The 72,089-nt window shown below is 41.0% G+C and overlaps 5 protein-coding genes and 1 pseudogene across 5 annotated transcripts; 4 read left to right on the forward strand and 2 right to left on the reverse strand.

Moving 5' to 3' along the window:
- The first annotated feature begins 2,279 nt into the window (after nt 1–2,279).
- LOC115077259 (olfactory receptor 11G2-like) lies at nt 2,280–3,239 on the forward strand. Its single transcript, XM_029579544.1, has one exon. The coding sequence runs from the start codon at nt 2,280–2,282 to the stop codon at nt 3,237–3,239; it is 960 nt and encodes a 319-aa protein (XP_029435404.1).
- A 10,454-nt stretch (nt 3,240–13,693) lies between these two features.
- On the forward strand, nt 13,694–14,653 carry LOC115077260 (olfactory receptor 11G2-like). Its single transcript, XM_029579545.1, has one exon. It carries the CDS (start codon nt 13,694–13,696, stop codon nt 14,651–14,653), a length of 960 nt encoding a protein of 319 aa, XP_029435405.1.
- A 2,316-nt stretch (nt 14,654–16,969) lies between these two features.
- On the forward strand, nt 16,970–26,875 carry LOC115077261 (olfactory receptor 6F1-like). The gene is made up of 2 exons (XM_029579546.1): nt 16,970–17,261; nt 25,899–26,875. The coding sequence occupies exons 1-2, from the start codon at nt 16,970–16,972 to the stop codon at nt 26,873–26,875; spliced, it is 1,269 nt and encodes a 422-aa protein (XP_029435406.1).
- A 5,184-nt stretch (nt 26,876–32,059) lies between these two features.
- On the forward strand, nt 32,060–33,001 carry LOC115077262 (olfactory receptor 11G2-like). Its single transcript, XM_029579547.1, has one exon. The coding sequence runs from the start codon at nt 32,060–32,062 to the stop codon at nt 32,999–33,001; it is 942 nt and encodes a 313-aa protein (XP_029435407.1).
- A 2,273-nt stretch (nt 33,002–35,274) lies between these two features.
- On the reverse strand, nt 35,275–41,562 carry LOC115077263 (olfactory receptor 1019-like). Its single transcript, XM_029579548.1, has 3 exons — nt 40,644–41,562; nt 37,638–37,699; nt 35,275–35,319 (listed from the first exon to the last, which is right to left on the reverse strand). The coding sequence occupies exons 1-3, from the start codon at nt 41,560–41,562 to the stop codon at nt 35,275–35,277; spliced, it is 1,026 nt and encodes a 341-aa protein (XP_029435408.1).
- Nucleotides 41,563–55,411: 13,849 nt separating this feature from the next.
- Nucleotides 55,412–56,476, reverse strand: LOC115077264 (annotated as a pseudogene).
- Between the last annotated feature and the right edge of the window lie 15,613 nt (nt 56,477–72,089).

Genomic DNA, 72,089 nt, shown 5'->3' on the forward strand with positions numbered 1-72,089 from the left:
GGAGTGCTCTTGGCACTCCCTCTTTTTGACTCTTTTTACTGGTGTGGCTTCAAATTACATCTTTTAGAAAGATATTTTAACACATATGATTTTTGAGTTTATTTTTAAAAGTACAGATGTAATTCCCCTAGTTTACAAAATGCAGGCTAAAAGAATGATTGAATTTGCACTTTCATGCAAAGCTGGGTTTCTAACGTGATCGCTAAGTCTCAGACTTCTGAAATTATTTTAATCTCTATGCCGTTAATCCTTACTGGCTGGATGTCATTTGGACATACTCCCCAACTAATCCACAGGATCTCGTGTGCATGTGTGTGTGTGTGTGGGGGAGGTTAGCCCTGAGAATGAGTCATTCCTGCTATAGCCAACTATTTAGTGCCTGTAAACCAGTTACAAGGCCCTCAATGATATCAGTCAGACTATAGCTCACTGAAAAGACAAGTTGGATGTCATCTGCATAGATTTGGTATCTAATGCCACGGCGTTTAGAAAATCAGTTGAAAAAAATACTGAAAAAATGTGGCATACCCCAAATCTATATCTCTAAAAGAACCCCAGGGGTTGAAGATAAAAACTGAATATTAGTGAGGAGAGAGCATATCCCTGTGAAATGCCCACTGCACTGGTTTCCCAGCCCAATCTATTCTTTCCCAGGCAATCTTAAAGTGATCACTTCTGTAAGAAAGACTTGAAACAGGGCGCCACAGTTTGCCCAATCCCCACAACATGCATTCGACAAAGTAAAATTGAATTATTGGATCTATCAACCGCAGAGAAAACATCAAGAAGGACTAGTAGAACCGCTTTGCCAGAATCGATCTCATGCAACAGCGAGTCAATTAAAGAAACTAGCAGTGTTTCTGTGCTATGGCCTTTTTGAAACCGCATTGATATGGATCTAACACATTATCCAAGCAAAACTGAATCTCAAAAAGTGCAACAACCAATATGTGAATCAAAATATGAGATTATACATGGACATTAATGACCTTCATAATACACACTACCAGCCTTTTAGCTTTAAATTGTCTTATATTTAATTATAGGTCAAATGCTCTGTTTCAAACTTAAACATTTTATTTTTTTAATTTTGCAAATAAAAATTGATCTTATGTTATTTTTCTGAGTCTTTGTTTCTCAACATCCAGACACGGATCTGAGTTTCAAAAGTTGATTCTGCATAAGGTAGAAGCTCCTCAATTTTAACTCTGATCAAATGTGAGGAAAGCTTACATATCCCAACAATAATCCGATACTTACCTGGATTCCACATCTTCATATTTTGGCGTCAAATTTGCATTGTCATCTGTGATCTTTGCTGTCTGGCTTAACACACACTTCTCCAGGAGCTTAGCCAGGGATGGTAAGTTTGAAATAGTGCAGTAATTCACTGGCATAGCAGCATCCAGAGAAGGCTTTCTTTTATCACAGGGAGAACCAAAGACTTTTCTGAGCACTTTCAAAACAACTTCCTCTTCCAAAAAGAGACATTAACCCTTTTATCTAGAAGCTCAGCAAAGTAGTCCTTTAGGCTTCACACAACCCATAAAGGGTGAGGCTCTAAGCAACAGTGTATAGAGTACAACTATGAATAATGGTGACAATCTCTCTTGCAGTTACTGATTGAAACCTTGACTACAAAATGGCTGGGTCAGCTCATGCATGGACAGAGCTAAATGAGACATAGTGATTGTCTAAGTTTATCTAGTTTCTCAACAAAATAATTGTTCACAATCAGAAGAAACAAATTTCATATGATGTTTTACAAGTGTGATTATTTGTGTTAGAGAAATTTCTATATATCATTCTATCTAGTGCTATGGGAAGTCATTGGGTCATGGGTTTTAACATATAATAAAGAATGCCCTGTGTTTTGTTACAGGAAAAGGATTTGTTTATAAACTAAACTAAAAACTATATGTTTGTGGCTGGAAAGGTTTGGATTTTGGAGGTTGTACAGGGTCTCTGGGTTGGTGTGTTTTGAAGGCAGTGTGAGTCTGCCTATCAGTAGCTGAGGACTATGCTACAGCATGTTAGTATTTGTGATGGCTCTCGCTTCCTCTAGTTAACAGTCCAGAGGCAAAATGGGAAGACATTTCATTTCAAACATGGAAGCTACTATTCTTAATGTAATACTATGTTCATTTAAAATGTGTGGTTTTCTCAAATTGTAGAAACAGTAAAAATATTTGCAAATCAACTTAAATATTCAGAGGTTCACAGAACTATGATTTCTGAATCTATTTCTCATTTTTCTTCCAGGTCAATACACAACAATCATGAATGAAATAAATAAAACCACCACATCGTATTTCATATTTATTGCCTACCCAGAGAGATGGGAGTTGCAGACCATCTTCTTCATTCTATTCTTAGCGATTTATATTCTAACCATATTATCCAACATCAATATCATTTTCTTGGTGAAGGTGGAGCCCCGTCTTCATAACCCCATGTACTTCCTCCTGAGTAACTTCTCACTGGTGGAGGTCTTTTACACATCCACCACCATTCCTAAAATGCTTGCACTTGTTCTTTCAGTGGATAAAACAATTTCCTCTTCTGCATGCATCATTCAGTTATATTTTTTCTTTTCCTTAGGTGTAACAGCAGATTGCATCCTTACAGTCATGGCTTTTGATCGATATTTAGCCATCTGTAACCCTCTCCGATATAAATGCATCATGACCAGTAGGCTATGTGGCCAGTTAATCGCTCTCTCTTACTTGGGAGGGTTCTTATTCCCTGTTTTGTCAGTGGCTTGGATCTCCAGATTGTCCTTCTGTTTCCCAAATACTATTGACCACTTCTTCTGTGACATTGTGCCCCTCTTAAAGCTGTCCTGCACTAATGTCTCCCTGATCGAGGTTGTTTTCTTCATCTTTTCTCTCATTGCCATATTCTGTTGCATCTTGTTTGTAGTGGTCTCCTATGGGTTCATCCTCTCTGCAATCATGAGAATCCCCTCTGCCAAGGGACGGCAGAAGACTTTTTCCACATGTGGTTCTCACTTGACTGTCGTCACCCTGTACTATGGCACGCTTCTTTTCATGTATGGGACACCAACTGATTCCAAAACTTCTTTCTCATTTGATAAAGGCATTTCAGTCTTTTATTGTATCATAATTCCATTGTTGAACCCGCTGATCTATAGCCTTCGCAACAAGGAAATGAAGGAAGCCCTGAGAAGGGCATGGGGTAGAAAGTCTATGATGACCTGGAGAATCCAGAAGTGGTGAATAATAATCATATTTTTATGGATCCCTCTTATTAGATCAGCACTGGAATTATGAGAAGATGAGATTGTGCATGTATTTTGAAGACTGCTTAAGTCCCTAATTATCTTAATTTAAAAAAAAGACAACATTGCTAAATAACTGAGAGTTTTCAGAAAGGAATAAGCAAGCTGGACCAGATCACCTGTTAATGGCTTTCCCTGTTGTATATAAAATGTAAACATTTGAATGTTTGCACCTTATACTTGAAGGATATGCATTCATTTGAAATTGTGTAGAATAAGAATGGAACACTATAAGTAAAGATGAGATAATGAACTTCCCATGAAGGCAAGTCTTGGAAAGAAAGCATGCAATTTTAGGAAGTCAGAATTAGCAATACAATATGTTAATGTTAGCAAAACATACAAAAGCAAAAATTAAACATTGATATATACTAGGAAGTAAATATTGAAGTGGTTTGTCAGGGGAACTTTTGGGATTACACTGACAAAATCTGAGATTTGAATATTGCCACTGAGCAACTAGTTACCTGAACAAAATGTACCTGGGTACAAAAAGGTGGCTAAGGGTTTGTTTTTTTTTCTGGGGTGTGGTTTCAGTTTGTCTGGTAAGTCTGGTAAAATAAATACCTGTCCTAAAGTTATCCAGATGACTTTATCAGGATATATTCAGCAGATCACTTATTCAGGTTTGCCCTACTGAATATCCGGACAAATTTACCAGATAGCTTTCTTGCTCACAGTGTGCATCTCTTGGATTATGGTGTAATATCTCTGATTATAAAATGAATATATCTCATCTAATAATATCACAACAGCTTCTATATAACATCTTCTATGGCTCAATGAACCACTTCAACCAGCTCAATCTGCCCACCCCTACTAGAACGAACCTCAAATGCACCCTACAAGTCCCCACACTTAAGAAAGCCCATCTCTCAGCAACAAGGACCCATGGCCTATCCATCGCCGGCCCCACTCTTTGGAATTCTCTTCCTCCCCACCTCCGTCTGGAGCAATGCCCGTTTAAATTCCGCAAACTGATTAAAAACCTGGCTTTTCCGCCAAGCTCTTCCGGATTAACATTTTTGTCACCTCCTGTTCCTTCCTGCCCTCCTCTAGCCCACATACATCAATAATTTCTGCAACCCTGCTAAACCCTCTGTAATGCAGTATAAACCACCCTGTAGAGACCATGCAATCTCTTTCAGCCCCTTGTAAATTTAATTAGAATTTGTTAATTTTGTTACCTCTATCCCCTTCTCTCCTCTCATTTATTTTGTTCAGGTTTCCGCTGTTTGGACCTCTATCAGTTGTCCTCCCTCCCATCCCTTGTTAATTGTACTTTCCACCTTTTTGTTATTATGTGATCCGATATGATGTGTACTTTAATGTCGGTATAGAAAAGCTGTCAAATAAATAAATAAATAAATACATATACTGTACAATAGACTTGGCTGGATGTGTTATCTGTCTGTTTTCAAGAAGTGAAGCACATCTATGCTCCCCTTCACTTGCCAGGTGCTGCAGAAGGTATTTTCTCCTCTTCCCTAACCAGTTACCCCAGCTCCTGACTAGCCTCCTGTAAAGAGGTGTTGCAGTACATTATGCCCCCCACCACACTCTGGCTGTGGCTCACACAGTGCTCTAATCATCCGCCATGCAGCCTTTTGCAGGTCATGCACAACTGAAAATTGCAACGGGTTTAGTGGGACACACATGCGAGGTTCTGCAATCAGTGGTCTACAAAAACATGAAGTGGGAGAGGTGGAGGCTCTGCTGTCACTGTGTGCACAAGCCTCACCTTTTCAAAGCCTGAACATTTGGAGCAATCTGGGACAGTGCAAATAGCTACTGCACTGAAACCTGCAACAATCCTACACCCTGACAGTCAGTTATGTGCTGGTCCTGCATGCCCACCTCCAAACACATTCCCTCCATTTGAGCCCATTGCAATCCAACCCTAATATTCTACGAATGTTTGCCAATTACTTTCCCTGCTTCTGATGCTCACTCCCTCTCACAAACACACATATAGACACACACAATCCTTCCCCCTCCATATACACAATCACCCTCCAAACTCTCCCTCCCCCTCCATGTACACACACACACACACACACACACACCCTCCAGACTCCTCCTCCCCCCCCATACATTTATATAGACCCTCCAGGCTTCTCTTTCTCCTGCCCCCTCCACACCCACGCTCTCCAGGCTCTGCCTTTTCCCCCTCCACACTATACCCCTCCAGACTCTGCTTCCTTCCTCTCCCCCTTCACACCCACATCCACACTCCCTCCAGACTTCTTCTCCCCCTTCCACACCCACTCCCCCCAACAGACTTCTCCTTTCCCCTCCTTTCCCCTCCATACCCACAAGCACCAAGACTCTTCCTCCTCCACACATACACTCCAGACTCTTCCTTACTCCTTCTCACAAGCACACCCATTCCAAACCTCCTATCAACTCTCCACACATGGACTCACACATATTCTCCAGATTCAACCTTGTCCTACAACTACTACTACTACTGCTACTTAACTTTTCAGTAGCACTATTCACTGTACAACTATGCATAAGAGACAGTCCCTGCTCTATAGAGCTTACAATCCAATAAACATATGCACACACACCTCCTCCTTGCTCCGCCTCACCACTGCACCCACAAATCTTATAGACTTCTTCTACCACTCATGCATGCATACAAATTTCACATCCCCTTGGAAGTTTTCTGCTTTCACTCTAAACCTCTTCCATTCACACTGACATATGTGGAATACTGCATTCCCTTCCCATTTCCAGTGACCTTTCAGAAGCCTGGCACATACATTTACATTTTACATCTTTACTCTCATATCCGTCATGCTCCTACCTGACCTTTACACAATTCTCCGCTTCGGCATCATAAGCCTCAAATGATGAATGCACATATGTATGCTTCATGCCCTCCCAGCCACCCACAGTTGTATGAACTCTTCTGACAAATTCACTTATACATTACCATTTACTAATGGACACCTGGATAGATTATAGATGGGAATAACAGAGGAAGGGATAACCAAGTAAAACTACAAGGAATGAGTCTTCTTAAGAGTTTACATAAGAAAATAATCAATGGGGTGGACAGACATAACCCTATGTCCTTAACAAAATGTTTGAGTACTATTATACTCTGAAACCTGAAACTGAAACCCAGAATGAGCGCCATGTCAGGCTAGATTAAAATGGCTCTTGATAATTCTAAAAAATGTACTGCAAACACAAGAACAAGGGATAAGAAAGTCTAAAAGGTGAGTTAATACTTGTGGGCTTATTTGAGAGCAGAGACATTTCCACTGGGCAAAGCAGCAGAAATGCAATACAACAAACTAGCAGTGTGCTCCTCTAAGATTATTGTTTCTGAGGTAAACAGATTAAAAAACAGATTCTATAGAAGAAACATATCTAAGAGTCTATGAATCAGAAGACATCAAATAGCTAGTAGCCAAAGAGAATTTGGGAGCTTTAATCTGTAGCATTTTAGCCTCCAGTGAGAAGGTGGGAGACATAGATTATACTGACGATCTTGAGAGCAACCCCCAGGAAGAGCAAGCAGTGCAGGGAGAGAATGTGAGCAATTCCCTTGGCCTTTTTCCTCATGTCCCTTCCAAAGCTCAGCAGAAGCAGCAGCAGCCCTCATGGAGTCACTCAAAAGTAAGGGAGGACACAAGAGTTTATTCACTACAGCAAGACTATCAGTGTATTCACCGCAGTAAGTCTATCAATCAAAGGAAGTTACTGGGCATCCAATAAATGCTTAAATGCAGAAACATCTTCAGAAACACCACCAGGTAGCAATGTCATCAAGCGATGGCAATCCCATCTTCCACTCAAATCAGAAGCCATATCAAAAAGTTTGAACATGGGAAGACTTTCCCCCAAGTTGACCCTACAGCCCTGGCCAGAACACCTGCCATGTGTCTACAGTAGTAAACCACCATAGAGGAGACATGGTGGTGTCCTGTATCACTGTCCTGGGGCAAGAGGCAGGCAGCAACCAAAGTAGTGACAAAGTGCACCAAGAAAATGATTGCCTTGGATGACCAGCCCCTGCAGATAGCTTCTAGGACTACATTCAGTAGGCAGGTTATTCCCATCCTATAAAATCAGTGCCATTATTGCTTGCAGGTGCATCTGGCCAAGGCAGAGGGAAGAAGTGTCATTTCACCAGCAACCTCTGGACCAGTCACACTTCATAGTTGACCAGCAGGATGACCAGCAGGAGTTGGTCATCCAAGGCAATCATTTTCTTGGTGCACTTTGTCACTACTTTGGTTGCTGCCTGCCTCTTGCCCCAGGACAGTGATACAGGAATGATGGCAGAGACCAACAATATCCATCTGGTTTATACAGCAACTGCCACTCCTTGCAGGCCACCACCAAGTCTTCTGCTATGGGTAGTAGTAAATGCTGCTCCATGCAGGCTACTCCCAGTCCTTCTGTTAAGCACATGCTTTTCTCTCCCTGATGGTATACTGATGGAAACTGCTCAAGGCAGAGGCAAGCAATAGCTCTAGAAGGGACAGAGCATCGGGGTATAGGTGGGCTATGTTGCATTCTCATGTGATGGATATCAGTCACACCTCATGTAGTATAATAAGAAAGATGCTTAAGAACTAGCAGCTGGATCAGAGAGGCAGAAATATTCCTGCAGGGGTTCTTTTACAATAGTGATATAAATATGGTAAAGCTAGAGGAAAAAGGGAACTATCAAAGGATCCATTGCTTTGAACATTTGTTGCAACTGGCAGTGAGGGATGGCCTGGGTCTGAAGCCCAAGGGTCATGTGATTCCAGCCCTGAAGGACTTTATAGAGAGGTGCAGGAAAATAGTGGATACTTTTCATTCTAATGTGAAGGGTGGGTGGTTACTCCATGAGAAGCAAGAGGATTTGGGGATGCATCTTAAGCAGCTCATTCAATTTACTGGCACATACTGGCATACCACCAAATCTGGTGGTGCAGAGGGTAATAAAACAGGAGATACACCTTCATGATTTGTCTCTGGAAACAGAGATAGGTGTGGCTCGTCCCTGGAGCATCATTATTGGGTAGTGATGAAACGACATTTTCAAGTCCTGGAGCCCTTCAAAGACTTAGCTGCCATGCCCCCGATTCTACACCATGTGGGTTTTGATGCCCCATTCTCCCACCCTAACTTCATCTTGGTTCTAATGGGGTGTTTTTGTTTTTCCCAAAATAAAATGTGAAAAAAGAAAAATATGCAAGCTTCTTCTCCCACTCTCCCTCTTTTCTGGTTCTTCACCTTGCTGTTTAAATCTGTCAGTGTTACTGCCAGGCCTGCTCCTGGCTCTCTCGTGGCACCTTGAAGAGCATCTGCCACTCAGAGTACTATTTTGCCACTTTGCAGATCCTTTGGGATATTCATGCCACAGTTGGGGGTATTCATGCTATTTTGGTGAGATTCCTGCCACAGCTGGGGGTATTCATGCTATTTTGGTGATATCCATGCCACTGCTTGCTTTTGCTGCTTTTTTGGTGCCGTCCCTTCGACTCTTTCATGATGGCTTGGGGATTTTGATGTCTTCTTACTGTTTGCGATTCCCCTTATTGCATATGTAGATGTATTTTTGGAGGGGCAGATCAACTAAATGTCATAGAAGCAAAATATCTAATTATCAATGGTGCTAACTTTGGTAATTATTCAGGTTTTGGGGAAATCATTTTCTGTCATTTAATTCTTACCCTTTGCTTCTTGTTAAGCTCTGAATGACCCTGGCATGTTATGTTACTGCTCCTGTGCTTGCTTCTTTGACCCAAATGGACACCCCTGGAGATTGTGCCTCAGAATTCCCATATCTAATTACATTAATTGCTTCTGTTCTAAATCGATCTCTTGGGATTAGAACATGATGAGTCACAGGGGCCTACAAATCCCTAATTCACAAACCTAGAGGGGACAATGGTTAATAACTTTTCACTTAATGCTTCAGTAACAGTTCTTATGAGCTTTCCTGGCAAGGTTGTTTCAATGAATAAAATGATATAAGAGAGATTGGCCTTGAATGCTATGCTTAATTGTTGTCAAAGCTAGAAAACGATATAGAAGCACAAACAGCATACATCTAGTGCTTCATTCTCGGAAAATGATAAATGTTTCAGTAGAAAGGAAGACACTGGACCAGTTAATCTATTTATTCCAGCTGCATGTTTTACAGCACACAGAGAAACGTAAGTATTTTGCACTCAAATTACATTTTAAATGACTGCATTCTGGGTTATTCAACATTTTGAATGATAAGATGTGCCTTTGCAGAGCTGCATTTCCACCCCTGCAGTGAGGCATTAGTTTGACCAATAACGATAAAGTACGCTTGTAGCAGTACACTTTATGCAAAGCTTATGAAGGGCAATCAAGTGAAGAGAGCTGAAAGCAAAGAGAACCAGGTGGAAGATTGTAAGAGCTGAAATAGCGACAACACTACAAGATTTTCTTGCAAAATTTAAATAAACTCAGCAGACTTTCTCCAGTCTATAAACTTTAAATAGTCTATATTTCAGATTTTTAAAGAACTTTCAACTGTATTTTCGTCAAAAAGACTCTGTAGGAAGTGCACTTGTCAATCCTTTTTTCTCTATGAATGTGGCTTAGAAACATATTTTAGAAAAGTTTTTCCACATATGTGGCACTAGAGAACATAAGAACATAAGCCATGCCATACTGAGTCAGACCAAGGGTCCATCAAGCCCAGTATCCTGTTTCCAACAGTGGTCAATCCAAACATTAAAAAATTCACAAGCTACTATTGCTTATTAATTAATAGCAGTTTATGGATTTTTCCTCTAGGAACTCATTCAAACCTTTTTCAAAACCCAGTTATAGTAACTGTCATAACCACATCCTTTGGCAATGAATTCTAGAGCTTAACTATGCGCTGAGTGAAAAAGAATTTTCTTTGATTTGTTTTAAATGAGCTACTGGATAACTTCATGGAGTGCCCCCTAGTCCTTCTATTATCTGAGAGATTTATATTAACTTGTTCAAGTCCTTTCATGATTTTGTCATCTCTTCTCCAAACTGAACAGCCCTAACTTCCTTAACCTTACCTCATAGGGCAGCCGTTCCATGCCTCTTATCATTTTGGTCATCCTTCTCTGTACTTTCTCCATCGCAACTATATCTTATTTGAGGTGCGGCAACCAGAACTGTTCACGGTATTCAAGGTGCGGTCTCACCATGGAGCGATACAGAGTTTATTTTTAGACGTACAAATGTGATATTATCCCCCCATCTTTACAATTTTTACATCTCCTTTTCACCCTATTTCCCTCCGAACTTTTCCTGTGTTCTATCAGGAAGTATGAATTCTCTAGTAAGATAATACTGGCATAACAGGAGTTAGACCAAAGACCATTTATCTGGATATCTTGCCAATAGCCAGCAACACAATCAGAGGTGCATTGCATAATATTGTGCAAGTAATAATATACTGAGCAGTGGAAAGCAGGTGCAAACGGTTGGATTAGTTTCAAGCAGGAGTATGTGTATGGCTGCCTGTCCAGTGCTGTGGCCATCTTTCAAGTGGTTGGTGGATTGGTTGAAAGATCTTGCTCCTAGCCTTGGAGGTTTCCCCCAAGCATCAATAAAAATAATTTCTACTTTGTTCCTTTCTTCTAAAAGGCTTTTTACTGCAGCAGGCATTTCTCTGATTAAGTATATGACTTTTAAGTTAGCTGAAATGTTTGTGTTTTATGTTTTTTATTGTTTTATTTATGTTTATGATTTGTATAATTTATTATGTATGTACTATTTTGTGTTAATCGATCAATAAATGTTAATAAATACAAAAACAAATACATTATTTGGTCATTTGGTTTTACCCCTTTTATATATGCAGATGACGCTCAAATTTTGGTGTCTTTGGGATCTGATCTGGAATTGGCTCTATCTCACTTTACAGACTGTATATAGGTAGTTAGAACTTGGCTGAGAGAGGATACTTGCTTTTAAATTCTAAGAAAGCTGAAGTATTGCAAGTGAGATCTAATATGGAGAAATACCAGCTACTGATTGATTGGGTGATCAACCTCTACTGACTTAGGGGGTTACAGCAACTGATGAAGTAAGATCCTTAGGGCTCAAGTTAAATAGTAGCTGGACTTTGAGTCGTCAAATAAGTGAAGTGTTGTAATCAGCTTATGGATGTTTAAAGCTGGTGAAGCAAGTAAAATCATTTTTCAGCTTTAAAGCATTGAAATCAATGGCATATGCCCTTATAATAGATTATTGTGATGCTTTTTATTAAGGTCTTCCTGGTACTATGGTATTAAGGCTCCAAGTAGTTCAAAATATGGCTGCAAGGATTGTAATAAGTTGATCCAGAGAGAAATCTGCTGTTCTTCTTCCTTTGAAGTTACATGGGCTGCCTATGTATTTAAGATCTAAGCTAAAATTTCTTGTTCTCACATTTAAGATCTTGTGTGGAAAATGTCTCCCCCACACGTCTCAGAAGCAATGCTGGAAATTGTCATTTAGAAATGTATGTTCATTAGGGATGTGAATCGTGTCCTCGATCGTCTTAACGATCGATTTCGGCTGGGAGGGGGAGGGAATCGTATTGTTGCTGTTTGGGGGGGTAAAATATCGTGAAAAATCGTTAAAAATCGTTAAAAATCGAAAAATCGAAAAATCGAAAAACCGGCACATTAAAACCCCCTAAAACCCACCCCCGACCCTTTAAATTAAATCCCCCCCCAAATAACTTAAATAACCTGCGGGTCCAGCGGCGGTCCGGAACGGCAGCGGTCCAGAACGGGCTCCTGCTCCTGAATCTTGTCGTCTTCAGCCGGCGCCATTTTCCAAAATGGCGCCGAAAAATGGCGGCGGCCATAGACGAAAAAGATTGGACGGCAGGAGGTCCTTCCGGACCCCCGCTGGACTTTTGGCAAGTCTCGTGGGGGTCAGGAGGCCCCCCACAAGCTGGCCAAAAGTTCCTGGAGGTCCAGCGGGGGTCAGGGAGCGATTTCCCGCCGCGAATCGTTTTCGTACGGAAAATGGCGCCGGCAGGAGATCGACTGCAGGAGGTCGTTCAGCGAGGCGCCGGAACCCTCGCTGAACGACCTCCTGCAGTCGATCTCCTGCCGGCGCCATTTTCCGTACGAAAACGATTCGCGGCAGGAAATCGCTCCCTGACCCCCGCTGGACCTCCAGGAACTTTTGGCCAGCTTGTGGGGGGCCTCCTGACCCCCACGAGACTTGCCAAAAGTCCAGCGGGGGTCCGGAAGGACCTCCTGCCGTCCAATCTTTTTCGTCTATGGCCGCCGCCATTTTTCGGCGCCATTTTGGAAAATGGCGCCGGCTGAAGACGACAAGATTCAGGAGCAGGAGCCCGTTCCGGACCGCTGCCGTTCCGGACCGCCGCTGGACCCGCAGGTTATTTAAGTTATTGGGGGGGGGTTCGGGAGGGTGGGGGATTTAATTTAAAGGGTCGGGGGTGGGTTTTAGGGGGTTTTAGTGTGCCGGCTCACGATTCTAACGATTTATAACGATAAATCGTTAGAATCTGTATTGTATTGTGTTCCATAACGGTTTAAGACGATATTAAAATTATCGGACGATAATTTTAATCGTCCTAAAACGATTCACATCCCTAATGTTCATAATATTGCCATCAGTTAAAGGATATCGACATGCTAAATTAGAGAATACATCATTTGCTACGATGATTCCTAAGTTATGAAATGATCTTTCTTTGTCAATTAAGGAAGAGAAAAATCTAATGCGGTTTCACTGCCAAGTAATGACCAGGGTGACGGTGTCTGGGGTATGACCAATCAGAGCTGGTACCAACTGTGGAAGTTGAGCTGATTTAATTTCTGGAAGGGGTGGTATCCTATGTATAGTTTATTTTATTGTTTATTTTTATGTTTTTTGTTTCATATGTTTTATGCACATCGCTTTAGAAGGTTCTATTTTGAAACCTGAAAAGCAATCCATAAATTTTACAAAAAAAATAAACTGCATGAGACATATGATAATGAATGTCCTGTGGTTTGGTACCGCAAAAGGCTTGTGGTTAAGAAGGGATGTCAGGGTTTGGGTTTCAGGGGTGGTATAGGGTCTCTAGGTTAGTGTGTTTGCTTTGGGAGGCAAAGTTTGGGTCTGCCTTTGAGTAGTTGAGGACTTTGCTACTGCATACTGGTTCATAGGATAGCTCTCATGTAACAGCATGCAGATAGAAAATGATAAGACATTTTGATTTAAATATAGATCCTGCTATTTTTAATTCAATACTATTGTCAATTAAAAGTGCAGTATTATCCAACTGTAAAATTAAAATGCTTACAGGTACAGAAAAAAATTTTGCAGATCATTTCAACTGTTCAGAAGTTCACAGAGTTATGATTTCTGAATCTGTTTCCCATTTTTTTTCCAGATAGATACACAACAGTCATGAATGGAATAAATAAAACCACCACATCGTATTTCGTCTTTATTGCCTACCCGGAGAGATGGGAGTTGCAGATCATCTTCTTCATTCTATTGTTAGCGATTTATATTCTAACCCTACTGTCCAACATCAATATCATTTTCTTGGTGAAGGTGGAGCCCCGTCTCCATAACCCCATGTACTTCCTCCTGAGTAACTTCTCACTGGTGGAGGTCTTTTACACATCCACCACCATTCCTAAAATGCTTGCACTAGCTCTCTCAGTGGATAAAACTATTTCCTTCACTGCATGCATCATTCAGTTATATTTTGTTTTTTCCTTAGGTGTAACAGCAGATTGCATCCTTACAGTCATGGCTTTTGATCGATATTTAGCCATCTGTAACCCTCTCCGATATAAATGCATCATGACCAGTAGGCTATGTGGCCAGTTAATCGCTCTCTCTTACTTGGGAGGGTTCTTATTCCCTGTTTTGTCAGTGGCTTGGATCTCCAGATTGTCCTTCTGTTTCCCAAATATCATTGACCAATTCTTTTGTGACATTGCACCTCTCTTAAAGCTGTCTTGTACTAATGTCTCCCTGATTGAGGTTGTCTTCCTCATCTTTTCTCTCATTGCCATAATCTGTTGCATCCTGTTTGTAGTGGTCTCCTATAGCTTCATTCTCTCTGCTATCATGAGAATCCCCTCTGCCAAGGGACGGCAGAAGACTTTTTCCACATGTGGCTCTCACTTGACTGTCGTCACCCTGTACTATGGCACTCTTCTTTTCATGTATGGGAGACCAGCTGCTTCCAAAACATCTTTCTCATTTGATAAAGGTATTTCAGTCTTTTATTGCATCATAATTCCATTGTTGAACCCCCTGATCTATAGCCTTCGCAACAAGGAAATGAAGGAAGCCCTGAGAAGGGCATGGAGTAGAAAGTCTATGATGACCTGGAGAATCCAGAAGTGGTGAATAATAATCATATTTTTATGGGTTTCTCTTATTAAATCAGCACTGGAATTATGGAAAGACTGTATTGTGCAAGTGTTTCGAAGACTGCTTAAGTCCCTGATTTTCTTAATTTAAAGAAAAGAAACAATTGCTAAATAACTGAGAGTTTTCAAAAAGGAATAAGCAAGCCGGACCCAAATAACCATTTAATGGCTTTCCCTGTTGTAAAGATATACCATGCAAACATTTTATTTGAAGCCTATGCTTGTAGAATATGCATAGTTTTGAAATTGTGAAAGTTAAGATTGGAACAACACAGATATTTAACTTCTTATAAAGGCACGCACTGTAAAGTATGCATGAATTCTTAGGAAATCAAAATTAGCCATTGAATGTTAATCAGTTAGAAAAAAATTGATAAAATTTACTCTAGCAGATAAATATTCAAATGGTTTGTTAGGGAAATTTTGGCATTACACAGACAAAACTTGAGATTTGAGTATTTCCCTTATTCCCTATTTTCTCTAGGCCACCGGTTACCCTAACAAAATTGATCTGATGCAGATACGACTCTAGGGGTGTCTCTGAGGTGTGGTTTCACTTTGTCTAGGCCGGGCTGATATTCAGTACTACCTGGACAAAATTAGCCAAGTAAGTCTGTTAAAAAATATCTGTTCTGAATTTGCCTAGATAACTTCATCAGGATATATGCAGCAGAACACTTATCCAGTTGTGTTCTACTGAATATCCAGGCGAATGTACTAGATAACGTATGTTATGCTGTACATAGTTTAGTCGTTACTCTGTAAGTGATTAATAAAAAAATAAAATAAATGTTCAGTGTGGACCTTTATGATTATGGAGTAATATGTCTGGTCATATTTATTTATTTATTTATTTATTTATTTATTTATTTAAGGCTTTTGTATACCGACTTTCTTGATACAAATCAAATCAACTCGGTTTACATCGAACTAAGCAGTTAACCATAACCAATTAACAAAAGACAAAAATTTGATGAAGCATAAAGTTACATTATAACAAGGGAGCAAAAACTGGGGATAGGAAAATAAAGGGGGGAGAACAGAGATAGTATACTATATATAGGTGAGGGTGTGGGAGGGAGGCAAAGGAGCCAATTTCGTTATGACGTATTAGTGTCTTAGTGCTTGTTTAATTACAGTGGAGATGGGAACAGTTCTGAATCATGCTATTGGACTAAGAACAGGGAAAGGCTCGACTGAAATGATATATTATTAAATGATATATTCATTATAAAATGAATATATCATTTAATAATATCACAATATTATCTATCTATCTATATATATATATATATATAATAGGCTTGGCCTTATGTGTGGCCTGTCTATTGGCAGGGACTGAATCACATATGAGCTCCATTTCACTCTCCAGTTAATCCAGCTCCAGACCGACTGCCTTCAGAGAAGCACTACGGTGTATGAGTAGGCCCCCTTCCACTGTCCGGCTATGTCTCATAAAGCACTCGGACGATCCGCCATGCAGCCAGTTATGCAGCAGGGGTCGGGTGGAATACACATGTGAGGCTCTGCAATAAGTGGGGGGCAGGTGGAGGTGCGTACAAGACTCGGCTGCTCACAACCAGAACATTTGTACCATCTATTTATTTATTTATTTAAAATCTTTTCTATACCGTCGTTCAGTATATACCATCACAACGGTTTACAGATAGGCACGTAAAGTAAATTTAAGAGTTAAATTAGGTAATATCAATTAACATAACATAGTGCCAGTAAAATCCGGTTACATAGTTACATAATAAATAATATTTAATGTGTGTCATAGAACTTGTCCATTTATACGTGAAGGTTTACCTTACATGTATAATACTTTTGTACTGTATATTTCATTAAATTAGCAGTGACATAACAACACTAACGATATGTAATCTATTGGGGGTATAGTACAAATAGATACTGCCACTGATACCTGAAACTGTTATGGCTGGTAGCTCCATGCAAACTACCCCAGTGCCTATCTCTCCCTGACGGTACACAAGTGGGATCTGGCCATTACAGAGGCAGGCAAACAGCTCTAGCAGGGACCGAGCATCAGGGTGCAAGTGGGAGATGTGCTGTCTAACCAGGTGATGGATAACAACCGTATCTCATGCAGTAACCTAACAGTCATAAGAAAGATGCTGGAGAACTGGAAGTTAGACCAGAGAGCCAGGAATGTTCATGCAAGGGAATTTTCGTGGCAGCCAGTGGTGTAAATCTAATAATGCTAGAAAAAAAATGGGGGCCCATCAAGGGATCCATTGCTTTGTACATATGTTGCAACAGGCAGTGAGGGATGCCCGAAGGCTGGGGCCCCAAGGGTCATGTCATTCCAGCCTTGAAGGACTTTAGAGAGGTGCATTTTCATCCTAATGTGAAGGGAGGGCATCCTCTCCATGAGAAGCAGGAGGATTTTGGGATGCCTCGTAAGCGGCTCATTCAACTTGATGGCATGCACTATGAATCTCCCCCTGGAGCATCAATATTGGATAATTATGAGACAACTGATACACGTCCTGAAGCCCTTCAAGGATGTCAAGAAGGATTTGAATTCCAGAAATGCTATCCTGGGCAGGGTCATCTCCATAGTAAATATTTAGAGGAAAAATTAGGAGGGTTTCCCTGAGCAAGAGGGAATGAAAGCAGAGGTTTTGCAGTTTTTGGATTCCTTGAAGCAGCAGGTGCTAGAGTGAGTGAAACCTCTAACAGGAAACAATACATACATACTTATGGTTTGTGACCCCAGGTGAAAGGGGGGTCTCACCTTCTGGTTCTAGCACCTCACTTACATGAAGAAGATACTGGCAGCTAAGGCACATGAACAGGCGCAGTGGGCATGTAACACAGGAAAACATGGCCACCTCAGAAGGTAGCGTGAGCATGAGCATCACCTTCTTACCAATTCCACCTCAATACACCACAGCCACCTTGCCCCCACAGAGTCATCTCTCTTGACACAGGCCACATCTAAATCAGTTGAAATAAAGACACTTGACCACCCCAGCAAAGGAGACACTAGAAGAAATTTCTTTGACACGCCATGCAACAAAACCCATTGAGGACATGGTTGTCCATTGAGGACAAGATTCACTGGAATATTAGTCATACAAATCCGTGGTCTGCCAGAGCTTTTTCTACCCACTAGCATGTTCAGCAAACAACTCTTCTCAATGCAGGGGATACCATGATGCCCCATTATTCCAGGCTGATGCAAGACGATATGAAATTTGGTCTTCTTGAAAATAAATCACCCTTTCCTGAGTTTCCCAGAGTTTCCACGCAAGTGGTAAGATGACTGAAAGCACCTTTAGTGTTCTTGCAGCCTTTAGGGTACATTTTCAAAGAACCATGCAGGCGTTCATGTACATGGTTCCCGGCACACACACACATGGACACGCCGATTTTATAACATGCAAGCATTGATGCACGTATTATAAAATTGGCTACCTGCATACACATGCATTCCCAATTTTATATCAGCACATGCATGTGCACGTGGGTGCCAACTCGCATCCCCACCCCATCCAGACTCCAACCCCGTGCATGCCCTTTTTTGTAAACCCAGCTCTTCTGCGCATGCCGGGAGATATGCACGTGGCCGGGCCGCTTTGAAAATGTGCTCGGCGTGCGCACACGGCCTGGCCACCCGCCCATCTCCTGGTATTGATGTGCGCCAGGGAATTAAAATTAGGCTGTTTCTGTCTAGCTGTCCCTGATGCTCTATTCTTGAGGGTCTTGCTGTTGCTCTGCCTTGCTGCCCTGGTCCTCTTGAGGATCTTGTTGCTACTCTGCCTAGATGCAATGCCCCTGATGCTACACCTTGGGGGTTTTGATGTTTCAGTGTTGTTTGCCTAATTCTCCCATTTTACTTTTTATTGGTTATAATGAGGTGTTTTTTCCCCCAAAATAAATTGCGAAAAAAGAAGAGAAAAAAAACAAGTTTCTTCTTCTATCCCATGTCTTTTCTGGTTTTACACTTGCTATCTAAGGCCTGGATTTTCTAAGGTCGCAGACCTTAGAAAATACGGCGGTAACGGGGAACGGGCAGGGGGGGCAAAGCGGGGGGGGGGGGGGGTCGGGCCTGCAAAAGCCGGCAGCGATCACACCTCCGCCCCGAGGCCGCCCTGACTCCTCCCCTTCTGGTGTGGACTCCACCCCCTAAGCCTTACACTCTTACTGCCAGGCTTGCTCCTGGCTTTTTTTTCATGGTGCCTTTGAGAACATCTGCCACTAAGGGTACTGTTTTCCCACTTTGATATTGCTTTGAGGATATTCATGCCTCAGTTGCCTTTTCTGCTCTTTTGGTGCTTTCACTGCTTTGGACCATTCATACAACTATTTTGTCCTGTCCTTCCTTTGCCTCTCTCATGATGGCTTGGGGGTTTTGATGCCTCCTTACTGTTTGTGATTGCCTTATTGCATAAGTAGATGAATTTTTAGAGGGCAGATCGACAAATGACAAAGAAGAAAAATATCTAGTTATCATCAATGGTGCTACCTTTGCTAATTAGTCATGGAATACGATTTGGGGAAGACAATTCCTGTCACTTCATTCTTACCTTTTGCTCTCTTTTAAGCTCTGAAAGTCCCTGTTAATGCCCTAGTGCTTACTTCTTTGACCCACAAGGACGTCCCTGGAGATTGTGTCCCGGAATTCCCATATCTAATTACATTAATTGTCTTTGTTCTTAGCCAACCTCTTGGGATTAAAACATAATGAGTCATAGGGGTCTACAGAGTCTCTAAATCACAAACCTGAAGGGGGACAATGGTTACCTTATCATTTGATGCTAACAGTTCTTAAGAGCACTTATGGAAAGGTAGTTAAAATAAGTAAATAAATAAATTTATGAATAAATAAAAAATTATAAAAGAGAGGGGGGACCTTGATGCTATTTCCAATGGCTGTCAAAGCTAGAAAATGATTTAGAAGCACAACCAACATAAATCCAGTGCTTCGCTCCTGGAAACTGATAAATGTTTCAGTAGAAATTAAGACAATGGAACACTTAGACTATTTATTCCAGCTGCAGGTTTCAGAGTGCACAAAGAAACGTAAGTATTTTACACTCAATTTACTTATGTGTTGATGGATTTCTGGGTTATTCAACATTTCCACTTGCAAATTGTACTTTCTGGAGCAGCATTTCTCCCCCTCCAAAGAGGCATTAGTTTGAACAATAAATGTTAAAGTAAGTCTGTAGCACTATACTATATGGGAAGCTAATGAAGGGAAAGAGAACTGGGTGCAAGATTTAAGAGCCAAAATAGCTATAACAGTGTACAAATTAATTGCAAAATGTAAATAAACTGAACAGGCTTTCTCCAATCCTTAATCTTTAAATAATCTATATTTAAGATTTTTTAAGAAGATTGCCTAAAATCTTTCAAATATTTTTTGGTCTTTTTCACTTTCTGTGAAGTGCACTTGGCACTCCTTTTTGACCCTATAGGTAATGGTTTGGACACATTTTAGAAATATGTTTCTACATTTGTGGTGCTAGGGTTTGATTTTAGAAGTACAAATGTGATATTCTTCCTCCACCCTTACAATTTTCACATCTCCTTTTCAGCCTAGAACATTCTCTTTCACCGAGACCTTCTCCTGTGTTCTACCAGGAAGTATGAATAGTCTAATAAGATAATAATGGAATAGCAGGAGTTGAACAAAGACCATTTATCTGGATATCTTGTCCTTAGCCAGCAACACAGTCTGAGGTGCATTGCTTATATGGTGCAAAAAGTAATATATTTCAGGTACTGAGCAGCTGAGAGCAGGTGCTAATGGTGGGATTACTTTCAAGCAGGAATATGTATGGCTGGCTGTTACTAAGTATACAAAAAATGAAGGATAAAAATACTCTCCCTCATATATCAAAAAGCAAATCCTCTAATAGAGGGAGAATAAAGAATATACAACATTAATATACAACATTTTTACAAAATCAGTTTTTACAAAGTTTAATCTGTTATAAGACTTAAAAGGATACAATCATGTGTAAATACAGTCATATTATAATAAGATTGGAAAAATAAACCCCCATTTCTCCAAGTTATAAAATCACACAATTACCCACATCAAAATATATTCACTCACACCAAACCCTTCCCAAAAGTAAAATACAAAAGTACAAAGAAGGTACAAGAAGAAGAGATCAAATCACCATTTATCAAGTTTCAATGGAGATGTCCTTAATCATTTCTTTAAAGTCTTTAACAACTAGTATCAAAAAAAGTATATAGATGACATCACTTGAATAAAGATATCGTTATTGAAAAAGCTATCCATAGTATGGATATATCATCTAAAAGATGTTTATTTATTTTACAATTATCTGAATTTACGTTGATGCAGAATTATTTCTCTTATAAAACATTTTATTTTTTACAGATTAAAGGGATTCCCATGGGGTCACCTATGGCCCTATGTGGCTGGCTTATGTGTCGATCAATTTGAGGCACAGTTAATATACCCTTCAGTATATTTTAGTAACATCAGTTTTTGGAAAAGTTACATTGATAACCTTTTTTTGGATTTGGACAGGGAAGAATAAGAGTTTCCATGATTTTTGTATCTGGATTAATCAAGTTGATCCTAATCTTTTATTTACCATCACGAGTCATCATATTACCATTACTTTTTTAGATATTCCTATCTATAAACATGATGGACAATTTTGTACCATGGTATATTGGAAAACTACTGATAAGAATATATTATTACATAATTCAAGTTTCCATCCAAGGGGGTTGAGGGCAAATATCCCTATTGGCCAATTTCTTAGATTTCGTAGACTATGTTCCAATTACTGCAGAATATAAAATTCAAGTTCAGATGTTATGTGATAGATTTTTAGCTCACGGATACTCTAAGGGCCAGATTTTAGTAGGTATGTGTGGTGGGCATAGATTTGTGCACACAACCCGGGAGTTAGTGCCAGCTGATAATTTAAAGGGACAGATTTGTTGTGGATCATGTTCGATATGTGCACACATTCTTGTTTTGCAGGAGTATTGTCTTCCTCATTTGAAATATCCTTATGTATTACCAGGTCTTTTCTTCTAACACTGAATGTGTGATTTATGTGATTGTTTGACAGTGTAATTTGGTTTATGACAGGCAGACTAAGAGACAAATTAAGGAGGGATTAAGGAGGGATATCACAAACTGCTAACCCTAAAATGTCTAAAACCTTTTCTAACCCCAGAAGATTTCAGAACCGTACTTCAACTGCTCATTTTCTCCAACATCGACTACTGCAACTCTCTACTACTTGGTCTACCTTTTTCCAACATCAGACAACTCCAAATCCTACAAAACACTGCAGCCAGAATCCTAACAGGCACCAAAAAAATGTGAACATATAACACCCATCCTTATATCCCTACACTGGCTACCAATAAAATACCGTATAGAGTTCAAAACCCTGACCATCACGCACAAACTAATTCACAAAGATCAAACAAACTGGTCAGCCACAAACATCATGCCTCACAAGCCCCATCGAAATCTTCGATCTAACAACAAGGGCCTCCTGAAACTTCCCTCAGCCAGAACAGCACAACTCACAACAACCCGAGAAAACGCTTTCTCCCTCGCCAGCCCCAAATTATGAAATACTCTCCTGACTACTTTAAGAATGCAACACAACTTAAAAACATTCAAAAAGGATTTAAAAACATGGTTGTTCATCAAAGACTACAAAGAATCCCATGGTCAACCAACAACCTCCTCGCAAAAGATCACCCAACCTGAACTAAATATGCTCAGTTCCCCAAAGACAATATAACAACATGAACACCTAACAACAACAACTAAGAACTTAACTATTCCCATTGATTGTTAACTGCCACCTTATTGTTACTTACTATGGTCCCTTACCACAATGTTCTTTGACCTGACTGCTCATTTACCTGTTACCACATGTACCTATACATGACTTTATTGCTGTTCTTTGTACTTCCCTTCTATTTCACCCCTCCCTCTGAAATTTGTAAACCATTGTGATGCGAAACTGAACGACGGTATATAAAACTCGATAAATAAATAAATAAATATAAATTAGGCTGAGAATAATTGAACATAAGAACTGCATTAGGTCCAAGAAGGAAAATGCTGCATTAGTGGATCATTGGGTGCACAGGGCTCATACTATAGATGATTTAAATTTTTTTTATTAAATGCCAGGTTAAGCTTAGTATGAGGGGTGATATTTCACAGAGATTGCTAAGATTGGAACAATGATTCATTTTTTCATGGCACACCCTTAGTCTGGCAGAGTTAAATAATCAAATTGTGTGGTCTGCCTTTTTATAAATTATTTGATTATTGAATTAGAATGTGTTAGTGAGGACAGCACACGTATATAATAGACATTTGGCGTCATGCTTACTTTGTATCACGTTGGACCATTGCCGTGTTTTTGGTGGAGGTCAGCATCGATGTGAGCTAAAGGTAATTTCTTTTTTTTCTGAAGCTCAGAGTAGATATTCCATGGATTTTACATTATATTAGTTGTTGTGTGATTATTGTCTTGATTATGTTGTATTCTTATTGGTATTTGCAGTTTGAGAACATATATCACTGGATGTGAAGTGGTTTGCTTTATGGCATGGATTTTGAATCAAGGATATATAAATGACAATATGTGGATCATCTAAGTTGGGATAATCATCACCCTGAATAAGTATGTAGGAAGAGTTTGGTATATAATTGAAGGGTGGTTGTTCATTATAAATCGCTGAATCATGTATGTTGTTTAAAGGTTTGGATATACCTTAAGTTTCCCCTGAAGAAGCCCTATGTTTGAAGGTGAAATGAAGAATTCTTTGTCGGGCACATTTGAGTACATGGATTGTACAGTATGAGAAGGAGGAAGGAAGAAGTTGTGGAATAATATCTTCATTAAAGTGGTCATCTATATACTTTTTTTGATACTAGTTGTTAAATACGTTAAAGAAATGATTAAGAACATCTCCATTGGAAACTTGATAAATGGTAATTTGATCTCTTCATCTCGCAGCTTCTTTGTACTTTTGTATTTTACTTTTGGGAAGGGTTTGGTATGAGTGAGTATGTGTGTATGTGGATAATTCTGTGATTTTATAACTTGGAGAAACGGGGGTTTATTTTTCCAGCGATATTGTAATATGACTCTATTTATACATGATTGTATCGTTTTAAGTCTTATGGCAGATTAAACTTTGTGAAACTGATTTTGTAAAAATTTTGTATATTACTGTTGTATATTCTTTATTCTCCCTCTATTAGTGGATTTGTTTGTCCAGTGCTACTGCCATTTTCAAATGATTGGTGGATTGGTTGGAAGATGTTGCTCCAAGCCTTGGAGATTTCCTCCAAGCATGAATAACTTCATAAACTTCATCAAAAGGACAGGAGTCGAGTGTTACCTTATAGACTAACTAATTTATTAAAGCATGAGCTTTCAAAAACAGAGCCAACTTCATCAGTCCGTTAGAAGCCACTCGACTCTTGTCTTTTTTTGCTACACCAGACTAACATGGCTATCCCTCTGAAGATTTATAACGTTCAGCAGGTCACTTCCCCTCCTTTTTGTCATATAGCAGTCAGAAGATGTTTGCATGAGGCATATGATAATTATTGTCCTATGTTTTGCTGCTAGAAAAGTGTATTTTTGTGGTTGGAAAGGGCTGTCAGGGTTTGGCTTTTAGAGGTGGTACAGGGTCTCAGGGTTAGTGTGTTTGCTTTGGTAGTCAAAGTTTGAGTTTGCCTATCAGTAGTTGGGACTTTGGTAATGCATGTTGATCCTTGTGATGGCTCTCACTTCCTCTAGGTAACAGTCCAGAGTGAAAATGGGAAGAAATAGCCTAACATTGTGAGAAATTGATTTTTTAAACTTCATAAATTACGTCACTTAAAATTTATTCTGGAAAAGAATGATTTTAGATCAGTTGTCCAGGCATTTGTGATATCATTGACTATTGTAATGCCATTTACATCAGCATGCCTAAATGTAATCTTTATCCTGTACAATTTCAGTTAAATAAATTCTGGTGCTCGATTGGTGTCTGGGTGCCCCATCATAGAACATATTTCTCCTATTTTGAAAGAACTATACTGGCTCCCAGTGGAGCATAGAGTTAGGTTTAAAATCTTGACTATATAAGGAGGCTCCTATTTCTATGAAGAATTTGATACATTTATATTCTCCTTCCCATTCTTTGCATTTTGCCAATCAGCAGCTTTTAACTATTCCAAGTGTTAAAGAAACTTGACTTTAAGAAACAAATTGGTGGGCTTTCTCATTAATCAATCCATCACTATGGAACAGTTTACTGCTCGACTTATGCCACATGACAAAGTACCAAACTTTCAGGAAGTGTTTAAAAGCATATTTATTTAAAGACACTTTTTATCTGGTTAGTGCGGATTGATGGATCAGATTCGTTTCTATTTTTGTTTAGTAATTTATAAGATATTTTATTGCTGATTTTAGATTATACCTATTTTATATGCTATTTTGTATTGATTATGTATGTTCTGTTTTATTTTTCAATTATGTTAAAACATTGTAATCAACCTATAACAGATGTGCTAGGAATTGGATGGAATGTAGATTGCTCTAAAAAATAAATAAATAAATAAAATCCTATAGTCAATTAAAATGTGCAGTATTATCAAATTGTAGCAATAAAGAGGTAGTATCCAGAAGCCATTAAGAAAGATCATTTAACGTTATCCAACTTAATGGCAAGTTTCGGTTTATAAAGCCCCTTATCTGACTAGATTTTAGCTGGATCAGTCATTATCTAATTTAAAACTAGCCAGATGAAAAAGAGACATTCCGGGGGTGCAACTGGATAAGTAGCAATAATCAAAATTATCCAGCTAAATTATCTGGCTAACTTTAGACCTGTTATTGAAAATGTCTAAGGTTAGCCAGATAACTTAGCTAATTTTAACCAGGTGTATTCAGCAGTATTGGTGCACCACTGAACATCCCTGCTAGGTTAGCCAGATATGTCTTTAACAGCTAACCTACATTGCCAACTATAGGCCTGATTCACTAAGGCTTTTCCCCCATTCTGCGTCTATAGGAAAAAGCTTAATGAATCAGAACCTACATTTGAAAATGAATCTCAAAATACTTATAGGTCTAGAACAAAAATATTTTCTGATCATTTCAACTGTTCAGAAGTTCACAGAGCTATGATTTCTGAATTTATTTTCCATTTTTTTCCAGATCGATACACAACAATCATGAATGGAATAAATAAAACTACCACATCGTATTTCGTGTTTATTGCCTACCCAGACAGATGGGAGCTTCAGACCATATTCTTCATTCTATTAATAGCAATTTATATTCTAACCCTACTGTCCAACATTAATATCATTTTCTTGGTGAAGGTGGAGCCCCGTCTCCATAACCCCATGTACTTCCTCCTGAGTAACTTCTCACTGGTGGAGGTCTTTTACACATCCACCACCATTCCTAAAATGCTTGCACTTCTTCTCTCAGTGGATAAAACCATTTCCTTCTCTGCATGCATCATTCAGTTATATTTTGTTTTTTCCTTAGGTGTAACAGCAGATTGCATTCTTACAGTCATGGCTTTTGATCGATATTTAGCCATCTGTAACCCTCTCCGTTATAAATGTATCATGACCAGTAGGTTATGTGGCCAGTTAATCGCACTCTCTTACTTGGGTGGGTTCTTATTCCCTGTCTTGCCAGTGGCTTGGATCTCCAGATTGTCCTTCTGTTTCCCAAATACTATTGACCAATTCTTCTGTGACATTGCACCCCTCTTAAAGCTGTCTTGCACTAATGTATCTTTGATTGAGATTGTCTTCCTCATCTTTTCACTCATTGTCATAATCTGTTGCATCCTGTTTGTAGTGGTCTCCTATAGCTTCATTCTCTCTGCTATCATGAGAATCCCCTCTGCCAAGGGACGGCAGAAGACTTTTTCCACATGTGGCTCTCATTTGACTGTTGTCACCCTGTACTATGGCACGCTTCTTTTCATGTATGGGAGACCAGCAGCTTCCAAAAAAGCTTTCCCTTTTGAAAAAGGCATTTCAGTCTTTTATTGCATCATAATTCCATTGTTGAACCCCCTGATCTATAGCCTTCGCAACAAGGAAATGAAGGAAGCTTTGAGAAAGGCATGGAGTAGAAAGTCTTTGATGACCCGAAGAATTCACAAATGGTGAATAATAATCATATTTTTAGATCAACATTGTAATTATCCAAAGATTGGATTGTGCATGTGCGTTAAAGCTGGTTTGGCCCCTAATTTTCCTAATTTAAAGGAAAGACATAATTGCTAAATAATTGAGGGTTTTCAGGAAGGAGTAGGCAAGCTGAACCCTTTCCTGTAGGTAGACCTAACCAACTGGGTTTTCAGGATATCCATAATGAATATGCATGAGATAGATTTGCATACATTGGAGACCCAGAGTATGCAAATCTATTCATTTTGGCATCCTGAAAACTCGACTGGATAAGTGTGCCTCTAGGAGAAGGTTGGGAAACACTGTTTTAATTGCATTCCTTTATGTAAAACGATCCCATATGAACCATGTAATGTTTGTACCTTATACATGAAGGATATAGATTGATTTAAAATTGGGAACGCTAAGAATGGAACACTACAATTAAAGCTGAGGTATTGATCTTTCTTTGAAGCCAAGCACTGGAAAGAATGGATGAAACCTTAAGAAGTCAAAATGAACAATTAAATATGCTAATCTTTTAGCAAATTTAACAAAAGCAAAAATAAAATATAGATAAAGTATACAGTAGGGTGTAAATATTCAGTTCATTTGTTGAGGTGACTTTGGCATTATCCAGACAAAATCAGATATTTGAATAGTACCACTGCAGCCTAGTACTACAGTGCTTCCCCACTTCTCTCCTCTGTCTCTCCCACGTCTACCGCTAACACTCGGCATAGTGGATTTATTAGAGGAAGAAGGAAGGATATCACTAGGGGTGGAAGGGTATTTATTTATTTAGTATAGGGAGTGTGGGTGTTTGTACACAGGATCAGTCGGTCAGTCTGATGAGTATGAGGTGTTGGCATTGACGTGCCACACAACAAATACAGCAGGATTTCAAATGCAAAGGTCAGGAAAACTAACAAAATAATAATAATAATGAAAAGCCTAGTCAATAAATAAGTAAAAAGAGAAACATAAGAACCCAAAATATTTTAAGCCCAAAAAGTTAAAACAAATGGAACTGGAAGTGTGTGTGTGTGTGTATGTAGTGGGGAGGGGAGGGGAAAAAGAAATAAGGGCTGAGTGGAAGGGCAAAGGAAATACTGAATGAACTGAGTGGGTGAATAAGCAAACACAAACATGCACAAACACGCTAAAAAAAAAAAAAAGTAAGTTTAAAAAATTACAGAACTAAAGTGAAATAATGTCTGCTTGGGGGCCCACATTTGCAACACTTGTCTGTGCTTTCCTGCTTCTCTTGGGAGCCAGGCTGTGCACCCGATCCACTGGTGATATCATTGTCAGTTTGGCAGGGTAAAAATCCATTCCAGCTCCAGGAGAGGGGGTGGGGGGCCCAGGTCACCACCAAAGGGGATTGGCTCCTTTTAGTGGCCCCATTTAGAGAATGGACTGCATCATGCGGCCATTGTTTCTCTTAATCCAGTTTTCTGGGTCCTCTACTGTTACTGAAGGTCTGTCTCCTTCCACATGCTGTGCCAGAATTTTTTGGGGTGTATAATAGTGGGATGGTGGCTTAGCTGTTTCTCAGCCCACATGAGGAAGGGGCTGACATGAGCTGGAAAGGGCTATTTTTGGCTTTAGAAGTAATGTGTTGTCAAGTATTGTGATATTTTATTGTATGTTTACTGCTAGTGTTATTTTTAATATATTGTTGCAAAGCACTTTGGGTTCTCTGAAGAAAACAGGGTTCCAAATGCAAATGAAAGAATGAATGAAAGGGTAAAAATGGATAGTACAAATTTTGGGGACAGTAAAGCACTAAGATACGTAACCATCACACACTCAATAGATCACTCACTTTCACAGTACTCCAAGCCACCCTCTCATCAAAGCTCGACTACTGTAACGCCCTCCTCCTTGGCCTACCCTCCTCCACCACCAAACCCTTACAAATGTTCCAAAATGCTATCGCTAGGGTCATTACCAACTCACGGAAAGCTGACCACATCACTCCTATACTCAAAGAACTCCACTGGCTCCCCATCGCATCCCGAATTCTCTTTAAAACCTTAACCATAGTTCACAAATCCATCCACACATACAACTCTAACTGGCTAGATGAACCCTTTTGTCACATACGCACCGAACGACCCACCCGTACTGTCTATAAAGGCACCCTCTCCATTCCCCCCTTAAAAAAAGCCCACCTTACTTCTACCAGGGATCGCGCCCTTTCCATTGCAGGCCCTAAGCAATGGAATGCCCTCCCCACCACACTCAGGCTGGAGCCATGTTACTCCAAGTTCAGAAAAAAACTTAAAACATGGCTCTTCCGACAAGCCTACCCTGACTAACCTTCACCTCCTCCCCCCCTTGACCTGAACTTATTACTCCTCCCCCTCCCCTCCCCTACCAACCCCTGCCCTCCTGAACCCTCTCCTATACTTTCCTGTTAGTAACCCACTTAAATTTGTATTCTTTCCTGTAAATAGCTTCAACGCGCTAATCTCTATGCCCCCTGCTTTTACTCTTGTAAATAACCTGCCTAAACTTGTTTATAGTCCTCTAAATAGCTCGTTACAGTTTTAATGCTTTAATTTCTATGCCCCCTGCTCTTGTATAATCCTCCTTGTTTTCCCCTCCCTGTTGATTGTAATTTCTGCCTTTAGTTACAATGTGAACCGGTATGATGTATGCATACTAATACCGGTATATAAAAGTTTTCAAATAAATAAATAAATACTCTCACAATAGATCACTCACTCTCACTCTCTGTCTGAGTCTCTGTACTCCCTCAAAGCTCCTACCCAGCAAAGTCAAACACCATGGGGAAGCCTGGAATACTGCATGTGCCTCAGGTTATAAAAAGTGAATCCAGGACTAGCAGGTTCAAGCTATGGGTCGTTCATGATTGCTCTTGACTTTACCCCCTTCCCTCCCCAGCTGCTCTGCTAAAACAATGAAAAAAAACCAAAAACCCAAACTAAAGCCAAACAACTATGCACCAAGATTTAAGCTTATATTTGTTATGTTGCTATTTTTATTTTATGAAAATTGATGTTTACTGTTTTATGTATCAATTTTAATGTGTATGTTTTTGTAATCCATTTTGACCATTTTGGAATTAATGGAATAGAAACTGGTAAATAAATAAAATAAATAGCATGATACCATGCTACTTGTGATTTCCTTTATTGCCTAAGTAGATGCATTTTTGGGGGGGCAGATCAACTAAATGTCAATGAAGTAAAATATCTAATTATCAATGGTGCTACCTTGTTTAATTATTCAGTGAGCGGGATGTGGGGAAATCAACTTCTGTCACTTCATTCTTGCCAATTTCTTCCTGTTAATCTCTGAAAGGTCCTGGCATGTTGTATTTCTTCCCTTGTGCTTACTTCTTTGATCCAAATGGAATCATCCCCTGGAGATTGTACCCCCAGAATTCCCATATCTAATTAAATTAATTGCTTCGGTTCTGAGGCAACCTCATGGGATTAGAATGTGAAGAGTCACAGGGGCCTACAGAATCCCGAAATCACAAACCTGGAGGGGACAACGGTTATTAATATATCATTTAATGCTTTATTAACAGGTCCCATGAGCACTTCTGGAAAGGGAATTTATATATAAATAAATAAATCTATTATAAAAGAGAGGGGGTGCCTTAATGCTATTTTCAATTGTTGTCAAACCTAGAAAACAATTGAGAAGCACAAACAACCTAAATCTAATGCTTCACTCTCAGAAAATGATAAATGTTTCAGTAGGAAGGAGGACAATGGACCAGTTAATCTATTTATTCCAGCTGCAGGTTTTACAGCAGACAGAGAAAAGTACGTATTTTGTGCTCAAATTACATTTTAAATGTTTGAATTCTGGGTTATGCAATATTCTCTATTTCAAATAGCGCCTTTCCAGAACAGCATTTCTGCCCCTGCAAAGAGGTAGTTTGAACAAAAAAATAATAAAGCACATTTGTTGTTCTATACCTTATGGGAAGCTTATGAATGGCAAACTACTGAAGGGAGTCAAAAGCATTGAAAAACAGGTGCGAGACTTTCAGAGGCAAAACCACTACAAAAAGGAAAGATTTTTAGTATAAAATTTTTAAAAATCGGCAGGCTTTCTCTAATCTGTAAACTTTAATAAATATTTAAGATTTATAAAGAAAGTTGCCTAAAATCTTTCAAATATTTTTGGGTCATTTTGACTCTGAAGGAAGTGCACGTAACACTTCTTCATTTTCATTCCCTACAGGTGTGACTTGGAAATACGTCTTTTAGAAAGATGTTTCCATCTTTGTGGCACTAGAGTTTGCTTTTGAAAGCACAGAAGTGATATTCTCCCCTAACCCCCACAATTTTCACATCTCCTTATTGGCTTAGCACACCTGGCTTCACTTGTACCTTCCCCTGTGTCCTATCAGGAGGTATTAAAAATGACTTTGCGGGAGGAAGAACAAAGATTATATGAATTTCCTGTTCATAACCAGCAACACATTCTGAGGTTCATTGTATATACTTTGCAAATAAGAATGAACTTAAAGCATTGAGCAGTCAACAGCAGGTGCTCATGATGGGATTGGTTACAAGCCTATGGCTGGTTCTGGTTGTCCACTGCTGTTGCAATCTTTCAAGTGATGGGTGGATTGGTTGAAAGATCTTCCTCTGAAACCTTGGAGATTTCATTTCCCCCAAGCATCAATATCTGTATGACCTTCAGCAGGTTACTTCACCTTGCTGTTCTCATACAGAACTCAGAAGTTGTTTGCATAGGACATATTATAATGAATGTCTTTTGTTTTGGTGCTGGAAAAGTCTTTGTCTATGTTTGTGGTTGGGAAGGGCTGTCAGGGTTTGGGTTTTAGGGGTGGTACAGGGTCTCTGGGTTAGTGTGTTTGGGAGGCAGTGTTTGAGTCTGCCTACCAGTAGCTGAGGACTTTGCTACCGCATGTTGGTACTTGTGATGACTCTTGCTTCCTCTAGTTAACCAGAGGCAAAACGAGAAGACATTTCATTTAAAAAATGGATTCTGCTATTCTTAATTCAATATTATTGTTAATTAAAATGTGTGGTATTGCCCAAATGCAAACTTAAAATGTTTACAGGTATAGAAAAAAATATTTGCATTTCACCACAACTGTTCAGAGGTTCACAGAGTTATGATCTGAATCAATTTCATATTTTTTTTTCAGATAGATACACAACAATCATGAATGGAATAAATAAAACCACCACATCGTATTTCATATTTATTGCCTACCCAGAGAGATGGGAGTTGCAGACCATCTTCTTCATTCTATTCTTAGCAATTTATATTCTAACCATATTATCCAACATCAATATCATTTTCTTGGTGAAGGTGGAGCCCCGTCTTCATAACCCCATGTACTTCCTCTTGAGTAACTTCTCACTGGTGGAGGTCTTTTACACATCCACCACCATTCCTAAAATGCTTGCACTTGCTCTCTCAGTGGATAAAACCATTTCATCTTCTGCATGCATCATTCAGTTATATTTTATTTTTTCCTTGGGTGTAACAGCAGATTGCCTCCTTACAGTCATGGCTTTTGATCGATATTTAGCCATCTGTAACCCGCTCCGTTATACCTGCATCATGACCAGTAGGCTGTGTGGCCAGTTAACTGCTCTCTCTTACTTGGGAGGGTTTCTATTCCCCATCTTGCCAGTGGCTTGGATCTCCAGACTGTCCTTCTGTTCCCCAAATGCTATCGACCACTTCTTTTGTGACATCGCACCCCTCTTAAAGCTGTCTTGCACTAATGTTTCCCTGATTGAGATTGTCTTCCTCATCCTTTCACTGATTGTCATAATTTGTTGTATCCTTTTCATAGCTGCCTCCTATGGCTTCATCCTCTCTGCAATCATGAGAATCCCCTCTGCCAAGGGACGGCAGAAGACTTTTTCCACATGTGGCTCTCACTTGACTGTCGTCACCCTGTACTATGGCACGCTTTTTTTCATATATGGGAGACCAGCTGCTTCCAAAACATCTTTTTCATTCGATAAAGGCATTTCAGTCTTTTATTGCATCGTAATTCCATTGTTGAACCCCCTGATCTATAGCCTTCGCAACAAGGAAATGAAGGAAGCCCTGAGAAGGGCATGGAGTAGAAAGACTATGAAGACCTGAAGAATCCAGAAATGGTGAGCAATATGTATATGTTATGTTCATGTTTGTTAAGGGCCCGATTTTATAACATGCATGCAAGGGGGTGCACACTTGTGCACCTTGCGGGCGCCGAGCCCTAGGGTAGCCCCGATGACTTTCCCTGTTCCCTCCGAGGCCGCTCTGAAATCAGAGTGGCCTCGGAAGGAACTTTCCTTCCACCCTCCTCCTTCCCCTCCCTTCCCCTTCCTAACCCGCCCCCCAGCCCTACCTAAACCCCCCCCCCCCCGACCTTTATTTTTCAAGTTGCACCTGCCTCTGGGCAGGCATAGGTTGCGTGCGCTGGCACTTGGATCCCCCGGCCTAGAGGCCCTATGGAGGCCTCTGGCCACGCCCCCACCCCGGATCGCCCCCGCCCCGCTCCTTTTTTCAAGCCCCGGGACATACGCGCGTCCTGGGGCTTGCGCGCGTCGCCGGGCCTATGCAAAATAGGCTCGGCGTGTAACCCTTTTAAAATCTGCCCCTAAGCATTTATGAGTTCTGCACACTGAAACAAATCCTGTTATTATATCAGCACTGCAATTATGAAAAGATGGGATTGTGCATGTGTTTTGAAACCTGCTTAAGTCTCTAATTTTCCTATTTCAATGAAAATACACAATTGGTAAATAACTGAGGATTTTCAGAAAGGAATAGGCAAGCTGGGCCCAGATCATCTTTTAATGCCATTCCTTTTTGTAAAGATATAGCATGCAGACATTCAAATGTTTGCGTATTATACTTAAAAGAGTATGCATAGATTTGAAATTGTGAAAGTTAAGCACGTAACACCACAATTAAAGATTCAATATTGAGCTTCTTATAAAAGCAAGCACTGGAAAGTAAGGAGGAAATCTTAGGAAGTTAAAAGTGGCAATAATTTTAAAATCAAAGCGTTAATCCACACAGCATTGGAACTGTGGGTGCGTGCGTGTGTGTATGGGAGGGGGCTGGAGGGGGGAGGTGGGGAGGGAGATAAGGAGAAGAGCAAATAGAGGGCCGGATTTTAAAAGGGTTATGCGCGTCGGGCCTATTTTAAAAAGGCCCGGCAAAGAGCGTAAAGCCCTGGGACGCGTGTAAGTCCTGGGGCTTTACAAAAGGGGCAGTCTAGGGGTGGGGTGTAGGCAGGCGGGGAGGTCTGGGTGTGGGGTTAGAGGCCTCCTACATAGCGGTCATTGCCGCTGTGTCGGAGGATCGCATGCCGGCAGGCTGCTGGTGTTATCTGATGCTTTTTCATATATGGAAAAATTCTGTTTGATTTTTTTAAATGTTTCTTTTTTTTTTACATTTTTCTGCTGTTCTTTTGCTATTTGTTTTGTTTAAGTTTAGATTGTTACTTTATTGTTAATTCTTCATTAATACATTTTTAAATATTTATTATGGGGGTAATATTCACTCACTGCCTGGATTGTAAAGTTAGCTGGCTAAACATAGCCAGCTAACTTTCTAGACATATTCAGTGGTGCAGCCACATTATTGAATATAGATAGCCGGATACGTTTATCTGGCCAATTTTAGGACAGGTGTACGGCATGACCAGAGTTATCCGGATTTGTTATCCAGCTAACTCTAAATATCACAGTTATCCAGATTTGTTAGCCAGCTCGTTTAACTCCTCCCAGAAGCACCTCTGACATGCGCCTACATTTTAGATGAATAATGAGATATGAACTGCAGCTGATGTGAGAATTCTTGCATCAACCATCAGGAAAAAACTGAATGGTGAATGGGGTTCATGGGAGGACAGCCAGGAAGAAAACACTGCTGTCTACAAAAGACACCCACTTTCTTGTTCATTACTGCTACACAAGGCTGCCTGAAGTGTGTCCCTGAGAGAGATGCAGTATTATATCAATCATCGGGCTTATTTTTGGCTGCTTAAGGCCTTCAAAGCAGGCATTACAATCTCTAATACTTGTGGAAAATGTAAAGTAGACACAGCAAGCCTTTTACAATGCCTTTGGAGCTGTCTGTATATTCACATTTTCTGGAGCTCCTTAAAAATGTTTCTGACTACTTTGGGTGTTCCCACTCATGCCTGGCTGAACCTTTTTGTATTCTAGGTTATCTCCGGAAAACTGTTATTGTCAAGAAGCGTCACAAAATACTTCTTTCTAAATGCTGATTAATGGCTAAGAAGGATAACTTAAAAGTTTGGCTAGGTAGTTCTGGCCCTCTACTGGACATTTGGAAACTGGCAATGATGGACTTAATTCTGCTGGAATATCGTTCAGTGGATCACACATGCCCTAACTCACTTAATGGTTTCTGAGCTGTTTGGAGACCCTTATTCTCTTTGCTTCCTGTTGACATAAGGGACAAACTTACATAAAAGGCAATTAGTCTTATCTGTAATGTATATTTGCCTGCCATACGTCCTATAAAACAATTTTCGATCTCACTCTACCAAAAGGTTGGGGGTGTGTTTGTGTTTGTGTGTGTATGTGTGGAGGGGGGGTGGGGGGTGGGGGGGAATGAGGTATGTTTGATTTGGTAGAAGTAAAGAACTATTGTTTGGGGATCTCTGCAAGGTATATACAATAGTGACATATGTATATTATACTCTTGTTAATGCTTGTTGGTGTTATCTAAGGTAGATTTTCTTCCATTATTTTAGGATATTATACAGTTATAATGTTGTTAATAGTACCTACTGGACGGCAGAGGTACTAGATCTACCTGTTCGTCACCTTTTGTGCTTGTTGAAAAATATAAAACTAATAAAAATGATAAATAAAAAAAAACAAAACCCACTTCAGGTTCACCAAAAAGAATCTGAATAACCCATATTTACTTATTTGAAATATTTATAGCCCATGCTCTCAAAAGGTAAGAGTAGGCCCCAATACGACCTTCAGAATAATGTTCTCTGGACAAATTGGTCAAAAATTTAATTTTTTGGTCACAAATCCCAAACATTTTGTTTGACAAAAACCAAACACTGCCTTCCAGAGTAAGAATCTCATCTCAGCTGTTTAGTATGGAGGTGAAAGTATCATGATGTAGAGCTGCCTTCCTATAGCAGGAATTTGGTGCCTTACCATCAGTGATGGAACCATGAATTTTGCTTTCTATCAGAAAATTCTAAAGGAGAATGTCAGGGCATCCATCCATGAACACAAGCTAAGATAAATGTGGGTCGTGCAGCAAGACAACAACCCTAAACATTCAAGTAAATCTCCTACAGAGTGGCTGAAGAGGAAGAGATTTTGTGTTTTGGATTGGCCAAGTGAAAGTCCTGCCATAAACACTATTGAAGTGTTAAGGCAAGAGCTGAAGTGAGCTATTCATACAAGGAGGCCCTCACATGTCACAGAGTAGATACAGTTCTGTATGGAACAATGGACTACAATTTCTCAAGGATGATGTGAGAGGCTGATCAACAGTAACAGAATACATTTAATTGAAGTTATTGCTGCTCGAGAAGGTGTCACCAGTTACTGAATGAAGAGTTCACATACAGTATTTTTTCACACGAGGATGTTTATTGTTGAATTTTTTTGTTTGAATAAATAATTAAAATATGTCCTTTTTGTCTGTGTTATTACTTCAGTGGGGTTATCAAGGTTTAGAATAGGATCTAATTATATTTAGGTATGAATTGTGCTAAAATACAGCTCATCCTAAGGGGTTCACAAACTTTTACTCAGCACTGTACTACATATCAAATCTCATATTAGATGCCTGGGTATGCCAGCCATAAGACACGGCAGTCTGGAAAATGAAGTGGAGGGTATCCATGGAGTAACCAAGGAGTGCATACCGCTTACTTGGCTTGATTGTTTTTTCTGCAAGGTAGGTATGAAATATCTTATTTTTAGGTATTTATTTTTAGATGCTTGCCATTTGACAACAATGTGAGCTTAATGTCTTTCATTGCTCCCTACTTCAGCTTGAAAATAATGTGAGTGCTTTCTGCCCAGGTTAGTATGATTTGACTAAATTCAGCTAGGAACTGACTTGCAAACTATTTTATAAACAAAACAAAGAAATAACATTATTAAATAATAAGACAATCTTGCACAGAAAGTAAAAAAACAATTTTAATGAATAAAATAATCATAATCCAAAATTTGCAAAGCATATTTTTAAACAAAAATTAAGAAGTCTCTGAATCCAGTTGCTAAACACCCAAAATAATATGCATGTGCATTCATTTTAGTTTTGTTTCTTTGTATATGTTACGGTTGTGGACCCTTGGGCCGGCTGAGACTCTAGATGGTATACTGTGGGACCCCACCGGAAGCGTCTCAGCCGGGAGGCGGTGCTGAAGATACTCCAGAGAAGACTTCACCACTGGAAGTCTGCAGCGCCCTCAGAAAGAACCCGTAGGAACCCGGACCTCTTGGACATAGGCGGGACCCTATGCGGCCAAGGATCCGGGCAGCGGCCGAAGAGGTGGACGATGAGGCCGACTGAGCCCAGGAGGCTGGAAGGATCTTCACCCTCGGAAGCCTGTGGCTCCCCCGGGAGGAGCCCATGAGAGCCCGAGCCGCTGGGACTTAGGAGAATCCTGTGGGCCAGCGAGTACCGGATACATGAGGAGGTGGAAGAGGCCGAAGATGGAGTCCAAGAACGAAGCCGGGTCAGAAGCCAGGGGTGCGAAGCCAAAGCCAGGGGCGGAAGCTGGAATCAAAGTCATAGGATGGAGCCGGGTCGGAAGCCAGAAGTCAGAAGTCAAACCAAAACCAGTGGCAGAAGCTGAAGATGAAGTCAGGAGATGAAGCCGGGTCAGAAGCCAGAAGTCTGAAGAAGTGATCCAAGATCCGGATGCAGCAAGTAGTAGCTCAGGGGACTGAGAGAACCTCGTTGCTAGGCCCCGTCCTAGTCAAGCTGCAGGGTTTAAATACCCTGCAGCGTCTGACGTCATCCAGGGAGTCCTCTTGAATTTCCCGCACTGGCCCCTTTAAAGCCTCAGCCCCCGGGTGCACGCGTGCCTAGGGGGCGGGGCCAAGAGCGTCGAGTCGACGGTGTCTCCCTCGCACAGGGAGAGCCGAGGCAGGGTGCGAATAGGGCTTACGCAGCTGAAGAGAAATCCGTGCGGGCCGGGCCAGCCCCGAGGTTGGAGGAGGGACTGGGACACGGCCCAGTCCCGTAACAGTATATGTAAATTGCTTTCTTTTTAAATTGTAAGCTTGAAGTGTAATTTTTTTTTTCACACAGGATGACTGGGGTTCTTTTAGCTCTTATAAATCTTATATTCAGTCATGTGACCTGGTCCACTACCTGATTTCTTTTGTTCTCTCTTCATTCCTGGACAAGAGCTACATGCTCCTTCTTGAAATTGATCAGTTACATGAATGATAGGTCCCACTTCTTGAGGCACAAGCTTATGCGGATGTTCAAACTTTAGTTGATACTTTGCAATCATCTCTACATACAAGTTAGAAAACTGGGTATCCTGGTTGACTCTAAGCTTTTTTTATGGCTTCACAATCATTAGTCAGGGGCTCTTCACAAACTCTGTCATTTCTAAGTTCTTCAGGCTTAAAGCTGATAACACAAGTGTTAGTCATTAATTTATTAGATTATTGTAATTCTCTGCATTTGGGCTTGCCGAAATCTAAAATTAATGTACTAGAACTTATGTAAAATTAATCAACCCATTTGGTCTCAGGCACACTGTTACATGCTCACATTTCTCTGATCCAGGCCAAACTCCACTGTCTACCAGTTGATTGACAGATATAGTTTAAAATATTTACACTGATTTTTAAAGTTATTAATGGTCTTGTTCCATCTTCTTTACAAAAGCCAGTTTTCTAGTATCTTCCTCCTAGTAGTTTGCGTTCTGCAGCAAACACATTACTGGTACCACTTACACAGAAGCACATTTGTTTAACTGAGTCACATTCTCAGTGGCCAGGCATTTTCATAGCTGGTAACTGTAATTTTCCATGGAAATATTAAAATAAACTTGCATAGTAGCTGAAAAAACTGACACAGTCAAAGGCAGCTCGTCATCAGTAACAAACGAGAATCAACGAGGAGACTGCACTGCAGGGATGGGAATATCTGTTTATAATTCAAACATTAATGTTAAAAATAGCTACCCTGTGCAACGGTGAGATTGTGCAACTCAAACGTACATAATAATCCTGCATCTTAAAGAAGACAGTTGTGAATAAAAATATACTATTGGAAATGAGAAGAATAGTCAAAGACCTGGATTAAAGAAATGATGCATGGCAGAAGAAGTCACACTGTCATATTTAGATACATACATATATATATTGCAATATACTAAAACACATTTACTTTCACACATCTGAATTATTTTTTTTAACTCCATATTTTAAAACAAGTGTGCATGCATGGCCAAATTCAATCTCCAGTTCTGAAGGTAGCATGTTGTGATGGCTTCACCGAACGATGATATACAAAATCAATATCAGCTCACGAGCGGGCACGGCGCTAGAATTTGAAATCATACATGCACTTGTATACATATTATTTAAAACAGGCTCACTGCAGCAAACCTAGTTTGCGTATATTCCATAGGACTTTGCTGGTTTTAACTTATATATGAAAACAAAATTTAAAATATGCTCATGCGAGGGACATTCCCAGTTTTTCCAATTAGTCCACCATTTCCCCAGTCAATCTTGAGGTCATCCGGACCTCTCTGGTTCTTCATCCTGCATGATCCCCATTTGACCCGGACCCCTCACCCTGTGATGTAAGCCCTAAAACGAGAGATCTACAGACTTTCTCCTCATCAGGATCAGCAGTAAATTTACATTGCTAACAAACTGCCATGCGCTGTGGCCTCTGGTTTTAAAATACGGAGTTCCATGCACAACCGTTGACACCGCCCCTTTTCTGTCTCCTTATTTTTGGTGCACGCGTGGGTATATAGGTGTGTAAATCCTGGCTTTTAAAATGATTTCAAATTCTAGCAATTCAAATCAAACCCTTAGGTGAGAAGTGCTAGATATTTTGTTTCTTCTAGAAAAGGCAATATTGAAACCTGTTTTCTTGCTTCAGTCTCAAAAGTAATGAGGTTGATGTTCTACATTGAGAAAACATTTGTGTACTATTTGCAAAATGAAGTGCGCCATTTTTCTATTGGTACCTATAGGCAAATAAAATCAGTAGAAAAATAGTTTGCAGAATTTAGCTATAGAAAATTTCACAAAAAAAACCACTCATTGAGGCATAATTTTATTTTTGTCATTCGAATCTCCTCCCTCATTTCTTCTTTTTCACTCTGTACCCTCCTCCCCCTGCTGTTCCAATACCACTCTGTGTCTGTAATGATTTTGATTGCTAGCATCTAAGCTGATAAAGCTATTCCAAGCACCTACCAGCCCGTCAGTAAAGTAATATGTCCCCAGGTTTCCTCTGAGACTTGCTTCCTTAATTATACTTCAAATCATGATCCCTTGCTCTTAAATTTACTTTTGATTGGAAAACTTTATTGAAGCATGTCAAATATTTCAATGTTTCTGTCATATCCTCCCCTTTTCCTTCAAAAAATGTCGTACATAGACTTCAAAATAGTTTCAGAAATGTCAATATTTTCCTTATAATTTCTTTGCTTATCTTGAATATTAAAACTTATTAGTTCCTTGAAATAATAACATAAACTTTACAGACATTCAAGAAATCCTTTTGCCTCTTAACCTCCTTCTCAGTGCTGCTTTGAGCTCTTTGTTCCTCAAGCTGTAGATCATTGGGTTAAGCAGGGGTATTACCACTGCATAGAAGAGAGCTAGCATCTTATCACTGTCCTCAGAGTGGCTGGACTTGGGCAATAAGTAGGCCACAATGGTAGAGCCATAGAACAATGTAACAGAGGTAAGGTGGGCGCCACAGGTAGAGAACGCTTTGCGCCTTCCATCAGCAGAACGCATCCACAGGACCTGGGCGAGGATGCAGATGTAGGAGACAAGTATAAGCAAGCAGGGGGTCATTAACACACACACGCTGTACAGAGAGATCTCTAGCTCCACCATGTAGGTGTCTGTACAAGCCAACTTCAGCAATGGGGGGATATCACAAAAGAAGTGGTTAATGGTATTGTGTCCACAGTAACGCAATGAAAACATCAGGTTGGTCTGCCTTGTGGACAGAAGAATCCCAGTGACCCAGGCAAAAGTTGCCATAATAGTACAGCGCTTCCTGTTCATGATGATGGCATAGTACAAGGGATTGCAGATGGCCACATATCGATCATATGCCATCCCTGCCAGCAGAAAACACTCTGCTATCCCCAATGCCAGGAAGAAATACATCTGTGCTGCACAGCCCAGGAAGGAAATGCCCTTATCTTTGAATAGCATGTCCTCCAACATCTTGGGGAGCGTGACAGAGATGAATAAGGACTCCAAGATGGATAGATTACGGAGAAAAAAGTACATGGGGGAATGAAGCTGAGAGTCCAGCAAAGTTATCAAGATGATGGTGGCATTCCCTGTTATGGTTACAATATAGATCATCAGAAACAGTCCGAAAAATGATGACTTCATCTGGGGCATATTGTAGAAGCCCAGGATGATGAATTCACCTAAGATGGTTTGATTTTCACTCTTCATTATGGACATCTTCTATCTGAGAGAGAGAATAGTAATGGAAAAAACCTAAAGTTTATGTACATGAGACTTTCCACCATCCCATGACTCTAAGCTGCACACAAAGAGAATTCAGTTTTAAGCTTCATGTCTACCGGGAATTTTGAAGTATTTTGGAAGTGTAAACAGACCCAGTTCTTAGGTAATAGAGAGATCATTCCTTATACATTTGCACCCAATTTCTTACTATCAAGGCTCAGCTAGGTCCAACAGCTCTCTCAAAGTATTTTCTAGCTCTACTGCCAACAGCTTTTGGTAATACATTTCAAAAATTTGAAAAATGCTATTCATTGTGGGGTAGATTTTAAAAAGCATTTACTCGAGCAAAACTGGTTTTTGCTCGAGTAAATACACTTTACTCAAGTAAGTGGGCTTTTCAAAATTGCTACAATATATGCCATTGAATTGTCCATAGGATTTACTCAAGTAAGTGCACTTTACTCGAGTAAATAGCTTTTGAAAATTGCTACGATAGTATGTCACATTTACATGTGTAACTCCTTTGAAAATGACCCCCTTTGTTGTGGGCATCTGTCCATCTGTCTAGCTCCCAAATAACATAAGATTAGGATTAGCAATTGTCAATCTCACAATAGATCTTCAATTGCTCAAGAAACAAGATTTAAAAATACCTCTCAGAATTAGTTTTTAAAGAACATCTTGACAAGAGATTGAGCTACCCCCTATATCTGTGAACAATTTCCTGTATTTTGCCAAAGCTTAAATTTCAAATCAACAGTATTTTGATAAAAATGTTGTTCATTCATTCATTCTTTAGATAGTAAAACCATAATATCACTTCAACGCCACTACAAAAGACCTCTTCCATAATTATTAAACTATAATTTTAAAGCTACAGGCTTATACATGGTACAGAAGTTAAAAATGTGAAATCTAATGGAAGATATGGACTGTAAGGGCCATCTAGTTTGTCCAAATTACTTTCTGGTGCATTGCCACAGATCTCCAGTTGATCTCTGGCTTTCTTCTCAATTAGGGATCTTCTGTGCCTATCCCAGACTTTCTTGAATTTCATTACTGTTTTTTTGTCTCTACATTCTCTGCAGGGAGACCTTTCTAGGCATTCACCATCTTTTCCGTGAAGAAAAAATTTCTGATGTTACTCAGACCCTCATTTATGTTCACACTATAACCCAGCCTATAGAAACTCCTCTGCTGGCTATAAATCATCTTTACTGGAGAGCTGTCATGCATATTTATTTTTTCAGGTCTTGCATTATCGCAGAATCCCATGCATTTTTGTTTCAAGAACATTCTATTCTTATTTGAAAAGCACAGCACCTCTGTGTCTCTTTCCCAAAGGCCATATCCACCTCTATGTCTGTAAATACAGAAACATTGATTTAGATAGAAGACAAACACTAGAAGCTTCATCTAGTTGGCCAAATTTACTTTTTCTTACAATGCCATGAATCCATGTTCATCTCTGGCTTTCCCTTCAATTCTTCACAACTAAGGATGTTCTGTATATCTTCCATGCTTTATTGAACTCTGTTAATGTTATCATCTTCCCCACCTCCAGTAGAAGGCTTATTCCATGCATCTAACATTATTTTCTATGAAGAAATATTTTCTAATGTTACTCCTGAGACTACCGCCTTTGGGCCTCACATCAAGGCCTCTTGTTCTAGAACTTCTTTGTGCTTACAATTGAAAAATAGTCATAGGAACAGGGATAAAACCCTAGTACAATTTTCTAGCTCTCTTAAATAATTTTTATTTTCAAACTTCTAACCAAGACTTGTCTTACTGGAGTAGATAATAAGCATCAGTGTGAAGAGTGGTGTAATGTTACATCAAACAGAGCTCATGTAGCATTAACTAAGATATTTTACTGCTGGAGCCTAGGGGTTGAAGCTCTGTAGGAGGTTTTTGGGCTGTATAGTCAAAGCCTTGTACATGAATTATCTAGTTAGTGGGGGAGTAGCTTAGTGTAGCAGCCTGAAAACAAGGGAACATGGTGGTTCAAATCCTGCATCCATTGAGTCTTCTTATGACCGTGTACAACTCACTTCATTCTCCATTGCCTCAGAGACAAATTAGTGATACTGCTATGCACATGGTTTTATACAAATTGTGTTTTGCACAGATGGACACTGTTTGCTCACGATTATTTATGAGGACTAAGAAAAACATAGTGAGATAAACTGGTGGCCAAACTCCATCTCCAGTTATGAAGGCAACACTAAAATATGTGAAAAAATACATTAAAAAGATGGAAAAACTTTGGTCATTATACTATAGTAAGGTGAAACCTACAATAGTGGTTGTGGAACAGTATTTTTTTCTACCTGTATGCCTGCCTGTCCTATGTTGGGATTCACTTATTTAGTGACAGGGAAATACCTTCAGTACGTGAATAAAACTCATCTTGAGCTAATAATGAAAAGGCATGAGCAAAATATTTACAAAAATGTTCATACATTTTCAGGGACTCAGGCACCACTGGAATGCTAAATGTGGGTATTAAATAAAGCACACATTCATTGGTACAATCTTGCAATTGGACATACTTTGTTAATTTTCAATATTGTAGACCTCTAGATCACCCCACCTTACTGTATCAGGTATTTTAGCATTGGTGTTTTAGATGTCGAATGTTGTTAGAAAATTGCTCATTTTTTGTGTGCACATACTTGGACCTGCGTGGTATCATTTATGTGCCTTACTATTTTTCTTTGAAAATCTACCCTATTGTTTGTCCTTTGGATCATTAGAAATGAATTTTGGAAGATTCAGAAAAGCAAGAAATCATGGTTAAGTAACATTCTTATTTTCCAGGTCTTTAATGTTGCATTTCATAATGCAACATTATTTCATATATTTTGATAATTTAAGTATTATAAAGAATATATTTGGTTTGCTTACAAAAATTGTACAGAATATATGTGGTGCAACATCATTCCTTTGTAGTCTTACCCTGATAGGATTGTAAAGCTTAGAGAGATGTTCTCATATCAGTAACAAATAAATGAACCAACATATAAGAATGATAAAATAAGAGTTTGCACGTAATTCTTCTTATCATTCATTCTTCATTAATTCAGTCTCGGTGTCTTAGAACAAATTTAAGGATGCTAGGTCAGAAATAGTTCCCACACTGGAATATAATCTGAGTATTTTTTCTTCACTTAAATATGTCAGGTTTTCTAATCCATATGGAATCACTGTGCAGTCTGCAATTGTGGGCTTTACAGGGGATTTCTAAGATTTTGTAAGAGTCCATCTTGATAAGTGCTTAAGCAGGGAATTCCTCTTGTCCAAAAGGCACACTCTGGCACTGGACTCGTTTTGAAGACAACCAGGGAAGAGAAACCTTCATTATGCCAGGAATCCAAGAGATAGTTTATTTTCAGGAAATTTTAATCATGGGATATTTCCATAAAACAAAACATGTGCCACTTTAACCATGTTCACAGCGACATTCTCAGTAACACGTACTTGACATTCCTGGGAATATTCTGTAGGATGAGGAGATTTCATTTTTAAAGTGAAAATTTTCCTTTCATTTCCCCCATCAACTGCACAACATACTCTACCTTGGATGTTTGCACATGAATGTTGGCTATATGCACAATAGTCAGTTAATTGCATCCCACACAAGAGCTGGGAGGTAGAAAGAGCACCATCCACTCATGTCCAGGTAGCTTCATTCTCACACCTGCTCCTACAATCCCAGTCCTCCTCTGATACTGCTCCAAATTATAATATGACTAAATTTTACAACTTTCACAATTATAAGACATCAGGACAAGAAAAGTCACAATGCTGAAATATATGGATACAAATTGGGTTTGGCCAGTTTGGATTTGCTTGCAGACCAGAGGAATGCCATTTCCTAATAGTTAAGAACAAGGATAGAGATTTGCTTTGGATATATTTTGCTGCATCAAAGAAATTTTGTCAAACATTAAATAGCTTACATGGAAGCAGTGTGCGTCAAAAGTGTGATGGAGGGAGCTTGCAAATAGCTCTTCTTCAGCAAGGAACTCTTGGATAGTATTGTTTACCTCCATTTTATATCACTAATAATCACCTACTCTACTTATTGGCTTAGGTGGAGTTCACCAATGGGAAACCTTTGAGAAAATAACATTTAATGATGGTGATTATAAAAATCACCGCTGAGGGAATCACAATAAAAAAAGGGGTAAATTAATTTGAAAGGAATGTATAGGACCCAATAGTATATGAATTATAAGCAGGTTCCAAAAGGTAGGATTATTACAGATTCCAATTAGATAAGCAGAGGTAGCTTGAACGGAGTCTCAACAGCATTACCAAGGCACTATTGAAAATTAAATAATCCCATACTAGCCCGTCAGTCAAACACATGACTACTTACACATACTAGCATCTATCATATAGATGTTAACTAGTCATACTGACTGCAGACACATTTGTGAAAATACTTGCATAGGTATTATTTCCTCTCTGATCTGTTACTAACTAGATAGGAACTGAAGTCACTTTAATGCAATTATAGCCACGCGTTAGTTAGTGTCATGCAATATAAATAGATGCCATTACTCTTTCCTGCCATGTAAATAAGTTGAAATAATTACTCCCAGGTAACTGCTGACTCCCATCACACTCATAACTGCTTACACTTACCTAGTCAAGTAGCAGATATTTAACCAGCTGCATTTACCATTTACAAAATCCTGTCCCACATATTTAAGTAGTTGCCATTGCCGACTTCTGCCACAAATAGGCATCCAGTTATTCATTACTGGCTCCTAATGCAGCCCGTGCACCAGGAATGATAAAGGGTTCTTGAGAATTTAGGTCACCAGGGTTTGTACTGGACATTAGGGGCTTTCCTGAATTGTAAAGGTGTACTTTCAAATGCTAGGACTTCCTTGATGTTTTATTACTGGGAAATTAATACTAATTTGCTGTAACTTTTATTTATACTGAAGAAGTGACAGATTCTTTATTTGATTGACCAATGAGTTTTACTCTTCCCAATATCTGGAATGGAATTATGTTACCCAGAATTTATAAGGAATTATGTCAGCCTCCAGTGCCCATAGGGATGGTAACTTTTAAACAGTTATGCAGGCACACAAATACATGCGTATGCCAGCTCACGCCAATGGACTAGGCAATTTTATAACAAAAGCGCACAATTTTATATAGATGTGTGCATGTGTGTGAAATATCGCCCCTACTATGTAAGTGGGGGGATTGTAATAGACATGCACACCGATGCAATTACCAGTTTCCCCAGTTCAATCCCAGTTTGCTCAGGTAAGGGATAGGACTTCCTAACCCCCTAGTTAATTAGCCTATCTTTTACATTGTTTCCCCAACCTCTTTAATATTTTTTTTTAGGACTTAAATGCCATCCATCTCAGAAATAAAGTTATGTGCTTGTATTTGTGCGGATAAATACTTGCGCACAGATTTAACTGAGAAATCTAGAAATGCCCATGCCCTACCTAGACCACGCCCACACTCCACCCCTTTTTTGCAAACATTTTTGTACACCTACCAGGAGATATGTGCATGCTCTCGCACTTTTTAAAATCCGCGTAGCAGGCACTGGCACGACTTCTGTGTGTTTCTCCTGGCTTTGGAACATGTAGGGCTTGTACAATTCGACTTTTAAGAAATTAGGGAGTAATGGAGGTGGTGGGATGAAACCCCTTTTTCTTCTGGGTGAGTTGATCCCTTCTACTTCATTAGGTTATTCATACCTATGTTCTTTGGGTGACTCTTTACTCCATTCAATATAATCCATAAAGAGACAGACCCCTTGAAACGCTGTTAGCATTTGACTTTTCTGGTTCTCCAAGATAGAGATTCCACTTGGATGTTTCTCATAACCTCCCTAGTGCTAATCTACTCAGTCAGGGACATAGGATGTTTCTTACTACCTCCATGCTGACAGCAGGCTCCTCCACACTTTCTCTCCCCAGAATCTGTCTGGGGCATGCCCAGATCAACCTTGACCTGGACCACCAGTTGTCACTTCATGGGATTTACTGAAGCATATCAGCGAGAGGGGTTACACTACCATAATGAAATAATATATGTCAGCAAATGAGAACTGTTTGGCTTACACAGTTTTCCCAGTTATCCTTGCCACACTACTCTAAAAATATCTCACTGATGTCTCCTGTCAAGTTAATCACCTACACTATTCTAGCTGTGGCTTCCAAACTTCCATGCTCACTTATGATAGAACTATATCTGGTGGTCCATAGACTCATGGGAACTTAGCATTATTGGGATGATGGCCAGTAACATTTACTTTATTTTATTTGTAAATTGTATTATTTGCCAAAATATTAAAAGTAGTTACAAGAGAGTTAGCAATGAATAATTCAACATAATAAACAATAAAAAAAATGTTAAATTACAATAACAATCTACCTTATAAATGGCCTGTGACCGACGGCCCGCAAATGCGCAGTAGAGCGCAGCTCTACTGCGCATGTGCGGGCAAGGATGTCGATCAGAAAAAAAAAATGGCGGTGGGGCCGCAGGAGCGGGAGGAGAAGCAGCGGCGCCGCGCGCGCGCGCGGTGCCGCTGCTTCTCCTCCCCAGATCTGCCGGCAGATCTCGGGGGGGGGGGGGTGTCACTCCCCCCGAGATCTGCCGGCAGGAGCGGGAGGAGAAGTAGCGGCACCGCGCGCAGCGCGCGGTGCCGCTGCTTCTCCTCCCCAGATCTGCCGGCAGATCTCGGGGGGGGGGGGGTGTCACTCCCGCGCCCCCCCCCCGAGATCTGCCGGCAGGAGCGGGAGGAGAAGTAGCGGCACCGCGCGCGCGCGCGGTGCCGCTACTTCTCCTCCCCAGATCTGCCGGCAGATCTCGGGGGGGTCACTGCCGCGCGCGCGGGAGTGACCCCCCCCGAGATCTGCCGGCAGGAGCGGGAGGAGTTAATGGAGCCGGGTGAGGGTTGCGGGAAGTCGCGCTTACGGCGCCGGGAGGAAATGGAGGTGGGTGAAGGGAGGGAGAGGGGGACTGAGTGAGTGGGAGGGAGGGAGGGAGAGGGGGACTGAGTGAGTGGGAGGGAGGGAGGGAGAGGGGGACTGAGTGGGAGGGAGGGAGGGAGAGGGGGGACTGAGTGAGAGGAGAGGGAGGGGGGAGAGGAGTGGGTGGGGGAGGGGGGTGGTGAAGAGTGAGGGGAGAGAGAATGAGGGGGAGGTGAGAGACAGAGGGATGTAGCCCGTTTTAACGGGCTTTACGGCTTGTATAATATAAAGCAAATTATAAAAGAGAGAAAATAAAAGGCAATTTTTCAGGTTTCTTTCAGCAACCCAGGCTACAATGGTAAAAGCTGTCCAGTAAATAACCCTATCGTTGGCTAAGTTACTTCCCTTTGCTAGAACACAGGGGGAGTCATGCTTCCGGGCAACGCTGTAAATCCTGAATCAGGTAAGATCCAGCATCATGCATTATTCTTTAATTTTGTTGCATGCACCCTTCTGAGCCTGTCTATTTGTCCCTTCCCCCAAGACTACATCGGTATGCGGTGTTTGATTGTGGGGGAGACTGACCAGGGCTGGTGCTATCTCTTTTGCTTCCCTGAGTGAACAATTACTGTGCTCTGCACTCCCCCGCCACTGCTCATTCATTCTCTGCCCGGGCCCACCAAAAAATCACCCAGCTCCCTTCAGTGATACAAACTTTAAAAGCTGACACCATCCCCCCCCCCCCCCCACTCCCCCCCGAAACTAAGGCTGGTGAAAGGGTATTAAGTTTGTAAAGCGCTGCGTATGTCGTGCAATGCTATTGAAACATTAAGTAATAGCAGAGATAGTTATAGCCTTGCACAATGCCATCCGCCCCATTCCACATACACACAGTTTAGAGTTATGAATTTATATTTTTCATGAAAAATACCAAAGTACAAAATTCTGAGGTAAAAATAGCATTTAGCTTATATTTACATGCACTGCCATGATGCCAACCAGAAATCTCTACAAAAAAAGACACTTGGGACCCATATGGTATTAGGCCTATTGTGATTTGGGTTTGGGCTTGACCCTCCGAAAGCCTTAAAACACTAATACACTTCCTATTAGGAGAATGCCTCACCTCATTCACCCATGAAGAACATCTTAGGAGTTACCATCCAGGAAAGAGATCTAAGAGTAATAGTGGATAATACATTGAAATCATTGGCCCAGTGTGCATTCTGATCAAAAAAGCAAACAGAATGTTAGGAATTATTAGGAAGGGAATGAAAAATAAAATGGAGGATATCATAATGCTCTTGTATCACTCCATGGTGAGACTACATTTTGAATAATGTGTGCAATTCTGGTCGCTGCATCTCAAGAAGGAGAAAGTGCAGAGAAGGGCGACCAAAATGATAAGGGGCATGCTACCGCTGCTCTAAGAGGAAAGGCTAAAGAAGTTAGGGCTGTTCAGTTTGGAGAAGAGATGACTGAGGGGGGATATGATAGAAGTCTACAAAATCATGAAAGTACATGAACAAATTAATATAAATCAGTTATTTACTCTCTCAGATAATAGAAGGACCAGGAGGCACTCCATGAAGTTAGCAAGTAGCTCATTTAAAACAAATGGAAGAAAATTATTTTTCACTCCACATACTTATGCTCTGGAATTCATTGCCAGAGGATGTGGTTTCAGCAAAGTCCTGGATTAAAGAAATGATACATGGCAAAGAAGTCACACTGTAGTATTTTTTTTTAATTATTTATTTATTGGATTTCTCATTGAATATTACAGAACATAGGTTCAGAAAGATATAAACAATATAGTTCTGGTTTTACATGATAAGAAAAAAAAAAAAAAGAGAACACTAACATTTAACACAGGTAATAAATTTTCCTTGACTATATTGTGATCTTTATAAGCAATCAAGGGGGCAAATTTACATTAAAAGCAGTTATTTTATTTTTATTTATTTTATTTATTAACTTTTATTTACCGACATTCGTGAAACACATCATGCCGGTTTACAAAAAACTCAAAGGAGGAAAGTTACAATATAACAATAACACAGTAAAACTGATAAATAGGTAAAACAATAGCGTAGTAGAGCAATAGTAGAGGGGAGGGGAGTGGGAAAGGGAGGATACCGGGGAGTGGGAGAGGGGAGGCTAAGGGAAGGGCAAAGGCTGGACAGAAAGGAGTGAAAGAACACAAATAGCTGCAACTATATACAGTTGATGATAAGTACAGTCATAATCAAAATTGTAGAGCTAAGGAGGTAATGAGAGACATTTACTTAAAGTATTCACTTAAATATGAAATAAGAAGGGGGTTAGGATGATTTAAGGGTGGTATAGAAGGGAAAAGGGGTTAATGGGTTAGCAAAAGGGTATTGGAGGGGCAGGGTGAGTAGGGCGGGAAAGGGGTACAGAGATTTAAATATACAAGGATCTCTTTACCTACGTAGGGATACGGAGGGGTTGAGGGAAGGTAATCACTGGGAATCACCAGGGAATGCGTTTTTAGAAGGTATAAAGGGAGTAGCGGGGAGGGGGAATGCTAAGGGTGGAGGGTCGGCCAGGTGACAAGGAAAAGGGGGAGAGGCTGGGGGGAGGAGACGAGGGAAAGGTCGGGCGGAGGGTAGGGTGAAACGTGGGAGGCCGAGTAGGGAGGAGCTGAGAAGGGGGCAGGGGGGTACAAGGTTGAGCAGGGGGAGCTGAGGGGGGAGAGGTTAGGTTTGGTTTGTGTCGGGATAGTGTCGGGTTTGTGTCGGGATAGTTATTACAGGTAAATCAACATTAATTTTAATAAACATGATAGCTTCAGAATTAACCAGTGTTATTTTTTTTTTTATTACCATACCCCCCTCAAGGCTAATTGAAGTGGGAATCTAGATGTTACCGTAGTTGTTCCGGTTCTCTAAAAATATATCTAGCGTTTTGATAAATCAGAATACAATAGCATGGGAACCGGAGCATGAACTTAGCTCCTCTCCCCTGGGCTTCTTCTCTCATAGAAGTTTCTCTTTAGTTGGGTAATTTTAGTAATATCAGAAAATATCTTTATTTCGTAACCATAGAATTTTTGAGATTGATTACGAGAAAAAAGTTCTCAATATTAAGTCTCTTTCCGAAGAGGTGGCAAACTGAACAAACAGCGTAGCTCTGTCTTCTACAATTAATTCATGGGATTTTTCCAAAATGGATGTCACGTCAAATGGAAACTTCTCCTTTCTCTTCTTGTGTTTGCAATCTCTCCCATTCTGTTTGAGGCAGGTAATACATTTTCACAATTGTTGGAAGCTCTTTCTCAGGAATCTTCAAAATATTTAATAGGTAACTCTTGAAAAGTTCCCGGTGTGCTAAAAGTCTCATTTTAGGAAAATTTAAAATTCTTAGATTGTTCCTCTTTAATTGATTTTCAAGGTTTTCCATTTTTTTCATTTGAATAGATTCTGATTTTATCAAGTTATTTTGGACTTTTTGCATCTCTTTCACTTTTTTTTCTAAACCAACCGTTACTGTTTCAATTTTCTCAATTTTATTTCCCAAGACTTGATTTTTTTGCAATACTTTCTTTCACCATTAAAGTCAAAGATATAATAGATTCCTCCATGGAAGAGATCGCCCTTAGAATTTTCTCCAAGGAAACTTTAGCAGGATTAATTTTAGAGACTTCACATATATCTTCCTCCAACACTCCTCCCTCTGAGGGTTCGCCTCCTTCTCCATTTCGATCCTGTGCTTCACTGGGCTGACTCCTGGAGCCCTCTAATCCTGGGCTCACCGAGGGCTGTGCGTTACCAGCACTCCCTCTCTGGATGTCCTCCCCCAACGAAGCCGATTTCCTTCTCAGGAACGACACTGTAATTTGCTCGGGCTCCAAACTCCCGAACGGCGGTGCTGGAGTCTTTGGTGCGCCAGGGCTTAGTGATGTCTCAATGGCCTGGGGGCTCAGCATCTGCTCACCGCTGACTCCCCCAACGGCCCCTCCCTCTGGCATCAAAAACACTGGTCCGGCGAAAGCTTCCTCTATCCGGGGTTGTCTCATCAAAATAGGAGTGGAGGTAAACGCTTTTATCTTTGCTTTACACTTTGTATGTGGCATTGCATACCACAATAGAAGAAGAAAAAAAGAAATTAAAATATAGAGTGTAGTAGCAAAGAAAAATTGTTTCTAATCCGGAGCTCAGCTTTTACCATTCATTCCTCCGCGGCCATCTTGCCCCTGATTCACACTGTAGTATTTAGATACATACATATATATATTGCATATACTAAAACACATTTACTCTCACACATCTCAATTTTTTTTTTAACTCCATACATTCAGGCTAATTTTAAAATGAGCACACATGCACTCATTCATGCACGTATCGGTGCATGATAGGACATAACGCTGGATTTTTAAATCATACACAGACTTGTGTACATAGCAATTTAAAATAGGCTTACTCAAGCAAATGTAGTTCACAAATCTTCCATAGGACTTTGCCGGCTTTAACTTACATATGAAAACAGAATTTAAACTATGCCCACGCGAGGGACATTCCCAGTTTTTTCAATTAGCCCTCCAGTTTCCCCAGTCAATCTTGAAGTTATCTGAACCTCTCTGGTTCTTCATCCTGCATGATCCCCATTTGACCCGGACCCCTCAACCTGTCATGTAAGCACTAAAACGAGAGATCTACAGACTTTCTCCTCATTTATTTATTTATTTAGGGTTTTTATATACCGACTTTCTTGATATATATATGTCAAATCAAGTCGGTTTCCATATAACACAACTATCGCCAAGGGGCGTTACATTAAACAATAAACATAGTATTGAACAGAGAACGTGTATCGTTACATTAAACAATCAATAAGGTCGTTATATTAAACAATAAACATAGTATTGAACAGAGAACATGTAGGGTTACTTTAAACAATCAATAAGGTCCTGATGGTCCTGAGGGTATTAGGTTGGCGGTGGACTTTATATTGTGCTATTTTGTTCTTTGTCCTGTGTCGAAGTGTTCCTGCGATTCCGGAAAGGCTTGCCGGAAGAGCCATGTTTTAAGGTTTTTCTTAAAGGTTAAATGGCAAGTTTCGAGTCGAAGATCTGGCGGAAGTGAGTTCCAAAGGGTGGGCCCGGCTGTGGAGAGTGCTCGTTTGGCTAGCGAGGTTTTAATCGGGGGAGTGTGTAGAGAACCTTTGTAGTTATATCTGATAGGTCTTTTTGATGTGCGAAGGCGGAATTGCGAGGTAAGATTTAGGTGGGCGATTCCCATAATATCTTTGTGGATCATTGATAGTGTCTTGAAGATGATTCTAGCTTTTATTGGAAGCCAGTGAAGGTAGTGCAGAATTGGAGTGATGTGGTCTCTTCTGTAGGTGTTGGTGAGTAGCCTCGCCGCAGCGTTTTGTACCATCTGTAAAGGTTTTATGGATGATAGCGGAAGACCTAACAGGAGGGAATTGAAGTAGTCTAACTTGGACAATATTAAAGACTGGACTACTAAGCGGAAGTCATAGAAGTGAAGGAGTGGTTTAAGATTTTTTAATACTTGTAATTTGAAGTAACATTCCTTAGTTGTGTTGTGGATGAAAGATTTAAGGTTGAATTGATTGTCAAAGCGCACCCCTAAGTCTCTGACTGAAAGTGAGTGGTTGATAGGTGGATTTATGGATTGTGTAGAACTTTGGACGTTGAAGAGTGTGTGGTTTTCGTCGGGCGAGATGATGAGGATTTCTGTTTTATTTGTGTTGAGTATAAGGTTGAGGCTGGATAACAAGGAATTGATGGATAGTAGGCAATTGTTCCAATGCGCCCAGGTTTTTTGGAGAGATTCTGTGATGGGAAGAAGTATCTGAATGTCGTCGGCGAAGATATAGTGTTTTAGCTTGAGGCTGGAGAGTAGGTGGCAGAGCGGAAGCAGGTAGATGTTAAAAAGGGTAGGGGAGAGTGAAGAACCTTGAGGTACTCCTCTGATTGATTTGATAGGAGGTGATTCTACATTATTTATCTTGACTTTGTAGTATCTATTTTCTAGGAATGATTGAAACCAACTGTGAGCTTCTCCTTGGATTCCTATGTCAGAAATCATCAAACCTATCCTCATCAGGATCAGCAGTAAATTTCCATGGCTAACAAACTGCCATGCCCTGTGGCCTCCGGTTTTAAAATTCAGAGTTCCATGCACAACCATTGACACCGCCCCTTTTCTGCCTCCTTATTTTTGGTGCATGCATGGGTATATAGGTGTGTAAATCCCGGCTTTTAAAATCCACGGAGCTCATGTGCAGACATTTTTGTGTGAGCAACGCAATTCAAATCAACCCCTTAGGAGAGAGGTGCTATATATTTTGTTTCCTCTAGAAAAGGCAATACTGAAACCTGTTTTCTTGCTTCAGTCTCATAAGTAATGAGGTTGATTTTCTACATTGAGAAAACATTTGTGTACTATTTGCAAAATGAAGTGTGCCATTTTTCTATTGGTACCTATAGGCAAATAAACCCTGTAGAAAAATAGTTTGCAGAATTTAGCTATAGAAAATTTCACAAAAAAAAACCAAACCCACTCATTGAGGCATAATTTTATTTTTGTCATTCAAATCTCCTCCCTCATTTCTACTTTTTCACTCTGTACCCTCCTCCCCCTGCTGTTCCAATACCACTCTGTGTCTGTAATGATTTTGATTGCTAGCATCTAAGCTGATAAAGCTATTCCAAGCACCTACCAGCCCGTCAGTAAAGTAATATGTCCCCAGGTTTCCTCTGAGACTTCCTTCCTTCATTATACTTCAGATCATGATCCCTTGCTCTTAAATTTACTTTTGATTGGAAAACGTTATTGAAGCATGTCAAATATTTCAATGTTTCTGTCATATCCTCCCCTTTTCCTTCAAAAAAGACTTGAAAATACAGTTTCAGAAATGTCAATATTTTCCTTATAATTTCTTTGCTCATCTTGAATACCAAATCTTATTAGTTCCTTGAATAATAACGTAAACTTTACAGACATTCAGGAAATCCTTTTGTTTCTTAACCTCCTTCTCACTGCTGCTTTGAGCTCTTTGTTCCTCAAGCTGTAGATCATTGGGTTAAGCAGGGGTATTACCACCGCATAGAAGAGGGCTAGCATCTTATCACTGTCCTCAGAGTGGCTAGACTTGGGCAATAAGTATGTCACAATAGTAGAGCCATAGAACAATGTAACAGAGGTAAGGTGGGTACCACAGGTAGAGAAGGCTTTGTGTCTTCCATCAGCAGAACGCATCCTCAGGATCTGGGCGAGGATGCAGATGTAGGAGATAAGTATAAGGAAACAGGGGGTCATTAACACACATACGCTATACAGAGAGATCTCCAGCTCTACCATATAGGTGTCCGTACAAGTCAACTTCAGCAATGGGGGGATATCACAAAAGAAGTGGTTAATGGTATTATGTCCACAGTAAGGCAATGAAAACATCAGGCTGGTCTGCCTAATGGCCAGAAGAATCCCAGTGACCCAGGCAAAAGTTGCCATAATGGTACAACGCTTCCTGTTCATGATGACTGCATAGTTCAAGGGATTACAGATGGCCACATATCGATCATATGCCATCTCTGCCAGCAGGAAACACTCTGCTGTCCCCAATGCCAGGAAGAAATACATCTGTGCTGCACAGCCCAGGAAGGAAATGCCCTTATCTTTGAATAACATGTCCTCCAACATCTTGGGGAGCGTGACAGAGATGAATATCGAGTCCAAGATGGAGAGATTACGGAGGAAGAAGTACATGGGGGAATGAAGCTGAGAGTCCAGCAAAGTTATCAAGATGATGGTGGCATTCCCTGTTATGGTTACAATATAGATTAACAGAAACAGTCCAAAAAATGTTAACTTCATCTGGGGCATATTGTAGAAGCCCATGATGATGAATTCACCTAGGATTGTTTGATTATCACTCTTCATTATGGACATCTTCAATCTGAGAGAGAGAATAGAAATGGAAAAAAACTAAAGTTTATGTACATGAGACTTTCCACCATTCCATGACTCTAAGCTGCACACAAAGAGAATTCAGTTTTAAGCTTCATGTCTACCGGGATTTTGAAGTATTTTGCAGGTGGTAAACAGACCTGGTTCCGAGGTGAAGAAGAGATCATTCCTTATACATTTGCACCCAATTTCTTGCTCTCAAGGCTCAGCAAGGAGCAACAGCTCTCTCAAAGAATTAAGCACTCATCTTTCTTGCAACATAAAGTGGCAAATATTGGAAGTATTTTCTAACTCTTTTGCCAGCATTTCAAAAATTTGAAAAATGCTATTAATTTTGTTGTGGGCATCTGTCCCTCTATCTCTCTGCCAAAGAATATAAGATTAGGATTAGCAATTGTCAATCTTACAATAGATCTTCCATTACTCAAGATATGAGATTTAAAAATACCTTTCAGAATTAGTTTTTAAAAAACATCTTGACAAGAGATTGAGCTGCCCCTCTATATCTGAGAACAATTCCTTGTATTTTGCCAAAGCTTACATTTCAAATCAAAAGTATTTTGATAAAAAATGTTGTTCATTCATTCATTCATTCTTTAGATAGTAAAACCATAATATCACTTCAACGCCACTATGAAAGACCTCTTCCATAATTATTAAACTATAATTTTAAAGCTAGAGGCTTATACATTGCACAGAAGTTAAAAATGTGAAATCCAATGGAAGATATGGACTGTAAGGGCCATCTAGTTTGTCCAAATTACTTTCTGGTGCATTGCCACAAATCTCTAGTTGATCTCTGGCTTTCTTCTCAATTAGGGATCTTCTGTGCCTATCCCAGACTTTCTTGAATTTCATTTCTGGTTTGGTTTTTTTTTTTGTCTCTACATTCTCTGCTGGGAGACCATTCCAGGCATTCACCATCTTTTCTGTGAAGAAACATTTTCTGATATTGTTCCCGAGTCTAAAAGACCGACATTTATGTTCCCACTATAAGCCCCAGCTTATACAAACTCTTCAGCTGGCTTTATAGCATCCTTGTTGAAGAGCTGTCATGGATATTTAATTTTTCAGATCTTGCATTATTAAAGCAAAATCCCATACATTTTTTTGTTTCAAGAACATTATATTCTTATTTGAATAGCACAGCACCTCTGTGTTTCTTTCCCAAAGGCCATATCCACCTCTATGTCCGAAAATATAGAAACATCCATTTAGATAGAAGACAAACACTAGAAGCTTCATCTAGTTGGCCAAATTTACTTTTTCTTACAATGCCATGGATCCATGTTCATCTCTGGCTTTCCCTTCAATTCTTCACAACTAAGGATGTTCTGTAAATCTTCCATGATTTATTGAACTCTCTTAATGTTATCATCTTCCCCACCTCCAGTAGAAGGCTTATTCCATGCATCTAACATTCTTTTCAATGAAGAAATATTTTCTAATGTTGCTTCTGAGACTATCGCCTTTGGGCCTCACATCATGGCCTCTTGTTTTAGAACTTCCTTGTGCTTACAATTAGAAAATAGCCCTTGGAATAGGGTTAAAACCCAAACACAATTTTATGGCTCTGTTAAATAATCTTTTTTTATTTTCAAACTTCCAACTGAGTTTTATTGGAGTAGATGGTAAGCATCAGTGTGGAGGGTTGTGTAAACTTAAAAACATAAGAACATAAGAAAATGCCATACTGGGTCAGACCAAGGGTCCATCAAGCCCAGCATCCTGTTTCCAACAGTGGCCAATCCAGGCCACAAGAACCTGGCAAGTACCCAAAAACTAAGTCTATTCCATGTAATCATTGCTAATGGCAGTGGCTATTCTCTAAGGGGCGGATTTTAAACGGCACGCGAATAGCCTACTTTTGTTTGCACTCCAGGCGCAAACAAAAGTACGCTGGATTTTAGTAGATACGCGTATCTGCTAAAAACCTGGATCGACGCGCGCAAGGCTATGGATTTTGTATAGCCGGTGCGCGCCGAGCCGCGCAGCCTACCCCCGTTCCCTCCAAGGCCGCTCCGAAATCGGAGCGGCCTCGGAGGGAACCTTCCTTTGCCCTCCCCTCACCTTCCTCTCCCTTCCCCTACCTAACCCACCCGCCCGGCCCTGTCTAAACCCCCCCCTTACCTTTGTCGGGGGATTTACGCCTCCCGGAGGGAGGTGTAAATCCCCGCGCGCCAGCGGGCCTCCTGCGCGCCGGGCCGCGACCTGGTGGCGGGTACGGAGGGCGTGGCCACGCCCCCGGACCGCCCGGGGCCGTAGCCACGCCCCGTACCCGCCCCCAAAACGCTGCCGACACACCCCCGAAACGCCGTGACGACTGGGCCCGCCCCCGACACGCCCCCGACACGCCCCCCTCGGAGAACCCCGGGACTTACGCGAGTCCCGGGGCTCTGCGCGCGCCGGGAGGCCTATGTAAAATAGGCTTCCCGGGGCTCTGCGCGCGCCGGGAGGCCTATGTAAAATAGGCTTCCCGGCGCGCAGGGCCCTGCTCGCGTAAATCCGCCCGGTTTTGGGCGGATTTACGCGAGCAGGGCTCTGAAAATCCGCCCCTGTGTGAACTTAATAGCAGGTAATGGACTTCTCCTCCAAGAACTTATCCAATCCTTTTTTAAAAACAGCTATACTAACTGCACGAACCACATTCTCTGGCAACAACTTCCAGAGTTTAATTGTGCGTTGAGTAAAAAAGAACTTTCTCGACGGGATCACGTGACACCTTGGCGAGAGCGGATGTAGGCTCTTGTCTCCGCGCCTAGGCCCTCGGAATCCCCTCGCATCCACGGGACAAAATTACCGCCAGAGAGCCCAGCCTTTGTTAAATAACAGTGGTCGAGTTTACGGACCCTTTGGGGATGATGGCGACGCGAACGGGAAGGAAGGACAAGGAGCAAAGTAAGGAGAGAGAGAAGGCCCGACCGCCAGACTCGATTTTGGAGGAAACCCGCCTCCCCACCGGACTCTGGCGTGACGCCCCTAATTACTGCAGAGGATTTGACGGCGGCGATTCGGGTTGCCATAAACCCGGAGCTCCAAAAGATATCGGAGAAGCTGCAGGATTTGTCCACCGGCTTGACAGCCATTGATCGGCGGTTCGGGGAACTGGAAGCGCGGGTCTCCTCCAACCAAGATGGCCTCGGAGTGGCCCAGGCGGACATTATCAATTTACAGCGGGCATTGTAAAGGCAAGCGTCTAAACTAGACGATTTAGAAAACCGCTCGCGTCAGGCCAATCTTCGCCTGGTGGGCTTACCGGAGCGTCTCTCTGATTTTCAACTCCCCGCTTTTCTGGAAGGTTGGCTACCCACCGCTTTAAAGTTATCTGGGCTATCCGGTACGCTCCGGGTGGAGCGGGCGCATCGACTCGGCCCCAAGCGAGATGACCCTGCTAAGCCGCGGGTCGTGATCGCGAAGCTCCTTAACTACTCCCACAAGGCGGCGATTATTAGAGCAGTGCAGCAGGGGGCGAAGCCGGTTTATGAAAACACCCCGATACTCATTTTTCAGGACTTTTCACAGACTGTGTCCCAGCAGCGCCGGGCCATGGTGCCATATTGTTCGCAGCTATACAAACGTGGCATTCGCGCGGCGCTCGTGTTTCCAGCCCGGCTGCGGGTGCCTACTGCTCAGGGGGTCCAGTGGTTTACTGAGGCGGCCGCTGTGAAGGCCTTCCTTCAAACACTGCCGGCACCGGCGGCGGACGACGCGTTAGGGCTGCATGGGGGTGTTCTTTGCGGCCCTTGGCGCTCCTCTAGCCGGCTCGTTCCCACGCTGCCCCTGATACTCGGGGGGCGACGCGGCCGGATATTTGGACTGGAGACTCTGGACTATCTTATGAGGCTCCCTCTTTTTTCTATTTTTCCCTTTTTGGGTGCAGCTATCAGTATTTACCCGAAGACTTACTCAGAGGGGGGCCTATGACCTTGCTTGGATACAGTCTCGGGTGTGCCACCCACTCATGTGTGAGGGGACTGGGGTGCCAGGCCGGGTAGTTTTGGATCCGGTTTCTGACAGTGCTTAGCCCTGGCACCGTAGCCCCTTGCTTGCTTACTTTTTGCTTAGCTGTGGGGCTCTTCTTGAGTGTTCCCTTTGTTCACTATGTTTATTGTTCTGGTGGTTTGCTGTTTAGAAAAGTTTCACTTTCCACCACGCCTGTGGTGGACCACGTGGGTTGTTTGGATGTGGGGGGAGGGGGGGGGGAGTGGGCGATGTGTCAGCGTGATCTCTGCTCGCCACGTGATGGTGGGCAGGCAGAGGGGGTTAGTACGGGGGGAACTAGGGGGACAGAGGGGGGAGATTAAGCTGGGAGGGGGGGTGGGGGAGGGCCAATTGGGGGGTGTGGGGGGGGGTGGGAAAGCGGGGTTCAGTGCCTATTGCCTAGCTCAGTTCTTTTTGTTCTAGTGGCTGTCGGGATGTTTCTGTGTGACAAGTTATGTATCCGGGGGCTGGGTCCAGCTGGGAGGCCCATCCCTCTGCAATTGTTCATTTTGCTTCTTGCTGACACATGGTTCTTTGAGCCTCCATGAGTTCTCATAAGTGTACCTTTTATTCTTGGAATGTGGGGGGTATTAACTCACCAATCAAGAGGTCCAAAATTCTGCAGGCTTTGAATAAAAGACACGCAGATATTGTGTTTCTCCAAGAAACGCATCTTACTGACGTGGAACACGACAAATTGCGGCAGCGATGGGTGGGGGAAGCACGCTATGCCTCGGGGACTTCACACTCTGCAGGGGTGGCGATTCTTCTCCGGAAATCTTCGCCCGTCACGATAGTAAAGGAGGTGAAGGACCCTGAGGGCCGTTTTCTTATTCTGGAAGGGGTGTATAATCAAGCTCCGATTATTCTATGTAACATATATGCGCCCAATGTGTATCGAGCCTCCTTTTTTTATGATCTCCAGGCCCACTTACTGCCTTATATAGATGCGCTGATAATCATGGGGGGTGACTTTAATGCAGTTAAGGACCCGGCTCAGGATAGGGAAACTACGGCTAAGGGCCCGGGAGGGGCTAGTAAAGGGATCCAATTCCTGGAGGACTCGCTGCATCTTATAGATGTCTGGCGGATTCTCCATCCCTTCGAGAGAGATTTTACGCATATCTCGCGGGCCCATGGTTCCCATGCTCATCTAGATTATTTCCTAATGAGTGGCCAGAGTCTCTCAAGGGTGGTTGAGGCTGGGATTGACGATGTGATCGTATCAGACCATGCACCCATTTGGCTCGCCCTGGCGCACACCACTGGGGGCCCTGGGTCATTCAGCTGGCGATATCCGTATTATCTGGCGGAGGATACCGCCTTCCACTCTCATTTGAAAGATAAATGGGCGGAATTTACCGTTTCTAATGCCCAGCATAAGGATGACCCTATATTGTTCTGGAATACGGCTAAGGTGGTGCTCCGTGGGGAAATCATTTCCTATGTGGCCCATAGGAGGAAATCCTTAGACCAGCAGCTTCTCCGGCTCACCCTTGATATTCGGCGGGCAAAACGGGATTTGGTGAGGCGCCCTTCTAGACACAGTAGGGAGCAGTATCTTGCCTTGCAAACGGCTATAAACACTGTAATCCATCAGAGGGCCAAGAAGAGTCTGCTCTACTATCAATATAAATTATTTCAATTTGGCCAGAAGTCAGGCAAAATGATGGCTAATTTAGTTAAGTCAGCCCGGGGGTCCCGCCACATACCAGCTATGCGTACCCAGAGGGGGTTGGTCACAGATACGGAGAGTATTAAACGGGTTTTTCATGAGTATTACTCTTCATTGTATCAATCAGAGGCCCGATGGGAGGATTTTGGGGACCTGATTAACCTCCCCTCTTTGACTTTAGAGTATAGTCGCTATCTTAATTATCCCATAACGGAGGAGGAGGTTTCGCGGGTGATCCGGAATCTGCCCCGCCTGAAAGCACCGGGCCCCGATGGTTACAGTGCGGAGTTCTATAAATGTCTGACAGACCCACTTTCGGGGATTTTGCCTGCTGTTTACAATTCCCTTATAGCTCGCGGTCAGTTTCCGGCCCATGGGAATCAAGCTTTTGTCACTCTGATACCCAAACCCGGTAGGGATCCATTGCGGCCGGAATCTTATCGTCCCATCTCTCTGCTGAATGTGGATCATAAGATTTTGGCCAAAGTCCTGGCGGACCGTTTGGGTAATGTCCTGCCTTCGCTTATCCAGCCGGGCCAGGTGGGCTTTGTTAAACAGCGGTACTCCCTTAGAAATATTCGGCAGGTCTTGACGGCTATGGCTCTTTGTACCAGAGTGAATGATCCTTACCTGGTCATCAGTTTGGAAGCTGAAAAAGCATTCGACAGGGTGGAATGGGGGTTTATGTTCCATATTTTACGCCTTGTCGGGATCAGTGGGTTTTTTTCTCAGGCTGTGGAACTATTATATCACACCCCAGAGGCTCGCCTCTTGGTTAATGGTGAATTGACGGAGCCCTTTGTAGTTGGAAGGGGTAGAGACAGGGCTACCCGCTGTCTCCCTTGTTGTTTTTGCTCACCCTGGAGCCCTTTTTGTTAGCTATCCAGTCTAGTGTCCGTATCCGGGGTATACAGTTTAGCAGTGGGCAACACTGGGAGATATTTAAGTACGCCGCCTTTGCGGATGACGTTCTGTTGTTTTTAACATCCTCTCGCAGATCGTTGGATACCCTGCTTGATATTTATGGGCATTATTCCGCTCTGTCCGGTATGCGTATTAATTGGGATAAATCGGAGGCTCTGGCCTATCCTGGCTTCCCTACAGGATAGTTGGGAGGGAGTATTCCCCCTGAAGTGGGCGGGGGCCTCACTTAAATATCTGGGCATCCATATCGCGACAGATTTGTCTAAGCTTTATTCCCTCAATATCCACCCTTTGTTATGGCACACACGGGAGAAGCTGACCTCATGGCGGAATTTGCCCCTCTCCATGGCGGGCCGCATAGCATTGTTTAAGATGGTGATTCTGCCCAAGTGGCTATATGTGCTACAAAATTATCCGGTGATCCTGCAGCTTGGTGATCTTACTCGTGTAGACTCCCTCTTACGCAGTTTTATCTGGAAAGGGAAAAAGGCCAGAATACCCCTGAGATGGTTGAAGCAACCTTGGTCCGCAGGGGGAATGGGGATCCCACATCTTAATCGCTATGGGTGGGCAGCGAACTTGCGCTTGATTCGAGGTTGGTTCCTGGGGAAATCTCCCTTTGTTAATATGGTGGCGGAGACCACTTTTGCTAGTCCTCTGGCCCTGGGATATGTGCTTATGGCGCGAGGAGCTGCGTTGCCTCAGGCTTTGGCCCATCACCCCCTGGTACGACCGCTGCGGAAGACTTGGGCATACCTTACCCGGTTGTTGGCGGTTCCCCAGCAGTGTGTTTACTTGACCCCCTTGAGAGGCAACCCGGACTTCTCTCCTGGCTCCACCACCACCTACTTCGCCACTTGGGGGGAGAGGGGAGTGCTCTACCTAGGCCATGTGTTGGACACAGAGGGGGGGTACATTTCCTACGACCGCCTACAGGAGCTGTATGAATTACCAGGGACCCATCATTTTGGTTATCTACAATTACGCCACTATATTCAATCTCTGGGGCGCCCAGAAATGCATTTGGCAGCCTTCACTAAGCTGAATGGTTCTTTGCTGTTGGATGCACCCTCGGAGCCTTCACTGTCCCTGTATTACAAACAACTAACCAAGGTCTCGCCGAGGGAAACTTACACACTTTCTGTTGAACGTTGGAACAGGGACGGGTCTTTTCAGCTAACGCCTCGCATTTTTGCTAGTAGTGTTAGAGGGGTTTTGCCCTGCACTAGCAACATGTACTTTCGGGAGATGCATTTGAAATTCCTGCGACGGGCGTTTATATCGCCACAGATTGCATATAAAGCTGGGCTTCGGGAGACTGATTTGTGTATACGCTGTGGGAAGGCGAAGGGGACTCTTGCCCATGTGTTTTGGGGGTGTCCCCGGGTGCAACGGTACTGGCGACAAATCCATGTTTATTTGGAGCTTTTACTAGATGTACGTTTCCCTTTTTCCCCTTATCTGTGGCTTTTTCATTGTGTAACCCACCATTTGTTTTCCAGAGAAGGTCCTCGACTTCTTTTAAAGAAAGCTGGTCTCGTGGGTAAAAAGGTCATTCTTATCCTTTGGCGTGATGAGAAGGGACCCTCTTTCTGGACATGGCGGCTCCATCTGCATCGTCTCATGCAATTTGAGAATTTGGCGTCCCACGCCTCACTGAACCAACGCCGCCTTTTTCTACACACTTGGGACCCATATTTGCAAAGTTTACCCCACAGGGCTCGTAGCTTGGTGCTGAATGGATGACTGTCGGCGGGGACATTCCCGGACTTCCTTTACCAAGGCGAAAGGACTGTAGTGGGGTAGTGGGGGGGGAGGGTAATTCACATCCGGAAAAATGTTTGAGTGTTTGTTATGGTTCCTGCCTATTTTGGCGTTTGTGTATTTCATTTTGAGCATCTTGGGTGGCTACCATGTTGTGGTATTGACAGTTTTGTTGAATTTGTAACACTCAATAAAAAATATTGAACATAAAAAAGAACTTTCTCCGATTAGTTTTAAATGTGCCCCATGCTAACTTCATGGAGTGTCCCCTAGTCTTTCTACTATCCGAAAGAGTAAATAACCGATTCACATCTACCCGTTCTAGACCTCTCATGATTTTAAACACCTCTATCATATCCCCCCTCAGTCGTCTCTTCTCCAAGCTGAAAAGTCCTAACCTCTTTAGTCTTTCCTCATACTTCAAACAGAGCTCAGGTTACATTAACTAATATATTTTACTGCTGGAGCCTGGGGGTTCAAGCTCTATAGGAGTTTTTGGGCTGTATCAGCAAAGGCTTGTATACGAATTAGCTAATTAGTGGGGGAGTAGCTTAGTGTTTAGCATAGCAGCCTGAAAACAAGGGAACATGGTGATTTAAATCCTGCTTCCACTGAGTCTTCTTATGACCGTGTACAAGTCACTTCATTCTCCATTGCATCAGAGACAAATTAGTGATACTGTTATACACATGGTTTTATATAAATTGTGTTTTGCACAGATGGACACTGTTTACTGCTCACGATTATTTATGAGGACTAAGAAAAAAGTAGTGTGATAAACTGGTGGCCAAATTCCTTCTCCAGTTATGAAGGCAACTCTAAAATATGTGAAAAAATACATTAAAAAGATGGAAAAACTTTGGTCATTATATTATAGTAAGGTGAAACCTACAATAGTGGTTGTGGAACAGCATTTTTTTCTACCTGTATACCTGCCTATCCTATGTTGGGATTCACTTATTTAGTGACAGGGAAATACCTTCAGTACATGAATAAAACTCATCTTGAGCTAATAATGAAAAGGCATGAGCAAAATATTTACAAAAATGTTCATACATTTTCAGGGACTCAGGCACCACTGGAATGCTAAATGTGGATATTAAATAAAGCACACATTCATTGGTACAATCTTGCAATTGGACATACTTTGTTAATTTTCAATATTGTAGACCTCTAGATCACCCCATCTTACCTTATCAGGTATTTTAGCATTGTGTTTTAGATGTCAAATTTTGGTAGAAAATTGCTCATTTCTTGTGTGCACAAACTTGGACATGCACGGTATCATTTAGTGCCTCACTAGTTTTCTTTGAAATTTTATCCTTTTGTTTTTCTTTTGGATCACTAGAAATTATTTTTGAAAGATTCAGAAAAGCAAGAAATCATGGTTAAGTAACATTCTTATTTTCCAGGTCTCTAATGTTGCATTTCATAATGCTATAAAATCAAAAAGCTATGATCCCAAACATAAATCTCTTATACCAGTGTAAATACACAGCATGATGTTGCAAATAGCTTAGCAGAAGACCTCATACAAGGCATACATATATAATGCTAGTTAGCACAACGTATACCAATAGTATAATCATAGGTCAATTGGTGTCAGGTACAACTTTTTTTTGGATTTTTCTTTTGCTCAAGTGAACGTTAGAATGGTCCAAAATAGGGTATGCAACATTTGCAAAGTTTTGCACAAATGCACTTAGCTTTTTATGATCGAAGATAATGCTATAAAATAAAAAAGCTATGATCCCAAACATAAATCTCTTATACCAGTGTAAATACACAGCATGATGTTGCAAATAGCTTAGCAGAAGACCTCATACAAGGCATACATATATAATGCTAGTTAGCACAACGTATACCAATAGTATAATCATAGGTCAATTGGTGTCAGGTACAACTTTTTTTTGGATTTTTCTTTTGCTCAAGTGAACGTTAGAATGGTCCAAAATAGGGTATGCAACATTTGCAAAGTTTTGCACAAATGCACTTAGCTTTTTATGATCGAAGAAACAGCAGAGACATGGTCGTGAGGTCATACACAGCGCCAAGCCCGACACGGACCGTGTTTCGGCTTCAAAAGCCTTCATCAAGGGCCAGTGATATGTGAAAGTGCGATAGCAGCATATTGAAGCAGGAGATTACTGCTTGTGCTAACTAGCATTATATATGTATGCCTTGTATGAGTTCTTCTGCTAAGCTATTTGCAACATCATGCTGTGTATTTACACTGGTATAAGAGATTTATGTTTGGGATCATAGCTTTTTGATTTTATAGCTTGCTGTGTTGCTATTCCCTCCCTGATATTGGTTGCTACAGGATAGTATTGGTCGCATTTCATAATGCAACATTATTTCATATATTTTGATCATTTACATTTGATAAAGAAAACCTTTGATTTGCTTACGAAAATTGTACAGAATATATGTGGTACAACATCATTCCTTTGTAGTCTTACTCTGATAGGATTGTAAAGCTTAGATAGATTCTCATATCGTTAATGAATAAATAATCTAACATATAAGAATGATAAAATAAGAGTTCCCATGTCATTCTTATTTTCATTCATTCTTCATTAATTCAGTCTCAGTGTCTGAGAAAAAACTTAAGAATGCTAGGTCGCAAATAGTTCCCACACTGGAATATAATCTGAGTATTTTTTCTTCACTTAAATATGTCAGGTTTTCTATACCATATGGAATCTCTGTGCAGTCTGCAATTGTGGGCTTTAGAGGGGATTTCTAAGATTTTGTAAGAGTCCATCTTGATAAGTGCTTAAGCAGGGACTTCCTCTTGTTCAAAAGGCACACTCTGGCACTGGACTCCTTTGAAGGACAACCAGGGAAGAGAAACCTTCGTTATGCCGGGAATCCAAGAGATAGTTTATTTTCAGGAAATTTTAATCATGGGATATTTCCATAAAACAAAACATGTGCCACTTTAACCACGTTCACAGCGACATTCTCAGCAACACGTACATGACATTCCTGGGAATATTCTGTAGGATGAGGAGATTTCATTTTAAAGTGAATATTTTCCTTTCATTTCCCCCCCATCAACTGCACAACATACTCTCCCTTGGATGTTTGCACATGAATGTTGGTTATATGCACAATAGTCAGTTAACCGCATCCCACGCAAGAGCTGGGAGGTAGCAAGAGCACCATCCACTCATGTCCAGGTAGCTTCATTCTCACACCTGCTCCTACAATCCCAGTCCTCCTCTGATACTGCTCCAAATTATAATATGACTAAATTTTACAACTTTCACAATTATAAGACATCAGGACAAGAAAAGTCACAATGCTGAAATATATGGATACAAACTGGGTTAGGCCAGTTTGGGTTTGCTTGCAGACCAGAGGAATGCCATTTCCTAATAGCTAAGAACAAGGATAGAGATTTGCTTTGGATATATTTTGCTGCATCAAAGAAATTTTGTCAAACATTAAATAGCTTACATGGAAACATTAAATAGCTTACATGGAAGCAGTGTGCGTCAAAAGTGTGATGGAGGGAGCTTGCAAATAGCTCTTCTTCAGCAAGGAACTCTTGGATAGTATTGTGTTTACCTCCATTTTATATCACTAATAATCACCTACTCTACTTATTGGCTCAGGTGGGGTTCACCAATGGGAAATCTTTGAGAAAGTAACATTTAATGATGGTGATTATAATAATCACAGCTGAGGGAATCGCAACAAAACAAAGGGGTAAGTTAACTTGAAAGGAATGTATAGGACCCTGCAGTATATGAATTATAAACAGGTTCCAAAAGGTAGGATTATTACAGATTCCAATTAGATAAGCAGAGGTAGCTTTAATGGAGTCTCAACAGTGTTACCAAGGCACTATTGAAAACTAAATAATCCCAGTTACTAGCCCCTTAGTCACAAACATGACTAGTTACACATACTAGCATCTATCATACAAATGTTAACTAGTCATTCTGACTGCTGTTACATTTGTGAAAATCCTTGCATAGGTGTTATTTCCTCTCTGATCAAGGTTACTAGCTAGCTATGAACTCAAGTCATATTAATGCAACCAAAGCCATGTATTATTTAATGTCATGCAATAAAAATAGATGCCATTGCTATTTCCTGCCACACAAATAAGTTGAAATAATTATTTCCTTTCACTCCCAGGTAACTTCTGACTCCAATCACACTCAAAACTTCTTACACTTACCTATTCATGTAGCAGATATTTAATCAGCTGCATTTAGAAGATCCTTTCCCACATATTTAAGTAGTTGCCATTGCCGACTTCTGCCACAAATAGGCATCCATAAGAACATAAGAACATGCCATACTGAGTCAGACCAAGGGTCCATCAAGCCCAGCATCCTGTTTCCAACAGAGGCCAATCCAGGCCATAAGAACCTGGCAAGCACGCAAAAACAAAGTCTATTCCATGATACTGTTGCTAGTAATAGCAGTGGCTATTTTCTAAGTCTACTTAATTAATAGCAATTAATGGACTTCTCCTCCAAGAACTTATCCAATTCTTTTTTAAACACAGCTACACTAACTGCATTAACCACGTCCTCTGGCAATAAATTCCAAAGTTTAATTATGTGTTGCGTGAAAAAGAACTTTCTCCCATTAGTTTTAAATGTGCCACATGCTAACTTCATGGAGTGCCCCCTAATCTTTCTATTATCCGAAAGAGTAAACAACCGATTCACATTTACCCATTCTAGACCTCTCATGATTTTAAACACCTCTATCATATCCCCGCTCAGCCATCTCTGCTCCAAGTTGAAAAGTCCTAACATATTTAACCTTTCCTCATAGGGGAGCTGTTCCATTCCCTTTATCATTTTGGTCACCCTTCTCTGTACCTTCTCCATCGCAACTATATCTTTTTTGAGATGCGGCGACCAGAATTGTACTCTGTATTCAAGGTGTGGTCTCACCATGGAGCGATACAGAAGCATTATGACATTTTCCGTTTTATTCACCCTTCCCTTTCTAATAATTCCTAACATTCCGTTTGCTTTTTTGACTGCTGCAGCACACTGAATCGATGATTTCAATGGGTTATCCAATATCCACTATGACGCCTAGATCTCTTTCTTGGGTGGTAGCTCCCATTGTGTAACTATAGTATGGATTATTTTTCTCTATATGCATCACCTTGCACTTATCCACATTAAATTTCATCTGCTATTTCGGTGTCCAATTTTCTAGTCTAACAAGGTCTTCCTGCAATTTATCACAATCTGCTTGTGATTTAACTACTTTGAACAATTTTGTATCATCTGCAAATTTGATTACCTCACTCATCGTATTTCTTTACAGATCATTTATAAATATAATGGAAAGAATGGGTCCCAATACAGATCCCTGAGGCACTCCACTGCCCACTCCCTTCCACTGAGAAAATTGTCCATTTAATCCTACTCTCTGTTTCCTGTTTTTTAGCCAGTTTGTAATCCACGAAAGGACATCGCGACCTATCCCATGACTTTTTACTTTTCCTAGAAGCCTCTCATGAGGAACTTTGTCAAAAGCCTTCTGAAAATCCAAATACACTACATCTACCGGTTCACCTTTATCCACATGTTTATTAACTCCTTCAAAAAAGTGAAGCAGATTTGTGAGGCAAGACTTGCCTTGGGTAAACCATGCTGACTTTGTTCCATTAAACTATGTCTTTCTGTATGTTCTGTGATTTTGATATTTAAAACACTTTCCACTATTTTTCCTGTCACTGAAGTCAGGCTAACTGGTCTGTAGTTTCTCGGATCGCCCATGGAGCCCTTTTTAAATATTGGGGTTACATTAGCCACCAATCTAGTCTTCAGGTACAATGGATGATTTTAATGATGGGTTACAAATTTTTACTAATAGGTCTGAAATTTAATTTTTGAGTTCCTTCAGAACCCTGGGGTGTATACCATCCAGTCCAGGTTATTAACTTCTCTTCAGTTTGTCAATCAGGTCTACCACATCTTCTATGTTCACCGTGATTTGGTTCAGTCCATCTGAATCATTACCCATGAAAACCTTCTCCAGTTCAGGTACCTCCCCAACATCTTCTTCAGTAAACACCGAAGCAAAGAAATAATTTAATCTTTCCATGATGGCCTTATCTTCTCTAAGTGCCCCTTTAACCCCTTGATCATCTAATGGACCAACTGACTCCCTCACAGGCTTTCTGCTTCAGATATATTTTTAAAAGTTTTTACTGTGAGTTTTTGTCTCTATGGCCAACTTCTTTTCAAATTCTCTCAGCCTGTCTTATCAATGTCTTACATTTAATTTTCCAATGCTTTTGCATTATCCTATTTTCTTCTGTTGGATCCTTCTTCTAATTTTTGAATGAAGATCTTTTGGCTAAAATAGCTTCTTTCACCTCCCCTTTTAACCATGCTGGTAATCGTTTTACCTTCTTTCCCCATATCTTAATGTGTGGAATACATCTGGACTGTGCTTCTAGGATGGTATTTTTTAACAATGACCACGCCTCTTGCACACTTTTTACCTTTGTAGCTGCTCCTTTCAGTTTTTTTCTAACTATTTTTCTCATTTTATCAAAGTTTCCCTTTTGAAAGTTTAGCACGAGAGCCGTGGATTTGCTACTGTCCCCCTTCCAGTCATTAATTCGAATTTGATCATATTATGATCACTATTGCCAAGCGGCCCCACCACTGTTACCTCTCTCACCAAATCCTATGCTCCACTGAGAATTAGATCTAAAATTGCTCCCTCTCTTGTCAGTTCCCGAACCAATTGCTCAATAAAACTGTCATTTATTCCATCCAGGAACTTTATCTCTCTAGCATGCCCTGATGATACATTTACCCAGTCCATATTGGGGTAATTGAAATACCGTGGGTGTAATGATGGTCCCAAATATAAATTAACTTATATGAAATATAGCACATAGAAGAAAAAATCTTTGTTTACAACGTATTGATGTGAGGTAATTGAAATCTCCCACTATTACCGCACTACCAATTTGGATGGCTTCCCTAATTTCTCTTAGCATTTCACTGTCCATTTCACAATCTTGGCCAGGTGGACATAGTATACTCCTATCACTATAGTCTTCCCCAACAGATCCAGCTATCATTACTGGCTCCTAATGCAGCCCGTGCACCAGGTAGAATGATAAAGGGTTCTTGAGGATTTAGGTCACCAGGTTTTGTACTGAACATCAGGAGGTTTCCTGAATTGTAAAGATGTACTTTCAAATGCTAGGGCTTCCTTGATGTTTTATTACTGTGAAAGTAATGC

The sequence above is a fragment of the Rhinatrema bivittatum genome, chromosome 16 (assembly GCF_901001135.1).
Source record: "Rhinatrema bivittatum chromosome 16, aRhiBiv1.1, whole genome shotgun sequence".
Taxonomy (NCBI): Eukaryota; Metazoa; Chordata; class Amphibia; order Gymnophiona; family Rhinatrematidae; genus Rhinatrema; species Rhinatrema bivittatum.

Coding starts and splice junctions, on each gene's coding strand:
- LOC115077259 (XM_029579544.1), top strand. CDS start 2,280: ATGAATGAAATAAATAAAACCACCACATCGTATTTCATATTTATTGCC.
- LOC115077262 (XM_029579547.1), top strand. CDS start 32,060: ATGAATGGAATAAATAAAACCACCACATCGTATTTCATATTTATTGCC.
- LOC115077261 (XM_029579546.1), top strand. CDS start 16,970: ATGCCCGAAGGCTGGGGCCCCAAGGGTCATGTCATTCCAGCCTTGAAG. Junction 17,262..25,898: donor TGGGCAGGGTCATCTCCATA/GTAAATATTTAG, acceptor ATTTTTTTCCAG/ATCGATACACAACAATCATG.
- LOC115077260 (XM_029579545.1), top strand. CDS start 13,694: ATGAATGGAATAAATAAAACCACCACATCGTATTTCGTCTTTATTGCC.
- LOC115077263 (XM_029579548.1), bottom strand. CDS start 41,562: ATGTCCATAATGAAGAGTGAAAATCAAACCATCTTAGGTGAATTCATC. Junction 37,700..40,643: donor CAAAGCAGCACTGAGAAGGA/GGTTAAGAGGCA, acceptor CCACTGGTTTTG/GTTTGACTTCTGACTTCTGG. Junction 35,320..37,637: donor TGACTTTGATTCCAGCTTCC/GCCCCTGGCTTT, acceptor TTATGTCAACAG/GAAGCAAAGAGAATAAGGGT.